The following is a 72,089-nucleotide window of genomic DNA, read 5'->3' on the forward strand; positions in this document are numbered from 1 at the left end:
CATTTGATGCGAAGTGGCGGCACATTAATGCGTAGTGGCAGCGCTGTACACATCATGGCCACGTGGCACGTTATGGCTAGTGGAGTTAATGCTCCACTTATGTGACTTTTTGGGTTTCCCGCTGGTTTTCAGTTTTTTTTGTGCTTAGTTTTCAAACTTCCTTTCTTTTCTCTTTCTTCTTCACTTTTTCTTTTCCTCCACCATTGTTGCTCTGTGTTTTTTCTTCTCTAAGTTGTTCTCTCCTGCAATTTCTTGCATTCTTCCTTCTTATGGGTGCCTTTTCGGAGGTACGGTTCCTTCTCACCTTTTTACTCTTCGTAACATAGGTAATTTGTAAAAATTTCTAATTTTCATTCCTGTTTTGGGTTTTTAGGATTTTGTCCCCCTTTTTTGTTTCTGGGTTCCATGGTTGGTAGTTTTGAAACTAGGATGCTTTGCCCCTTTATTTCGTTTCTTTTTGCACGTTTGGGGGCCTTTCTAAGTGTTTCTCGTACTTGATGTCCCTTAGTTGAAGGTTTTATATTTGAGGGTAGTAGTTTGGGTGTAGTGTTAGCCAATCTGGTCCCTTTACTTCATCAATCTGTTGATTGGTTCAAAGATTTGGTGGGTGAGCGAAAAGGGATGTTAGAAGTAAGATCTAGTAAGCTTAAGATGGGGCTGTCATCTAGCGACGACCCTGTGGAAGTGGAGGAAGACACTGTGGCTTTTGGCCCAAGGGAGGTTAGGGCTTTCTTTACCCTTGGGGAAGAGTGTAGCCTGGACGTTGAGACCCTCTCAAGGTTTAGCAATAGGTTCCAATTTCCTGAGAGGGTTAGGGTTCGTCGTCCTCATAAAGAGGAACAAGCCTATCACTTTTCGCTTAGGGAGGTGTGCTTCTACGAGGCTGCTTTCCTGTCTGGGCTTAGATTCCCCGAATCCCCGTTCACCCCTTCATCATAGAGCTTTTAAGTCACTTCAATATTGCTCCTCGGCAACTTATGCCAAACTCATGAAGGATAGTGATTAGCTATATAGAGATATGACTAGCTGCCACTGAGGGAGATATGATCAGAGTGGACGAGTTTACCTACTTGTACCGTTTGAAGGAGTCCAAGGAATACATGTACTATGAACTCGTGCCTTGGGTCAGGGAGGCTAGGATCGTCAGGGGCCTGCCCTCGTTGTTCTAATACTGGAAATCCTAGTTCTTCTTTGTCTTTGGGGATGAATGAGAGACTCCTACTGATGAAGTTTGAGGGGACGTTCCTAAGTTGCTCCATCAGTGGAGAGCCCTAAGTTTAGGTGCGTCGTCTCTCTGCCAGTCCTTTGTCCTTCATTCTTTTGCACATATTTTATCATCGCTAACTCTCATGTTTGTTGTCTTGTGCACAATTAAGAAGCGATCGAAGCTCAAGAGCAGGTACAGGCAATGCGTCAAGGCAGCTATTGAGTACTCGAGGACGATTGACGATTTTGACAACCTGGTCGACCCATGAACTCTAGCTCTTCCCTGCCTTGGTCCAGAGCCTTCTGCCTACGTCCTACGTACTATAGAAATCGAGGAGAAAAAGAGTAAGTGTTTACTTAGCCCGTCGTTTCAATCTCTCTCTTTTTTTTCTTTTTCTTTTTTACAAGTCTTTCTTTCCCAGAGATAATGACGACGTTCAATTAAGGGATGTACGCAAAGATGAGCGCCAAGAAGAACAAGCCTCTTTCCAACCTTAGGAAGAGGGCAGTGCGAGTTGTGGAGAAAGGGGTCTCCATCACTCCATCTACCCCCATCACTGAAATGACGAGAACAACTTCCTCGGCTACCTCGATGGAAGAAATTACCCCACGCCCAAAGAAGTACCGCGTGGTCGACAAAGGGAAGGAGAAGGCCGACACCCATTCGTCCAGCATTTGGGACGACTCTAACCTTGTGCTAACGAAGGCGCAAGATATTTTCACGGCTGAGGAGCTTAAGGTCTTCTCTAGCCTCCCCTCTAACGAGATTGTGGGTTGTCATATCCACAAACTCGTCCAGGTAGTGTACTTGTGCAATGTTTTCTTTTCTTTTTCCCTTCTCTTGTATTGTTCTGAAAGTTGAATCTTCTTTTCAATTATTGGGGGAGACCATCCATATCACCTCAAAGTATCTGAGCAACGAGGCAAAAGCCACATCAGTGGGGTCTCGGGTGGTAGCTTTGGAAGCAGAAAACTCAAAGCTAAGGAAGGACCTCATTGCTGCCATGGACGAGGCCAACACCAGCAAGGAGAGGGCTAAGGTCTTGTCCGATGATTTGTGGGCAGAGAGGCAGCTGACCCTAGAGAAGGACGAATAGCTTCTGGCCACAAAAGAGAAGATCAAGACCATCATTGCCAAGTCCGTTGAAGCCCTCCAACAGACTGAGAAGTACAACACTATGCTCTTCAGTTGGTATTATAAGGGTTTCGAGCTCCTCCGGCAATACCTCGCCAAGCATCCCACCGGAGTCGACCTAGAAAACTTGGATTTGGAAGAGGTGGATAAGGAAATGGCAACTAACGAAGCCTCCCAGTATACTTCCCCTGAGGCTAATGCTCTAGAGAATGCTCCTCTGCCTCCTCCTACTGGTGATGACGAAGCCACTGACTAAACCTGCTTACCTGTTTAATGTTCTGTTTTTTTTTTTTTTTTTTTTTTTTTTGCTTTTGGGTGTCCAGTATGTTTTTTGGGCTTTTGATTCTATTTCCAGAACAGAATGTTTTGGGCTTTCAATTCTATTGACTACTTCATGCTTACCTGTTTACTTTCCTACATCATTGTGCATGATACTTTTTCTATGTATATGATTTTTGTCTGCCTCGTTGCTTGTCTATCCTTAGCTTGGGAGGCTTGGCTAATTAGGAAATGACTCGCATTCGTCGGTAATTTTTAGGTGACTTATCCCCGTGTGTGGGATCTTGTCAATTGGTTACATCAATAACTTACATCTATCTAGGTGGAATCTTATTACTTAGCCAATACTTTGTGACTTACACTCATTTAAGGGATCTTGTCAATTGGCTTCGTCAGTAAGTTACATCTGTCTAGGCGAAATCTTATTACTTAGCCAATTTTTCATTTTTAGGCTCCTAGATTTCCACGCATCACATTGGAATGTTGGCTAAATAATTCTTTTACTGCTTTATTTCGAATATGAATACAATCATCCATTACATTTATTGAAGGTTCTTCTTCAAATGCTCGATATTCCATGGTCATGGCAGTTTCCTCCCGTCCAGCGTTTCCAAGTGATAGCTGCCTTGCCTGGAATAATGGTGACTTTGTAAGGTCCTTCCCAGGTTGGGTTAAGCTTTCCCAAGGTCGGGTCCTTGGTAGCTAGTGTGACCTTGCATAGGACGAGGTCTCCTATGTTAAGTCATCTAAGTTTAACTCTCTTGTTATAGTACTCGGCCATCTTCTCCTGGTACCTTGCCATCTAATGGGATGCTCCGTCTTTGGATTCATCCAAACAATCTAGGTTGACTCTTAGTTGGTCGTCATTACTACCTTCGTGGAAGACTTCTCATCTTATGCTGCTAATTCCCACTTCGACTGGGATTACTGCCTCGGTGTCATAGGTGAGCCTGAAAGGGGTCTCTCTTGTTGGGGTTCTCACTATAGTCTTGTACACCCACAGGACACTAGGCAACTCCTCCAGCCACACGCCCTTTGCCTCGTCCAACCGAGCCTTGATGATCTTGAGCAGTGTCCAGTTCGTCACTTTTCATCAGACCGTTAGCTTGGGGGTAGGCTAGGGAGGAGAATTAGTTCTTGATCCCTAGCCCCAAGCAGAAGTCTCTGAAGCCTTGACTGTCAAACTGTCGTCCGTTGTCTGATATGATCGTCTGTGGTATCCCGAATCGGCAAACTATATTCTTCCACACAAAGTTCTAGATCTTCACCTCCTTTATGGTTGATAGTGCTTCTGCTTCAACCCATTTTGTGAAATAGTTAATAGCAACTAGCAAAAACTTCACCTATTACTTACCTTGGGGTAATGGGCCAACGATGCCAAGCCCTCACTGGGCAAATGGCTAGGGGGAGGCTATTGGCATCAGTTTCTCTGTTGGGATGCGTTGGACAATATCAAACCTTTGGCATTTGTCACATCTCTTGACGAACTCCCTTGCATCCTTCTGCGAAGTAGGCCAGAAGTAACCTGTTCCGATAACCTTGCTAACTAGGGATCTTGGGCCTGCATGGTCTCCACAAATTCCTTCATGGATTTCTTCTAGAATATATTTAGCTTCCTCCTTGTTGACGCACTTTAGGTAAGGCATGGAGAAGCCTCTTTTGTACAGGGCATCGTTCAGGATTGTGAACCTGACTGCCCTTTTCCTGACCTTTCTAGCCTCCTCAACATCCTGGGGAAGCCGTCCATCTTGAAGGAAAGACAAGATTGAGGTCATCCAACTGCTTTCGCTTTGGATTGCAAAGGTGAGGACCTCTTCGATGCTGGGATGTGTCTGGATTTCCATCTCTAAGTTTGTATCTGTTGGTCCCTCTTCTGACAATGCCTACTTCACTAGTTCGTCTGCCCCCATATTCTGGCTTCTAGGGACCTGTGTGAACTCAACCCAATCAAACTCTTGTGTTAAAAGTTTCGTCAGTCTTAGGTATTTTTGCATTCTTTACTCCTTTGCCTCATACTTGCCCTTTATTTGCCCACAACCAGATTTGAATTGCTCTAGAGGAGCAAGTTTTTGACTCCTAGCGCCTTCCCAATCCTTAACTCCATCAGTACCCCTTCGTACTCAGCCTCATTGTTGGTGGCTGGGAATGTTAGCCAAACTTCGTATTTGAACGTCTCTCTTTCTAGGGTGATGATAATGACCCCTACTCCGCCCCTTTTTCAGGCTAACGAATCGTCAGTTTGTGTTGTCCATCTTTCTGCCTCATCTAGTTCCCCCTCGTAGTCCAAGATTGTGAATTCGGCAATGAAGTCTGCCAGTGCCTATGCCTGTGCCTGTGCCTGTGCCTGTGCCTGTGCCTTTGCCTTAATAGCTATCTTAGGGTGGTATTCAATGTCGAACTGGCTAAGTTCGATCGCCCATTGGATCATCCTTCCTGCATCCTCAAGCTTGTTCATAGACTTCTTTATTGGTTGGTCCATTATCACCAAGATAGGGTTCGCTTGGAAGTAGAGGCGCAACTTGCGTGAAGCTACAATCAAGGCGAATGCAATCTTCTCGATTCGAGGGTATTTGGCTTTTGCACCTTGGAAGGCTTGACTGACATAGTAAACAAGGAGCTGTGTTTTGTCCTCTTCCCAAATCAAGGCTACGCTCATAGCTGTAACTGACATTGCTATGTATAAATACAAATTTTCCCCTTCTTTGGATGGGCTAAAGAGGGGCGAATTGCTTAGGTAGTGCTTGAGCTCTTAGAAATCTTTCTCACACTCATTCGTCTAAGAAAAGGCCTAATTCAGCGTATTGAAGAAGGGCAGGCATTTGCGAGACAAACCTGTTGAGCGCTGCTATCCTTCATATGAGTTTCTGGACTTCTTTCATGGTCCTGGGCGACATTATCTCTAGTATGGCTCATAACTTTTCAGGGCTTGCTTCTATTCCTCTCTAGGATACCATGAACCCTAAGAACTTCCCTGATGCCACCCCGAAGGCACACTTGTTGGGGTTCAACTTCATTTGGTATTGCCTGAGAGTTCTAAACATCTCTTGGAGGTCATCCAAGTGAGCAGACTCTTCTTTACTCTTGACGAGCATGTCATCCACATACACTTCCATGTTCCTCTTGATCTGTTTACTAAACATTTTGTTTACTAACTTCTGATAGGTTGCTCCTACATTTTTCAGCCCGAAGGTCATCACCTTGTAGCAGTAGAGCCCCTGGTTTATAATGAAGGCAGTTTTCTCCTAATCTTCCTCCACCATTTTTATCTGATTGTATCCTGAGAATGCATCCATAAAATTCAGGAGCTTATTTCCTACTGTGGAATCCACCAACTGATCTATCCTCAGCAGGGGAAAGTTGTCCTTTGGGCAGGCCTTGTTCAGGTCTGTGAAATCCACGCACATCCTCCATTTCCCATTTATCTTTTTTACAAGAACGACGTTGGCCAGCCAGTCCTAGTAATAGACCTCGAGGATGAAGTCCACTACTAGTAGTTTATTTGCTTCATCCATGATCATCTGGTTTCGTTTTGGAGAAAACACCCATCATCTCTACTAGACGGGCTTTTTCTCGTGGTTGACACTTAACTTGTGTTGGATGATTTCTGTGGATATGCCTGGCATGTCCTTGTGGCTTCAGGCAAAAATGTCCAGGTTCTCCTTTAGGAATTGGACTAGTTTCTTCTTAATTTCGGTACTCACGGTCATCCCTACTCTTGTTGTCTTCGTTGGCTCTCCGTCAACTAGCTCCACAGTTTCCAGGGTTTCCACCTTCTCTTCTTCTTTTTCCTCGATCATTCACATATGGTTTTGTTTTGTAGCTAACACTGCTTAATAGCACTCCCTAGCTAACACTTGATCTCCTTTTACTTCACCTACACCATTTTCTGTTGAAAATTTTACCTTCAGGCAATAAGTGGACGTGGCTACCTTCCAACGATTGAGTGTAGGCCTCCCAATGATCACATTGTATGAAGAGGAACAATCTACCACCAAGAAGTGTAGCTGACAAGTCATTTGACATGGATAAGACCCCACTGTGACTATCAACATCACTATGCCTTTGGGATACACTTTGTCCCCACTGAAGCTGATAAGAGGGGACTCAAAAGGATGCAGCCTACTTGAATCCAACTTTAACCTTTGAAAAGCAGAGAGGTAAATGATGTTTGCGGTGTTACCATTGTCCACAAGGATTCTCCTTGTGTTGAACCCCTCTATCATAAGCGTTATAACCAAGGGGTCATCATATGGCTGCTTTACTCCTCTAGCATCTTCTTCTGAGAAAAAGATGTCCTTTTTCGTCCATTTCTACTTCAAGGGTGGTATCTTGTGGATGTTGTTCACCTACCTCTAGTGTGATTTCTTGAGGGACCTGAATGATCCTCCTATGGAAGGTCCTGCTGCGATCGTCATGATCTCCCCGATAGGGCTCTGTAAACGATGGGATGCATGATCTTCGTCTCTTGGTAAGGCTTCATGCTTGCCTTGTCATTATCTCTGGTTCTGCTGGGCTCTCCCATCTTCATAAGCCTTTGCAACTTCCCTTTTCTTATGAGTTCCTCTATCTGCTCCTTCAGGTCTCTACAATCTTTTGTATAGTGGTCGTGATCCTTATGGAAACGGCAATATTTCTTCTTGTCACGTACATTGGGTGATGAGTGTAACGGCCTTGGCCATTTGTTGTAGTGCTCATCTTTAATCTGCACTAAAATTTTATTAATAGGCATAACTAAAAGAGTGAATTTTACTGTTCGAGGGGTTTTATCATCTTTCCTTTTACTCCCATCAGTATTCTAACGATCTGTCTGCTCCTTTTTCGTCCTTTCCAATCGTCTTCCTTTCTTTCCTTCTCATTAGACTTCTCTACATCTTTTATTGTTGTTAGGGCATCCTTGACATTCATATACTTTTGCGCCTTCAGAAGCATTTTTGCCATCGTCTTTGGGGGGTTCTTCACGAGTGAGACCACGAACTCCCTGAACTTCAACCCAGCTTTAAAGGTTGTTAGCTACACCTTGTCATCAACTTCACCTTGTCGTCAGCTTCATCTACCTTTAAAGTTTCTTGAGTGAAGCGCTTCACGTACGACCTCAAGGTCTCCTTTTCTCCTTGTCTGATGGTAAGTAAGTGGTTTGTTGGCCTTCTTGAGTGTTGTCCCCTGACGAAGTGGTGTAAGAAGGAATTTCCCAACTGCTCAAAGCTATCGATGGACGATGTTGGTAACTTTGTAAACCACTCCCTTGCGACTCTTTTGAGAGTGGTGGGGAAAAAACGGCACATTATTTCATCAGGAGGTTGTTAAAGGCCTAGAGTCGTCTTGAAAGTATTGAGGGGATCCAAAGGATCTTTCAGTCCGTCGAAAGGTTTGAGCTGAGGTAGGCGAAATTTCGACGGCACTGGACATTTCAAGATTGCTGACGTGAAGGGTGAATCCGTCGTCTTGACCATTCTATCCAGGCTTCAGTCCGGTTTTCCCTTAATGGCGTTCCTTAGCTCATCCATCTCCTTTCTCGTATCCCGAAGAAGGTCCGAGCTTGGTCCTTCTGGAGTGGCAAGTCTTCGACGATCACTCCTTCTCTGACTATCTCCATCGTCCTCCTGGTTGGTCCTAGACCGGTTTTCCTCTTGTTGAAGCCACAGCCTCAGCTCCTGGTTCTGTCTGATAAGCTCTTCCACACTAGCTTTAAGTGTTTGGATTTGCAGGGCCAATGCTGCAAAATCTTGGTTGGACTCCATCTAAACTTGGGAATTGAGTGGTACTACGCTTTCGAACCTAAGTACGAAAATGTTGTCCCCATAGACGGCACCAAACTAATGATGCGAAAATCGTCAGTAATGTAAGTTCATCTAGATGAAGTAGGGACCTCGTCGCTGTACCTGCAAGTGAGGTGAAAAGCCTTCCTCAAGTGGTCATCGGTGTGGTGCCTGCCACAGAGTCTCCAATGATAAAATCAGTGTATAGAAACTTTTTAGGAAGTAAGAAAACTCGGAATATCAAAGTTACGTGTACTAGCAAATTTTTGGTTGTGTGTATATGTACCTTGTCTGGTTCTGATGAGTGTGTATATATAGCTGCATAGTTTCTAGTCGTTGGGGCCTTCATTGTGGCTTTAGTGCTCCTTTCGTAACACCTTAGGGCTTATTAATGCGGGTTTTGATGAGCTACTATCGGTCTAACAACTGATTGGTAACTGTCCAAGGCATTGAAACTTCTTATTAATAGCTTGTCTTCTCTCGTCCATGCCGTGGCTCGGTGGACGAAAGTATTTGATGAGATCATCTGGGCAAGAGAGTTCGTTGGTCATGTCACCTTCCATATCAATCAAGCATTTATTGAGGAAGTTCTTGCTTAATCTAGAGATTGATCTCCTCATTGTTTAAAACTATTTAAAAATTATTCTTACCAGTTATTATTAGTTGTCCATTTGTGTTCATGAATAGATAGTACCGCACACTGAATTTGAGAAAATTATTTAAAATGTTGAAATTCCAACCCCAAAAATAAAAATTCTGGATAGACTAAGGAGAATGTGTACTATTATTACACTCGGCATATATTCGGGTAAAATCATTACATTCTAATGGAAACATTGAGAAACTTTCATGTATAACAAAAAGGAACGGTGCAACTGTGCAAGGAGCCAAGAACCAATACGTACATTCACATGTCACCTTGTTTTTGGTAAGCTACATGCTAGCCACAATGTTCAAACATGTCCAAAATGGTTTTTGTTTTGTACAGACGAACAAATAATAATTCCAGCCAACTTATGAATACATGTTCCTGCATCGTTTCCAAAAGTTTGATAAGGAGGAAGTTCTGGTGTCTTTACCTTAGACATTTACACAAGTTTTGAATATACAAATAGAATTAGGTGAACATAAGAATAATTGCTCTTTAACCATCATTATAATTTATATGGTGGACCTTTCTCTTCCAAATTGCTTAAACATTTTCTGGGAAAGAGGACTAAGTTCAGTTTCTTTAATCAAAGTGGTTTTGCTTACTTGGGCTAATGGCGGCCCCTTCTGAACCTTCTATTATTATTTTAATGGAGATATGATTCAATGTATTACTAATTATAAAAGTCAAAGTCTCAAACGGAATGAAAGCCAAAAAAGATAAAAGAATATAACAGAAAGATTCTTGTAATTTGAAGATTGAAAACCGAAAACGTGTTTTTTATTTTTCTTGGAAAAAACATGTTTTATTATTGATATGTCTTGACCAGGGAAGAAATTGTTTATTTAGCGAACTAGCTAAGGTTAAGTCTAAGTTTTGACTCGACTAAGGAACTAAGATAAAAATAATGCGATCATAAATAAGATCGAAAATATGAGACTCAATTGAAATATATATATATATATATATATATATATATATATATATATATATATATATATATATATATATATATAATATTATATATTTACATGTATACATCGGTACAAAATATAATTAAATGGACTTAATATTAGATTTTGTAAGTTTGTAATAAGTTTATAAGATATTAAGTTGTTATTTGTATTTATTGATAATATAAATAGCACACTTTAGAATAAAAAGTATATATAATTTTTTATATTAATTCACATAAATTTGTGAAGGGTTAAGAAATTTTGGTCATGATGTTTACTTTATATTGTGAAATAATGAGACATGAGTTAATTAAGTAGCCCATGTACAGGTCAAAAGTCTTATAATTCAACTGATTAACATCTCTTGGTGTTTCAAAACAAAGATATCTAGTGTTCAAATTTTCCACTCTTGGAAAAAGGTAGCTTGTGTAGAAAATAGAATTCGCAATAAGAAAATAAACGAAACTTGAACATATAATTTAATTTCGTGATGATCTAAATATTCTAAATAAAATTAAATGAACCAATCTTAATTTTTTAATACTCAACTTTGTTATAGTCTAAATGTTTTTCATCGATTACATTCATTTACAATATCTTCAATAAAAAGTCTAAGACTACAACAATATTCACATATATTTGAAATGGTATTGTGAATAGTAAATAATAAAATGATAACAATAGTAAGTTTAAAAGAGTAATAATAAAAATTTGTCAACTCAAATAAAACTGTGAAAATAGTTACGTAAGTAACATACATTATTATTACATAGGTTCAGTTAATATATATCCTTAAGGCATAAATTAACAATTCACTTTTGAAAAAAATTTATCAAAAATTAAAAAAAATTGTCAAAAAATTTAACAACCTATTTTCCCAAAAATTGTTTCGTTATTACGTTACTCTATTTTTAATGGTTTCCTTAATAGTATTACTAGCACTGTTTATACTAAAATTGGATTTTTTTTTTTTTTTTTTTTTTTTTTTGGGAGAAACAAATTGGTAGTATTTTGAATGTGAAAGATATCATTAGAATCTAAGACGGTGAAAGGGACGGCCTGGTCCTGAAAATCTGTGGTTCCCACTGACTTTATGGAACAGCCACCGCAGAAGAAAAAAGAAGGAAATGTCTGCTTGCGTGGCGTCATCAGAAATCATAGGACACACGTGTATGGTTCCCAAAATGCAGTTGAAGCTTGTCAGTCACAAACTTCGATAACAGTCACCGAGGAAGGCTGAACCTGTTGTTCTTATATATAATGATCCTCTCATTTCTTTGTGCCTTTTCTCTATTGGTTTGTCCCTCGAAGACTGTTTGTTACGAGTGGCTGTTGAACAACGAAACTTCATAGGGCCCTCCAATACCAATCAAATTAAATATAGACAAATATTGGAAGTTAGAAGTGTATGTTTCACTTACCAAACAAACAAAAAAAAGAAGAAGAAGATTTTATTAATGAAAAAGAAAATAGAGAGAGAGAGAGAGAGAGAGAGAGAGAGAGAGGAAAAGAGAAATACAATTTGCTAATTTCATAATGGGTTGTAGTTTAGGTAAGCAAATTATGTGATTGTTAGGTGAGCAACCTTGCCATCTATACAAATTGGAAGTATTTGGAAATATTTAATATAAAATGCAATGATTGGTTGATTACTAGTGAAGGCTAATTTGCCTCTTGTTACAAATGAAATGACACCTCAATGTCCTAATTAGTGGGTTGAGTCTCCTAAAATTTTATGAATTTTAGCACTAAATTATTTTTGGCAATTTGGCATATATGTTAATGTTTAGACATTAAACTAATTATTATATTAATCTAAAGAGGTATAATTTCAAAAAGAAATCATTTGATTGCCTTAAAACTTATCTTTTTTCTCCTTTCTAATTATTTCCAAACTAAATGATTGGAATCTAGAATATTCCTTTCATGTCTTCTACAATTACATATTTTTGCTATATAATGTCAACCCAATAAATGAAACAAAAAATAATCGAACTACTTAAACAAAATGGCATTTTCTTCTAATTATATGGTCTAAAGTATTGGGAATCTTTTAGGTAAAATGGCAAAGATTTTATTCAAGTAAAGCATTGACACATTAAAAGAACTATAGAGAGAGAAAAGAGAGAGAGAAAGAGAGTTTAACCCAAAAGATCAAGTCTTAAAATTAAAATCTTTTAGTATAAAATAATTAAGGTAATTTCGATGTGGTGTTTTTATAATCATATCTACCCATTTGAAAAGAGTGAGTTATATTTTGTTGCACATTATCAAAATTTTAAATTTTTTTTTTTTTTTTTTTTTTTTGCTAACCATCAAAATTTTAAATATATATCATATCAAAGTAAAGACAATGACTTTTATTCAAATAATATTGACTTGATAAAATCTAATCTATACCTTTCTTTTACATGAAAACTATAATGTATAACTCATAAATAACAACAATTCTTAAATTTTTTACCAAAATTTTTTATTATTAATTGAACTATAATTTTTTTTTTTTGATTGAATTGAACTATAATTTTAAAAAAATAAGGGGGGAAAATCAAATAAATATGCCAAAAAGAAAACCAAATATAGGGTATACAAAACCAAACTATGAAACAACGTGGCGTAAATACTAAATAGGTAGAGGTGATATTTTTGCATACAAAAACTTAGGAATAACGTTTTTTTTTTTGAAAACTAAACTTAGGAATAACGTAAATAAATCAAATATGTATTATATTATGGTGAGACTTTTGTCCGACTATAAAATGAAGCACCTCAAACATTCTTTCTACAATTCCAACAATTCTGTCTGTGTTTCTTTCCAAACTCCAAAACTCTCTCTCTCTTTCTCTCTCTTTGAGTCTCTCTCGCTCACACAAACAAGCGCAGCGCGTTTTCATTCTGTAGTCTGTACAAAGCCTCTCGATATCTTTCATTGTGGCTCACTCATTTCTGCAGGTAATGAGATCTGAAAGTTTTGTTTTTTATATTTTTTTCTTGGTTCACTTCGTTTTGTTTTTGTTTACTAGTTACAATGGCGAAGTGGGTTTTGTTTGGTTTGGTTTTGTGGGTTTGATTAGATTGAGTTTTGGCTGGGGTTTTGGTTTTTTTTTTTTTTTTTAATGCTAAATTTTTCGCTGAAGATTGGACCTAGTAGAAAGTAAATTTTGGAGATTTGGATTTAAGTTCTTGGATTTGATGGTAGTGAAGTTTGATTTGCAAAGCTGAATGACATAATATTGTGTGTTGGAGTTGAAGAACGATAAAAAATAAAAAATTGTTTTATTGACTCTGTATGTTTCAATGGAAAAACTTAAGGTTCATGAAGTTTCCCCCCCCCCCCCCCCCCTTAGTATAGTTTGGTTGCTGTGAGAACTGTGGAGCCGATTGTGTTTTTGTTTTTTAACATTAACCACAGAACATGATTTTGATTCAGTATTTCTCTGTTGATGGGTATGAGGGTATCTATCTTATTGATTAGATCTTCAAATTTCTCAATTTTTGTTTTTCTTGTCATAAAACTGATTGACTAGTTGCGTGTATTACATGTTTGGTTCTTTATGACCTCTGGTTTCCCTTATAATAAATTATCGTCCGACTTTAATCTATTGGTTATAAGATTTCTCTGGTAATGAGGCGTTTAATCATCCATTTATTCATTCATTGTGTTTGTTGTCTTGCTAGTAAATCTTATTGCTACAATAGTGTCTCGTTATCATTGTAGAGTGTAAAGCGTAGGACTTCTTTAATCTTGAATGGCTTTGCAATTCTATAGAAATTATGTGCTGCACATCAAGAATTCCTGGTTTCTTCAAAAATATTACCCAAAAAAAAAAAAAGGAGAAGAAAATATCTGGTGATTTATGGAAAATTTTGATATATGTACCATTCAATTTTGCTTTTTACCATTTAAATTTATGGTCATTTGTGGATTCTCAGTCTGTATGATTGATTCTTATTGATTATATAGTAACTTTTTTTGTTTTTCTTTTTCAGGTGAAGATATCATATATTTGCTGTTGAACTGAATCTATTAATAATTGCTGTTGTACTTCTTCACTGTTCTACCAGAGGTTGGGCACGTAATCTTCTTCATTTCTTCAGGATTCTTAGGTTGTCACAAAATCTAGGGAATGCTGAAAGATGTGCTTGAAAGATAAGAATTCTCTCTCTGAGGATTATGAGGTTATCACTCCATTTGGGCTGCACTCATTTATCTTTGATGAGATCGGGTCTTTAAGTTACTGCTCATTACAATTCTGTGCTCAAACTCCCTGTGCAGCTAGAAATTTAAGAGAGTATTTCATTTCAGTACATGATGTGTGTGAAGATGGTTGAGCTTTTACTTTGTTGAAATAAGTTATTATCTTATAAATACCTGTATCAAAGATATTGTGCCAGCGGGCAAAGTAAGTTTTATTGCACTCAATCGGTACTTGGCATGGAAGACAAAGTGACTGTATTGATGCAACGGTATGAATTAGGGAGACTATTGGGCCAAGGTACCTTTGCCAAGGTTTACCATGCAAGGAACCTTAAAACTGGCATGAGTGCGGCCATTAAGGTAATCGATAAAGAGAAAATCTTGAAGGTTGGGATGGTTGAACAGATTAAGCGGGAAATTTCTAGCATGAGTATGATCAAACATCCAAACGTGGTGGAGCTTTACGAGGTTATGGCCAGCAAAACTAAGATTTACTTTGTTATGGAGAATGCCAAGGGTGGTGAGCTTTTCAGCAAGGTAGCCAAAGGAAAGCTCAAGGAGGATGCTGCTAGAAGATATTTCCAACAGCTGATCAGTGCTGTTGATTATTGCCACAGTCGAGGTGTGTATCATCGAGATTTGAAGCCAGAAAACCTACTGTTGGATGAGAATGGAAATCTAAAAGTTTCAGATTTTGGATTGAGTGCCCTTGCGGAATCTAAGCATCAAGATGGGTTTCTCCATACAACCTGTGGAACTCCTGCATATGTTGCTCCAGAAGTAATTAACAGAAAAGGCTATGATGGATCCAAAGCTGATATTTGGTCATGTGGGGTGATTTTATATGTTCTGTTGGCTGGTTATCTTCCATTCCATGATTCAAACCTGATGGAAATGTATAGGAAGATTGGTAAGGGTGACTTTAAATTCCCTAACTGGTTTGGCCCGGAGGCGAGAAGGTTGTTGTCGAAGATCTTGGATCCAAACCCAAATACAAGGATATCCATTGCCAAGATAATGGATAATTCTTGGTTTCGAAGGGGGTTACCGCCCAAACCCCGAATTATTCAATCAGAAGTGAAAGAACCTACCCCTATAGATGTTGATGCAGTTTTTGGACCAAATGAAAGTAGCAGTTCGAGCACTGAGTCAAAGCAAGAATTGGCAAAGCCTTCTAATTTGAATGCATTTGATATCATCTCTCTGTCAGCAGGCTTTGATTTGTCTGGTTTGTTTGAGGAGACTGAACAGAAGAAAGAAGTGCGATTTACATCCAACAAACCTTCCTCAATCATAATATCTAAGCTGGAAGAGATTGCCAAGCGATTGAGACTGAAAGTGAAAAAGAAAGATGGAGGATTGTTGAAAATGGAGGGGTCTAAGGCTGGAAGGAAAGGGCTCTTGGGAATTGACGCCGAGATCTTTGAGATCACCCCACATTTCCATATGGTGGAGATGAAAAAGTCGAGTGGAGATACGCTGGAGTACAAAAATATGTTGAAACAGGACATTAGACCAGCACTCAAGGACATTGTTTGGACCTGGCAAGGGGAGCAGCAGCAGCAGCAGACGCAGCCACAGCAGCAACAAGAAGAAGTAGACCAACAACCTTCCAAGGTTCTTTTGCCGCTGGCTGTGTCTCCTCCGGATTCATAGAAGTGGGTGTATATAATGGATTAATTTTAATTTTTGTCTCAAACTTGTTAGATTCTTAATCTTTTGTTGTTAGTCTGTCATTGTGACTAAAAACATTAATTACAGCAAAAGAAAAGAAGGTAATTCCAGAACAAGGCATCTAATTTGCTGTATGTTTTATGGCTGCTTGCAATTTCACAAGCCCTTTGTATTTGTATTTTGTGTAGCAACTGACTCCACATACTGCTATTGTAGCAGAAGCAGCATCAGCAGCACAAGTGGTATGTTGGAAGCAATTTGTTGGAAGTGAAATTATTTACCTTTGCCGATAATCTTTTGGTTTAACATGGAGCAAAATTTGCACTTATTACGTGTAATTGAAATGATGATTATAAGTATTCTCAAGCATTGTGTCCCCATAAAGAAGCACAATTGTTTGGAGACCACACCTCATGATCACAATCGATTAAAGATTGTGCCTCGTGAAGCAGTGGCCATCTATCATAGTTTCAAGCATTGCAATTTACTTTTCAGCTTAAATTGGGAAACCCGGAAACCAACAATTCTAATGTTCAACAATAAGGCATATTTTAAATCTGGTATATGCGTCATTCCTCGGAGCATGTTTGAATTGTACAATATGAGAGGACGTATGAAATAATTATTTTCTTTCTGACTAATTTTAAATTATCACAGAGACTTTGTTGAATATTACAAGCACTGAAGCCTAGAAATCTGCAATAAACCCTAAAAAAAGGGGTGGATAAGAAGAAGACACCAGAGTCCTCAAAAGGCAGCAACCACTCGTCATATCCATACATCCAACATCCAAATAAGAAACAAAATAAGTGTTTTTTATTATAAAGAATAAATGATAGTATCAGATTAACGATTGAAGTGATTAAATTCACCTTCTTCTAAAAAATCAAGCTTATGAAATTAATGATCCAAATTTTCTAACAACTTTAAATTTTTAAGGTAATAAAAAATGGATAAAGTTTAACTATAAAATTAATTGCTGCTTAAAGTTAGAACCTTACTCAATAAAATAAAAATTATTACATATTTTAAAAATCTAATCGTTGAATTGCATGATCTTTACACTCTTAATACGTATTAGCCTCTGAGCACGCGCTCACGTGCGTGTTCAAAGGCTCTTCTATTTTTTTTAGAAAAAAACTTAATAGTTTGCATCCATTATAATTTGGAATTACTACATTTTTCAACTACAAACTACTTAGAGGTGTGATGAAAAAATTATTTCACCCACAAACCCATAATACTCATCGCACCTCTGGATATTTTGTGATTTAAAAATGTAATAATTTAAATCATAATGGATGCAAATTATTAACTTTTTCCTAAAAAATTAGAAGAGCCCCTGCGGGTGCTTAGAGGCTAGTATGACTTTGTGTGGATAGATTTTTGAATTTGAAATCTAATATTTATCAATGATCAAATTTATGAAATCAAAAGCTTAGGATATAAATAAGCACCGTAAGGTGTTTTTTTTTTTTTTGGTGAAGAAAACTATGCTCTAAATATATATATATATATATATATATATAGAGAGAGAGAGAGAGAGAGAGAGAGACTGGACTTCTTTGATATTTCTTGGTGGCTCCATATTCAGTATCGCTTGAATTTTATCAAGAATTGCTTCAATTTCCTTACGTGAAACCATGAACCCAAGAAATTTTCCTGACGAAACTCCAAAAGCACACCTGCTTGAATTCAATTTCATGTTATATCGTCTAAGCATATTGAAGGTCTCTTGAAGGTCGTCCAGATGCTTTTCCTTGTCCAAGCTCTTTACCAACATATCATCTACATAAACTTCCACATTCCATCCAATCTGTGGACGAAACATATGGTTAACCAGCCTTTGATAAGTTGCTCCCGCGTTCTTCAAACCGAAGGGCATCACCTTGTAGCAAAACAAACCTTAACTAGTAATGAAGGATGTCTTCTTTTGATCCGCCTCGTCCATCCTTATTTGATTGTAGTCTGAGAAGGCGTCTATGAAACTTAGCAATTTATGACCCGCGGTTGAGTCCACCAGCTGGTCAATGTGTGGCAATGGATAGCTATCTTTGGGGCAAGCCTTGTTCAAATCGATGAAGTCCAAGCACATCCTCCATTTGCCATTAGCCTTCTTGACCTTCACCACATTAGCCAACTAGTCCGAGTAATAAACTTCTCGAATAAATTTTGCCATGGTTAACTTCAGGACTTCTTCTTTAATGGCATTATTTCATTCAGGAGCAAAAAATATTTTCTTTTGATGTACGAGCTTGGAGGAAGGATACACATTTAGACGATGGGTAATGACACTTGGGTCAATACTTGGCATGTCCTCATGACTCCATGCGAACACATCAATGCTCTTCTTTAAAAACTGGACAAGGTCTTACTTCGTCTTCTTCTCCATGCTTGCTCCAACCCTTATATACTTTTTAGGGTTATTCTCGTCTAGAGGAACATCTTCCAGCACTTTAGTGGGCTCCGCGATAACCCTTCTCTCCTCTATATTCATCGTCTACACATGCTCGTCTATGACCAACATGGCTAGGTAGCATTCTCTAGCGGTTAACTGATCTCCTTGCACTTGCCCTACTCCATAATCCAATGGGAATTAGACAGATAGGTAGTAGGTGGATGTTACTACCTTCCAGCTGTTTAAAGTCTGTCTTCCAATGATGGTGTTGTGAGAAGACAAACAGTCTACAACAAGGAAATTTACTTCCTTGGTTATTTGTTGTGGATATGCTCCTACCACCACAGGTAATGTAATGGTGCCCTCAGGTTGCACTTTCATCCCCCCAAATCCTACTAAGGGCGAATTTACTAAACGAAATTGATCTTGTCCAAGCCTCATTTGTTGGAAGGTAGGGTAATATAAGATGTCTGCCGAACTCCTATTGTCTACCAACACTCTTCTAGTCGTATAATAAACGATGAGCAAAGTGATGACGATCATATCGTCATGTAGGTGGTGAACCCTTTCAGCGTCCTAGTCCGTGAATGTATTAGCTTGCTCATCTGCCCCCTTGTCCTTGGGGGTCGTCTAGAGAGTTGGACGTTTTGTACCACTTTCAGGTACGTTTTCCTTGACTTGGAAGATTGTCTTGCTGAGGTCCCTTCTATAATAACTCTTACTCCAAGTGGGAGCCATGACAACTCTTCTACCTTTACCTTCAACTTCTCGTCCTTGTGATCTCATCCAAGAAAGTTTCTCAATTTTCCTTAGCTGATGAGGTTCTCTATTTGTTGCTTCAAGTCAAAACACTTGTCCGTGTCATGCCCGTGATCTCTGTGGAAGCGGCAATACTTGTTCCTATTGCGCTTGGGCTTGTTGGGATCTCCCTTCATTTTTTTCGGCCACTTCAAGGATGGGTCATCCTTGATTAGCTTAAGCACTTGTTCAAGTGGAGTGTTCAAAGGCGTATAGTGTTGACTCCTTGCTAAAGATGAACTTGCCTTCCTATTGTCTTGATCTTTCTTCTCTCCTGTCCGGGCCTTCTTTGGACGAGGATCCTGTTCAGGATGGCGTTGGAGATCTGCTTCCATTCGTTCGGCTCTCTTCCTTTTCTTAGCAATGATTGCATCCTCTGTATTCATAAAGCTTTGGGTTGAATGGATGAGTTCAACCATGGTTTATGGCTCTTAATTATAAAGTTTGTGAATGAACAATCGGAACTAACTCCATTGTGGAAGGCTGCCAATAACAACTCGTCATCCATCTCATCTTCTGTTAGGGCTTCCATGTTAAAGCGAGTAATGAAGGACCGCAAGCTTTCATTTTTCCCTTACTCTATGGTCAATAGGCTAGACAAGGAGCACTTATGCCTTTGTCCTCCGAAAAAGTTGTTGACAAACAACTTACTCAATTCATCGAAAGAACCCACAGTGTTTGGAGGTATCTTGCTAAACCATACTCGTGCTAGCCTTTAAGGGTGGTAGGGAAGGCCCTACACATAATTTCATTTGGAATTCCTTGAAGGTGCATTGCAGTCTTAAAGGTAGCGATATGATCACACAGGTCGCGCGTTCCATCATATGAGTCCAAGGAAGGCATCTTGAACTTAGAAGGCAAGGGATGACTGTTGATAGAAGCCATGAAAGGAGAATCAGTTCTATGGACTAAATCATCTACGGGATTCATCCTTCTCATGTTCTCCTTCATATCGTCTATGGCCTTTCTCATTTGATCCATCTCCCTCTCCAAGTGTGGCACCCTTCGTGAAGTGGTACCCCTTGACTGGTTCTCATGCTCAGCATTTTCTCTTTCTCTAACTTCTTGACTCTGGGCTTGCCTTTCCACACATCTTTCATGGCGTTGCCTCCTTAGATTAATCTCCCTAGTCAACTCTTAATTCTGACAAGTTAATTCTACCATGACGGTTGCCATGGACTACACTTGTTGTATGGAAGGTGGTTGCATAACAAGTTCTAACTAGCGATCGCGATTAGGATGACTGGAAGCGTTCCCACTCTCCTGGTAGCCTGGACTAGTGGCCATTGATCTTGTCCGAACCATGCAGCCTTTTGTCAAAGAAAGATAAATTGCAAAACGCAATTTTAATCTCTCTCATAGACGATGCCAACTGATGATACATAAAAGATCAGTAAGCTAAATGCTCCGGTCTTCAATGGGCTAGTGGCTGCTTGGAAGGCTCGAAAAGAAAAAGACACAAGATCAAAGGAGACTGGGGTGAACTGGCCAAAAACCCTTCGATGGTTAAGTTAGTTTTTTCTCTAAGACTCAAGAATTCCAACTTTTTAGGAATAGTGAAAAACTTTCTTTCATTTGATGTGGATGGGTCCTTATATAGTGAGTTTTGAAGTGGTTACTTGTTTTGTAACTTCTCCAATATTTGTGGAAGTTAGAATATGTAGACTTAACTTTCACAACTGCTATAGAAGTTAGAATGTTCAATCTTATCTTCTACAACTGTCATTGGAAGTTAAGTACTTGATAGGAAGTTATAACGATGAATAAGGATTTTGCTCATGTTTCAAAATAATAGCACGTGGTCCGAATTATAAGCTTTTATAGATGAGTCCATTTCTGGAAATTTCCTAAGTGTTGGGGGGTCGTCCAAGCGTTAACCTGATGGACAACCCTTATGTCCATGGACGCGCTTCTTATGTTAGGCTGACCTTTCGCTCTGGAAGACTTCTATGGACAAACTAGAGATGGTTCGATTTTTAGTTCCCCATCATGATTTATAAGCTTATATTTTATGCATAATTTTAAATTACAAAAACTTGTAATTTAAACAATTTATTGATGATATAGTTATTGATCTTCAATTTTCTAGAAATTTTGAAAGCATAGAGTGTATAAGAAGAAGATTTTTTTTTTTTTTTTGAGAGGAAGTTTCAACCTATGGCATCCGCTTCTGATAATAAGAAGAAGATTGAACAAGGATTGAACAGTTTTTGGTGTTGGCAAGAATTGAACCCCAGATCTCTTATTTAACCATCAGATACTTTATTAGTTGAGCTAACTGGAACCCACAATATAAAGATGTAATTCAATAATAGATTTTTCAAAATTCACTTTTAATAAAAAAGATATTGAGTAAAGACAACTAATTTTATAACTAAACTTTGTCCATAAAAAATTTATTAAAAAAAAAACCAAACAAAAGGAAAAGATAAAAATACTAGAAGAAAACAAAGGACTTGGAATGTATTTTGTCTTGTTGTAACTTCAACCGTTCAACATGTGTTGTATTGTCTTGGACCCTTTGGTGAAAGATAAAATAGGAAGGGACTGAGGTTTTGGCGGTGCTGTGTGGAACCCACGACAAGGCAAAGATAAGGCGACATAAAAATAAACTAAAAGGTAGAATAAGTTAGGAGTTGTTAGGTAATATCGAAATCCGACCTTAGCTCAGTTGGTAGAGCGGAGGACTGTAGTTGGTCTCTAACAGACATCCTTAGGTCGCTGGTTCGAATCCGGCAGGTCGGAACCTCTCCATTTTTTTCTTTTTTTCTTTTTTTACTTTATGAAACAATTTCATTACTGTGTTTTTTTATTATTTAAGATTACTGCTTATTTTATATATATGTACCCAATAAAAAATAAATAAACTTTTTCATCACATAATGTTCTACCATCTCATTTATTAATTCAAAATCACATAATTTATACATTTAATATCATCATTATATAGGATTTGACTTCTTTTTGTATTAAAAATTCTATCGTTCACTCCAATTTTCACAAAGATGGAAGACGTGGCAAATAAAAAAAAAATCTAAAGGTTAAATAAAGCCCACATCATACATGTAACTTATTTTTATCACATAAGTCTTATGCTATGTTTGGATGTTGGGAGAAGGAGAAGTAGAGGGAGGAAAAGTAATTAAATTACCTTATTTGGATGTTTTTTAAGAAAGAATGGAGAGGGGTTTAAACTACTTCTAACCTCTCATTTTTAATTTTCCCAAATTTGAGAAATTTAGAGAGTGAGTGAAGCATAAAAATGTTTGACCAAATGAATTATCAAATTCACCCTTACCATATTAACAAAATTACAAATAAAAAGAATAATTATTCCCCTCCCCCTTACTTAATTTTAAAAACATCCAAATAATGTAGAGGATAACCATTCTCCTCTACTCTCCTCTCCACTACCCTCCTTCCCTCTACTCTCCTCTCTCTCTCTCTCTCTCTCTCAAAACTTCCAAACATAGCATTATCCTTCCCAACTATCACCCTCAACCTCAAGTCCCAAGCCCCCCGCACTTCCACCACACTACCACATCAATACCCATCGGCCATCATTCATTTATTTTGTTGCGTTCGGCTTCTTCTTGTCCAGGTCATAGATTGGTTTTTTTTTTTTATAGAAATCAAATTTATCACCTTGATTGTGAGTTTCAAGGGCTTGAATTTTTTTTTTTTTTTTTTTTGGTTGCTAAATGAGAAAGATGAATTGGGTAATAAAAAGCCAAGAACATGGGCCTTCTGAATTGGATTTTATTAAGTGTGATTCAAATGTGAAAGTGAAGGAATAGAGGAAGCTTCCATGGCTGCTTTATTGACAGCTTAAACCAAAAAAAGTGAGAAACATCTAGATTTGCGTTTTATTGTCAACCCCAAACCATCGATCCAACGAAGTTTACATCCACAAAAAGATCAGAGACGAGCTTTTAGGCTGTGACTTCAGATCGCTGGGCTTCAAAACCTCTAGAAAACAATGCGACGTTAGTGGTGGACATCGCTGATGGTGGATTTTCGATGAGATTTTTATATAACCTTCCTTTAGATTTTTTTTTTTTTTTTTTTAATTTGCCACAATTAGAGAAATCTTAATGTAGGAGAGGAGCTATTAGTTTTAATTCAATATAATAGTTCGATAGATTCATATTAAACCTTGCCGTCATGGACTTGAATCACCACCTTATAAATCTAGCGAACTATTAGTTTTAATTTCTATCCTCCCACTTTTCTACTCCCAACTAAACCAAGCCTAATGGTTGAGCCACCCCTGCATTTTATATAGGTGATTCACTAGGCATTTTATATTACTTGGAAACTAAAAGGTTCCAGAGCACGTCGATTTGGATTACGCCTGAATATTATTTTGCACATCAACTGCTAGAACTATTACTAATATTCCTTGCCTGCGAATTCGTTAGTCCCACAAATATCTAATCCCTTATAACAGCAAGACAAAAACACAGAACGGTAAGTTTTGCATACAAGCTTTGCTCTGTCATCAACTTTGAGCTAAAAGCATCAGCCCTTTTGGCTCAAATTAACCACCAGTATGTTCAAGAATTGGCAAGTAAAACCAACCAAGAGTCGCTCACTACATGTCATTTTGCTCAGCCAACTAGACCGCTAAAGGAAGAGGAAGCACCAAAATGGGGAGTCAAACCAAACAGCGGATCAAGCACAAAAACATCATCTCACAAGGCATCTCAATAATTGGGAGTCGGGATAATCAGCAAAAATATCACAACCCTCCAAAATTCTAGTGGTGACTACAATTGCAGATCAATTCTTTAGAATACTCCTCCAATTTTTTTTTTTTTTTTTTGGGGGGTGGGGGGGGAGTTTACCTTTTTTTTTTATTTTAGGGGGGGAGAAGGGGGGTCTCCAGGGACTGATGGCTACCTAACTCAAAAAATAGGTTGCAGATAAACTACATAATGAATAGAAGTGCCCTAAAATATTATATTATGGTTAGGACATCCACCATGAGACCCCCTCCCCCAGCATATTAAAAAAAAAAAAAAAGAACCTAGTAGATCAGAAATGTATAAAACCTGTTACCTTTCGCACAAATGCATGCATGCCACGTGTATTCCTATCGATGCTAATGTAAGTAAACATCAATCTTCCTTATAAAGAAGATCAGGAAGATACAATGCGTCCAGTATTCTAATCTCTCCTCCAAAAGAGGCTATATGCCTCTAGAGAACAGGTGTATTTAAGTCCCTCATTACTGTCACTGTTTTCAATTGAATCACCAAGGTGACTGTACATCTTTGTTAGGAAATAGACCCCCAATATGGGGCCTTGTAACAGTGGCCGTTCCAACACCTTCCCCTGAACCCTGCACAGCCCATTCCTTTCTGCCAATAAGAACAGAACCAAAACAGGAATTAGATTACCTATGATGAATTCAAAACAAAAATATTTTTACCAAGAAAAGTTTTCATTAAGAAGAACATATATTAGACCAAATGACCAGAATAAACTGAACCAAGCATTAAAAAAAAGGGATAAGATCAAGCTATAATTCCCCAGAAATTTTAGAAAGAAAGACAACCCATTCAAAGAAATCAATCCATAATCACATTCAACATCAACAAAAACATCAAGCCTAAAATCTCCAAGGACATATTTGCAAGCTTATATATTTAAGGAGACACCTTTCATTACTTATCAGCCCCTGGATTCCATCAGAAGATCCATCTCATTTCATGAGATAAACCATGTTGCAAATATTTATTATAGCAAATTCATGCTTAAATGCCATTACACATTCATCCCATTTAATGCCTTTTTGTTATTACAAATGCGTTATTACATAAATGAACAATGCTACACTAATGTGGGACAAAATATCAGGATAAACACGGCTTCTATTTTTTTTTTTTTAATTTAAAGAATAATTTTCATATTAATAATTGTATAGATAAAATGGATTTACATTAGGAAGAACTTAAGAACTCCACTGTGCAACCACAAAACAAAGCTCTGAGTAAAAGAAATAGTATTCATATCAAGTCTTGAATCAGGCATGTTTGGGCTGACCAAAGATTTGGTTACGAGTGTAGCAGCTACAAAAATTCCCTTAAAGGAGTCGGTCATTTGGTGAAAATTCTAATTTGCAACAGGAAGTTGTCTCAGATTCATTATCATCTCTCATTTATCAAGCCTCAAGGATATGGAATCCACATGAAAATGCACACAACAACTGCTTACTAAAAAATAATTGAAATAAAACAATCAAATCCTCAGATAGATCCACTGTCAAATGACTAACTTGTTTATCAATATTTTTTATTTTATGTAAATGCACAAGACTCAAACAATGAGAGAGTTAGTATCATTTAAAAGGAATATTAATAGGGCAAAACTTAGGTACAATTCCTTAGATATTGTACCTTAGGTGCAATGCAGCCACATGGTTGAATTTAATTAGATAACTCAAGGAACAGTTCCAAAGTTTTGCCCCATTAACTATTAGGATAAACAAAATCAAAGAAGGCCAAAAATGATCCTAGCCAATTCCCACAACTCTTATGTATGAAGCACCAAGTACAGATTATTAAGCAATGATTTAATTAAATAAATGGGCAGAGAATAAGAGATATTCCCCATCCAAACATCTAGATTTTGTTTAAAAGATTGAATCAAAATCCAAAACCCAAAAAGTTTCTTTCTCTGTTCTGTGGCTGCTCCATTATAAAAGGTTCACTGTGCACGTCTCACTCCAAAGGCAAAGGCAAAACTATGAAGACCTAGGTGTCTAGCCTTTTTTTTTTTTTTTTATAAATATTTTGGTTTGCCACTAGTTATCACAGTATGGGCAAGATATATTAATACAATATTAGCTAAGCCAGCGTCTAACTGATTCTGAACGACCTTGGACTAAAGGTTTTACAGCTTTAGGCCATCATTTATTCATTTAGGGGCTTCGTTCCCCAACAAATTAAATTACCAGCTTTTTCCTGTTCTGTATAACCTTTCACGTCACTTCACATTATACAATGTCACAATCACAATACGCAGTTGACAAATGCTAGTGTACTATCCTTCCCAGATAATTAGTAAATTGGGTCAAACAAGGTCATAACACACTGAGAAATCAAGAATAACCAGCTAGCACAGATAAACACATCAACAAACAATTCATACAAGAAGAAATTTCCAGCTAAATCATTTTTTGATTAAGAACGACTTCCAGTTAATTCATGTTTTAGTCATCCAAAAATTTCCTCAATTCTTGTTTTTTTTTTTTGGATAGGTAATAAAAAGTTTATTGAATAAAAGTACATCATGATCACAATGGTGAACAAATTGTACTTGAAACAATTACAAACAAATCAAAGAGAAGAATGAACAGATTGTAGGAGATCAAAAACAAGTTTAAATTTATCGACTCTTACTATTAATATCCCTCAAGAACAAGTTTGATTTTTTTAATCAAAAAGAGATCAATGTGTAGTGGGAAAGAGCGAGAGAGAGAGAGAGAGGGTATCAAATCAGGTAACCATATTATTTGACAGAAACTGCAGTGCTTGACAACTTCCCAGGTTCACAGTCAAGAATTCCTAACAACTCGAATATTAATCTAGGAGCCTTCTTCAATTAAATGATAGAAAATAAAGGTAAATATTATCATAATTAAACAATGACCAAGGTTGATGACTTAAATCAAGATTCCAAGGCAAATTTTTTTTTTACAAAAACAATAAAGCTGGGGACACAACAAAACTTCACAACATTCCTGAATTAGCCTTCTACCTCACATATGCGCCCATCACAATCTGCAATTTTTTTTTTTTTTAAATGACCCATGTATGAGGTGGTAGGCTAATTTGGGTACGTTGTGAATTTTTTTTGTGCCCGTAGTAGGATGCTTAGAAAAAAGAAGCAAAAGTCAATTTTCATGCTCACGCTAATATGGTTTCTACAAAATAACTCATACTTACAAAGAATGGGTACACACTGAATGGACTTTATTAGTTCTGACTTCCTATCTTATGGAGAACTCAGGAAGAAGCCCAGGGTCAGGTGCGTGCCCACATTTATGTGTAGCTGAGACTGTTTGGGGGGTCTCGTATGTAATTGATGGGCAATTCTGATGATATCTAAAGAATAACATGCCAAAAAAAAAATGCAAACACCGCTTTCTTCTTCTTCACTTTTTTGTGGAAGATTTTTATGGTAAACTGTATTAACTCAATAAGGATATGCACAAATCAATATTATTATTGTCACAGACAATCACAATCTTCACAGCTCACAGTATCAAAAAGGGAACAAAAAGACTTGTGACTCTAATCAATTATCAATCTCTTAACATCTCAACAACATAAGCCATTAAAAAAAAATGTGGAGCAGCAGGTTAAATGTTAAAAGGATAAGAGAGTAGTGCGCTTACTTGGACCAACAATTGGCGGGAGATGGCTCAAATGGATGATTAGCTCCAGAGCCAGGACTGCCATAAACCAAATCATTCTGGGTTTCTTCTTGAGCCTTGGGAGCAAAATGGTTTCCGCCTCCTGACAATGGTGGAAAAAAACCTCCAGAATGTAACCAGGGCTCATTATCACTTGAACTAGTAACAGGGCTGAATGGCACACCATTCTGTCCATTACCAAGAAAAATATTGTGTGGAGAATGAGTGCCAGAAAGGACATGGTCCTCATTTGTAAACAGTGAAGCCATATTTTTCTGAGAAGAAGGATGCACAAAATCTTCCTTGTTTGATCTGTTCCGTTCTGGGGGTAAAAGCCAGCTTGCAGGCCCACCTACTAAACCTAAACCATCCTGACCAAGAGGAGAAGAATTCCACATTTGCCATGTTCCTTTCTCATTTGGAATAGCATCATCCACAGCAAAACTATGCATATCATGGGCCTTAGGGGTACTTGGAAACCAATTAGAATTATTATGCTTTTCTCGTGACATTGGGGACTCAATAGGAGAAGGCTTGTTGACTTCAGATGAAGCAGATAGATTCTTTAAAGCATGAGGCTTTTCAAATCCCTTGTCTGTTGCAGAGCAATTCCGATCAAACTGAAAATTATTAAGTGACTCAGAAACAGGCCCAATCAAGGCTATTGGATCAGGCTCATAACATGGGTCTTCAAAATGCTCCGGCTCTTCGCATATAAATTCACGAGGCCCTTCTCCAATGCGAGGGAAGGTTGGATCGATGGCAGGTGAGAAACCTAAACTAGTGATTGAGGATGTATATGGATAAGTAGACAGTGTAAATGGCGATGGCAGCCCAAAGTTTATTGGATTATCATATGGTCGTGCCAAAAATGTTTGACTGGATAACTGTGGGCTTTGAACTTCTGTTTGGAACTTTGTATTTGGTCTGCTTATGACACTTGGATTTGATGATGGAGCAACAGATGATGAACGGGTAAATAATTGTTGCCATGATTTTTTAAGTGTTGGCCTAGGTTGTGGTTCTGAGAGCACCTGCAGGTTAGCAACTCAGCATTTTAATAGTGTTTCTTCTAATAAATAATGCATCTGAGATTATCATGCTTGACAAGGAAACTCAAATGTTGCAAGTTGCAACTAACTACTTAATATAGGCTACCTTTTTCTTTTCTTTTTTTTTCCTCTGAGTTAAAGGGGGAAGGGAGGGGATAAATTGTGATACAGAAAGAAGACTTAACCAATTAGAAAGATGTATCAAATCTAAAAGTAGTGCTAAAGCTCGAAGTTATATTTCACGTCCAAACTCAAAACCTTACATGTAATTCAATAAAAATAGGCAAAAATTATAAATAAGTACATAAAAAAACAAATTTTTAATCTTGCAAAAAAATGATGGGCTATAGAGAACAAGCATGGCATTATAGAGGAATAAAAAACTTCAAAATATCTTTATCATCTAAAATAAGTATATATTCCTATCCTAAGGTACCTGAAGAACATGTTAAAACTGTGACAGGTTAAAGTAAAGGCAGAAAGACAACTTACAGGACGATAGATGTTCTTATCATCTCCATTTGTACTTAGTTTCCCAGCTACACGATCAGGTGGAAATGAATCTCTTTTATGAGGAAAAGTATGAACATGATCTACAGAACTGTTAGACTTATATTCTTTTGTAAATGTAGCAGGAGTATTAGCACCCTTTCCAAAAAGATTACCACCAGTGAATGCTTTAGAAGAAGACAAAAATGTACCCCTCATACGATCCAGATACCGAGTCCCAGAATTTCCCCGGATAAAACTGTTGGTAGGAATATTTTTCATCCCATGTCCAGTTTCCATGCTCTGGCCTTTCACACTTTCCATCCCAGCTTTCTGATGTTCCCGACGATCAATCTCAAACTTCTTGTCTAATTCCCGCTTTCGCTCACTCTCCTTACCAGCTCTCTTTTCCAGCTCTTCTGCATCAGAATTGCTCTTACTAGACCCTTTGTCTTTGTCTTGGTCTTTCCTTCTTTCCTGACGCTTCTTTTCTGCTTCCTTCTTACTATCTTTCTCCCGGACAGGTGGCGATGTTTTGCCACGATCCTTTTCAGCCTCTATTTTCTCATCCCTTAATCTTCTACGTTCCTCCACCAATCTTGCAACCTCCTCCCTCTGCTTTCGCTCTTCCTCCTCCAAAAGTTCCTTCTCTAACCTAGCTTGTCTCTTTTCTTCAGCTTTTCTGCGTGCTTTCTCTCCTTTACTTTCGTTATAGTTAACCCCAATCTCACCCTTCTTAGCCAACATCCCATGCTCAGTATCATTCAAACTATCTTCCGATGAACTAATCCTAAAAATTTTTCTCCAAAGCCACCTAATGCTAAAGAAAAAAGAAGTCAGCAGCTTCCACCCAAAAATAACAACTCCAGAGCAAGACTTCTCCGCCAAACAATTCTCATCTCCTCCAAATACACCATTCCCATTCATCATCCAATAACTAGACTTTCCCGAAACAGACCCACCAACCCAATTCCCATTCTCCAACCAATCCTGACCACACATCCACCCATTCTCCGACCACGCCTTACCATTCAATATCTTCCCACCTTTTCCAACCAAATCCTTAATAATTCCATTATTTCCCATACCAGGCGGTACAGGCAAGTCCAAAACCGGCCTCTTTGATATATGCCCACAATACGAACACATAAACCGACCCCCACCAGGATTCTGATCCCTATACGGAGTCAAGCAATTCCTGCACCTCCTCGTTGCTGTTTTCCTCAGCTTCTGCAATTCTATAGCTTCAAACCTCTTCCTCTCCCTTAACCGGGCATTCCTTCGTACCCGCCAAGCTGACAGCTGGGGCATCAAAATCTCATACCAAAACAGCGTAACCAACAATACAAACACGCAGGCAAGCCTGGGAGACGTAATCTCAAACCGAAATGCAGGGGGTAAAAGCTGAGATAGAGCCCATAGACCTATGAGTGGAATAACTAACCAAGGCAGCATCGTGGCAACCCGGCGAGACCACTTCTGAATCACACAGAGTATACACATTATCCTCTAGCCCACACCTATCTTCCCCGTCTCGAATCAAACCCTAACAATAAAAACCAACCAATCAATAATCCCCTCCCCAATCTCACTTTTTTGTCAGTTTTCCCCAAAAATCAAACACCGACCAAACCCTAGCTCAAATTTCTCGCACAAATCAAAATTACGGGATTTATTAACACCTCCCCAAACCTCAAGAACCCTAAAAACACGAAAATCATTGACAAAACACACATTATATATAGCATTAGTGTTTTTTTCTCAAACTAATCGGAGCTACAATTAGCTCAAATGAACAGAAATTGAAACAAACATTAATCAATTTAGGGTTTCAAAAAAACATTAATAAAAAAACAATGGGAAATGAAATTGACAAAACGGCGTCGTTGTTGAGCTGCGATTGTCGGCGTTTTATGTGTGTGAGAGAGAGAGAGAGAGACTTACAGATTAGGAGACCATAGCGAAACGCAATGGGAGCCGAAATTCCGAGAGCCGATTCGGCGATTTTTCGGGGGTTATTTTTTTGGGTTTGGTTTTTTTTTTTACAAGCGAAGAAACTGTGAACATGAAAAGATAAGAGAGAGAGAGAGAGATGAAGAAGAAAAATGAGGGAATGAAATGAAAACAAATTATATAAGCAAGAACTGAACCGGGGGCGGTTCGGACCGGGTTGTAAATGACCGCGTCTTGATTTGGAGGATTTGGTGAATTTTTTTTATCTGATGGTTTTAGTTTTTTTTTTTTTTTTAATTTTTTAATATTTTTTGGTTGAATTTGACAGAAAGGTTAAAAAAAACTGATATTTATGTATGTTTGTAACAAAAAGGGAGTTGGGAAAGGGTGTGTAGCAATGAGCTAGCATAGCCAGAAGATTTTGATGTTGTTTGGGCTGTTAGTATTGTTGTTTAAAAGGGTTGGGGGTGAAAAGAGTTTTGCATAAAATTGGTGTTTATGGTTTTTGCTATATATGGGATATTTGGGGATCTCATTCTTTGTTGATTTTTGAGCCATGCAATGGGTTTTATGCAAGAATAAAATAAAATTTATAAATTTATGTGTCGAATTAAAAATGCAGATCATGTTATTGGCGTGACACTGATTATATTTATTGTCAAATAGGTATACATTTTCATATCATAGTAAAATTCATTACAATTTTTTTAGCATTTTTCTAACAAAATATATAAAGTAAGAGTCTTGTTAATTGATGCCCTTAAAGTATTTGTTAATAAATCATTTAAAGAAAGTTTTACTACTACTTTTATAGAAAATTTAAAATAACTGTAAAAAAAGTTAGTTAATTTTTTCTTTTCTTATCAAAAGTTTCTAAAAATAGTTCTTAAACTAATTCCCTTAAAACATCCTTTAACTTTTCCTGTAAGTAATTTCAATTATCGCTCATACATTAGTTAGTTTTGTGCAAAAAAAAAAAAAAAAAAGACTAAAAATGAACAATGGTTTATTAAGGAAAAAAAAAATTTTGTTTATTGTATAACTTTATGTATGAGTGATAAACTTGAAAAATAAATGTTCCCATAAAAATATAATAAATAACTATAAAAATAAAAATAAAATTCTGCTCATGTACATTGAATACTGGTCAAAACATGACTAATAACTCATAAATCTTAAAAATGGACACTCATTTAATTCGCATGATAATCTCATTAAAGTAAAAAATCCAATTATTGTCAGGTTAATGTTAGCATTAAGTTGTTTTAGTTTGATAACTACAAACTCTCTATGGATACCTATAAGTCTATAATCATGAAAGCTTCTACCCAAATTATGTTTGAAGTTTGAACATTAAATAAATGTGGCAGTTAAGTCATATATTTATTTCACATTTTTTGTTTTCTCCTATAGCCAAAGTAGGCTTCTTTTTTCTTAAATGGCAAGTGTGCAAGGAAATATTACATTTTAAATTTAAATTATTTATTAAATAAAAGATGTGTATAATTAACAACTGCAAACTATGAATTTAGAATTGTTATAGTGAAAAAAATTGTGTTTATAGAATTTCTTGTTAGTTTATAGGCTAAAGGGAAAAAGAATAAAAGAAATGTGTTAGCCAGAAGTCAAAAAGAGAAATGAGTAATATTTTTAAGCAAATGTTGTATGCAATTAATGCAAAAGAGATTTATAATTTATAAAACAAATTAGTTACCTTTTGCTTATTACTCTAAGTCATCTATAATTTGGGTAATCCACGAAAAAAAGACAAATATATATATATATATATGAATTTTTAGAAACTTACATGCCAACATTAAAAAAAAAAAGCATGCCAACATTAAAAGAAAGATAAATATTATTATTATTATTATTATTATTATTATGAGAAGGCATGGTTGATATCAATTAATTTCTCATTCAAACAAAATTACCTCTCTAGTAAAAATAAAAATTTTAAAAAAAAACCTTCCAAATTTTGCTGAAATTTAGCAATACAGATCATGTAACCACATTGACTACAGTCTACATATTAACAAATACAGTACATGTTAAGGCAATGCCTAGTGTTAATGGTTAATTGGCTATTCAAAAACATAAAATTAACTAGAATCATAACTAGTGCAGTACATGTAAAGCCAGTTGCTAATAAACCGCTAAAATCATTAGTTATTTAGATTTTCATTTTTTATTATTATTTGGGTTCTGTTAACGGTTGTCATTAGGGTATTTGATAATAAACAATTTTAGAAAACTTTTGATACCACTTATATTAGAAATATAAATATGTGCCTAAAAGTCAATTATCTTTTTCTTTTCTCAACAAAATTTTCTAAAAATATTTCCTAAACCTCCGTTAACTTTTCCCTTATTATTATTTTTTTAAGTGAAAACCTTCTTCTCATTCATGAAAACAGATCAGTACAAAGACTATAAAAAGAATAGCTCTACCACCTCAATCGGATGATCCTCCATCCTCAATTTTTATAAAAAAAAAAAAAATGCTGAACTCCATCCTCAATTTTTGTTATTTGTAATTAAAGAAGCTTCACAAGAACGTCAATTAATGTTGTATACAAAATCGTTGGGATTGAAAATGTTTTCGGGGTAAGAACAATGAGGGTTCTAAATAATTTTTTAATGTGATCACTAAGAAGCTTATAGTTATACAAAATTTAATATAAAAAAAAAAAACTTATATATAAACGTCACCTAAAACAAACCCCCCACAGATATGAAGTATTACAATTTATTTATACTGATAAATAGGGGGGAAAAAAAAAAAAAAACTTATAAGAGATAAAGTGGTAATTGAGAATGCTGAAGAGAGAGTGCGTAATAAAGTAAGAGAGAGCTTGAAATTATAATAGAGAAGATAAAAATTGAGAAAGAGATAGAGAAACGAATGATATTTGCTATAACTGTGATAACTATAAAGCCAAAGAAAGTATAATTGTCGGTACCTCTAAGGAGAACTCCCAACAAAATTATTTCTCTTGATATCGTTTTTTAATGAAAAGGAAATTAGCAATTATTATTATATAATGGATTGAACAAGTTACAAATTTGAATGATTAGGGAATTTTTTTAATAGACTTTTTTGTTGAATAATTTGTCTAGTTATTGCTTGATTTAGTCTTATATATTTTTGTTTGGGTTATTTTGTTGTTGTTTGAACTTATTTTTATTGTTTTTATTTAAGGTTTTTTTTCGTTTTGTTTAAGGGTTAAGGATTTTTTGTTTGGGTTATTTTTGTTGTTTTTTGAACTTATTTTTTAAGGGTTAAGGATTATGTTTTGGGGGTCAGATTTATTTTTGAAGTAATACTATGTCTATAACATTTTCACAACAAATCTTATGCGACAAGTTGTTATTAGTAAGTAAAAAAGTTATGTCAATATATTTTGAACCCAAATTAAAATTAATAATAGCTTATCGCAAAAGATTTATTGTAAAACTATTGTGAAAATGTTGTGTATTCAATATTCACATTACTCCTATTTTTTCTTTAACCCAAATTCATGTGCTTTCCAAGTAAGGGTATTCAACATTTTTATCATGGTGGTCAAAATAAGTTATAGTTTAGTATGTGTATGTGTAAATATATAAATTAGTAAGTATATCTATACATTTTTTTTTTTGCAAGTTAGGCACCATGACATAAACGTAGAGCCGCCCCCGTGAGATACAATTCTCAACAAACTTACAATTATTGAAAAATAAACACTAAAGAGAAGTAAGAGATATGTGAAAATGAACTATATGCTCAAACACTTTTTTAGATAGATAGAGATATATATATATATATATATATATATATATATATATTTTTTTTTTTTTTTTTTTTAACCCAACCGCAAGTTTGGACTTTTCAGTCATGAACAGTGCACAAATGCACTGTTCATGGGTCCCACAAATTTTACTTTACAGAAATTTTTTCATTAAAAATGGGTCCCACAGCACTATTCACACATTTAAAAATTATTTTGCTACAGTGTTTTCACTTTTCAGTTTCAGCAAAATAAGTTCTATCCAAACGGACTCTAAAGCTGAGTTTGGATACAGCTTATGCGTTTTGCGTCTGTGCGTTTTGCGTTTTTTTTTTTTTTTTTCTTCTTCTGCTGCTGTACGGGTCAGGGGACAAAGGCTACCGTTCATGCACTGTGCATGAACAGTAGCCAGCTTTTGCTGACTTTTCAGCACATTTGTGGGTCCCGTGTACTGTTCACGGGACCCACAAATTTCACTTTACAGAATTTTTTTTATTAAAAATGGGTCCCACGACACTATTCACACATTTAAAAATTATTTTGGTACAGTGTTTTCAGTTTTCAGCAATAAGCTCTATCCAAACGGACCCTAAGTGTGTGTTTGGCATTGGCTTAGTTTTTTTTTTTTTACTATTTAGTTAATTTTTGCTATTATTCATGAGTTTCATTATACTTTTTGGTATTATTCATAAGTCTCACTATATTATTTCAATTACCTTTTAGCTTAACCTACAGTACTTTCAGTAAAAAAATTTCAGTTTCAGTTAAATAAGTTATTTCTAAATTCACATTAAATGAAAAAATATATATGGTGCTTTTTACAAGGAAACCAAATGACTCGGTCTAATTGGGGTTCCTGTTATCTTCTTCCATGTGTCAACATATAGGAACAAATTAACATCAACTTTGCATAGAAGGTATATGTTAAATCAAAGTTAAAATAAGGTATATTTCAGTCAACTATTCGAACTTATCATTTACGGATCAATATTTTGTCGTTTGGCTCTCTCTCTCTCACATCACAATTACCTAATTAAATGTTATGTGAAGACTAGTGTGCCACTTCATCTACCTTACAGCTCTCGAAAATGCAAAGAGATATTCAAGATAGTTTTGTGATACGGCAAAGAAAAACATTCTTTAACTTGATTAGAAACTAGGTTATATTTTGTACTTACACATGAAAATATTTAATAACAGTGATTATGAGTTGGTCTTACCTAAGTGAGTGATGTGATAATCTTAATTTTTACGTTGAGTATTATGAATGAATGAATCACTTAACGCTAAAATTATAAGTAAATTTGACATATGGTGTAAAATTAGACAATAATTAGAAACAAATTTGGATTTTAATTCCGCTTCAAATTTAATTCAATATATACGATAAGTAGAAAGAAACTAAGGTATTATTATAATAACTAGCATATAACCCATACATTTAAAATTAAACACAATTTTTATTATAAAAATAAATAATTATTTGAATTACTAATAAATAAATAAATAAGCATATAACACAATGCATAAGTAAGATCTATCTCCAAAATTAAACACAATTTTTATCATAAAAATATAAATAATTAGTCAAATTATTTTTTAAAAAGTAAACGTAATGAATTACATATTAAAATTCTTACCTAAATTTAATACTACTTATAATAATTTTTTTTTTCTGATTTTTAATAAGATAGAATGTGTGGTAATCTTTGTTGTGTGGTGATTTTTATTAAATATATGTGATTGATTTTTTTTTATCATTTTTAATAAGATAAAATGTGTGGTAATCTTTGTTGTCTTGGTATTTGCACTCATTAATCCACTTGGCACAAAGATTAAAAAAAATTTAAATGGACACATGACACAAACTTAAATAGATAATTATGGTATGGTCTCCATATAAATTTAGTCACATGACACAAAATTATATTATAATTTCAAATTATAATTGAACTTTCTCTAAACTTTTTATATATATTAAAAGAAAACTTAATTAATCACATTAAAATTTTTACCTAAATTTAATATTACTTATAATAATTTTTTATTTTTAATAGGATAGAAGATGTGGTGATTGTTGTTGTGTGGTAATTTTTATTAAGTATATGTAATTGGTTTTTTAATTTTTTTTTTAATTTTATAATTCATTAATATCAGATTTTTAGCATTTTGAATTCATTAACTCATATGGCATAAAGATTAAAAAACTTAAGTGGACACATGGCATAAAATTAAGTAAGTTATTATGGTCCCCACATAAATTGAGACACATGGTACAAAATTGGATTTTAATTTCAAATTCTAATTTAACTTTCTCTAAGCTTTATATATATAGATAAGTAGATCAAATTACAGTTTTGACCATAAAAAAATTTGGAGTTGTTTTTATTTTGCGTCTTCATATTTAAAATTTTTTTCTTCATATAAGTCATGTTGTCCATTTTCATAAAATATTAACTCTAAAATGTTGTAGAATACATTTTTTCATTATTGCAAGAAAAATACATATTATGGGCAATCAAATCAATAACAGAAAAAAACATAAGGTGGCGTTTGGTACGGGGCAATGTTTTAGGATTCCCAGGAATGTTTAAAGATTCTCATATTTGGTTGCAAATTACGTTAGGGAATCAGATGCCAGGGGAATCCTTAAACCCCTCTTAGTAGGAATGTGGATTCCCTTTAAAACAGGTGGGAATCCAGATTCCCAAACTTAAAAGAAATTGTATTTTTTATAAATTGACAATTTTAACCCTTTTTCCTTATCATTTAAGCAATTAAAATAAACTATAAAACAAATTATCAATATCTTCTCTCTTATCTTTATCTTTTCCTGCCAAAACAACATAAACATGATAAATAACTCTGCTAATAGTTATTTTTGTATTATTCTTGTCATTTTGAAATGTTAGATTACAGTTTTAATGAATATGTTGCCAATTGATAGTTTATATAATGTTTTTTATCTATCTATTTAGAGTAATTTTTTTTAAAGGACTAATTAATAGTTTATATGTATTTTTTCATTATTTATTTAAACAAAGATTTTTTTTTAATGGGCTTGGTACTTCACATTCAAATCTAAGGACAAAATGGGAAAAACAAATAATTCATTTAAGATTTCTGGGAATACACCAAACATTATCATCTCACATTCCTGTAAATCTCCCAATGAAACCAAACATAAGAATAGTTACATTCACACATTCCTAAAAATCACATTCCTGAAAATCTGGATGCCAGGAGTAATGTGGATTCTCCGTACCAAACGCCACATAAGAACTTTAGTTTGATTGTATAGTCCCACACTAACAAAAAAAAAAGAAAAGGATTGTATAGCCAATACGAAACCATAAGAAAACATGAAGGACCAAACTAAAAACAATCTCAATTTTTAAGACTCGAATTTGAACTTTAGTTTGATAACGATTAAGCATTTTTTACATGATAGATAACCAGGTGAAAACTACAAATTTTACGTTGACTTTTATTTTTCCTAAAGTACAAGTAATCTTTATCTCGTATAGTTAGACTATTCACCTTATAAATATAGGCATGTGGGTAAACTAGCATTATTCTTTTCTTATGGACGACTTATTGAATAATCACATGTAAGCCAAATAAAACATTTAATTCCAATAAATGAATGTTTTCATTAATATAATTAAATTTGATTAATAAAATAGATAGCAAAAATAAAAGAACTTTTTTATTTATAAAAATAGTAAAAATTTATTATCAACCAAACATCATATGCATAAGCCATAAAGGCCTTGTAGGTAGGGTGGAGTCTCCTCCAACCGCATATATAACCCCACACTAACATATGCAATAAAGGCTGCCAAACATCTGAAAAGTGAAAATAACCAAAAAGTCAAAAAAAAAAAAAAAAAACCATGTAAAAAAAAAAAGAGCATAGAATACAATAGACCGTAGAATAATTAATTAATTTCTTAAATTTTTAGATAATTAAGTGTAAATGAGAGTATTGTATGTTTCCATTTTATTGACCCTTTGATTCCTATATTTCATTCCTAATATGGGTCTTTAATGCAAAAGTAAACCAAATAACTACATTATGAGTGTGGGGACTAAAAGGACCTAAGTAAGTATTTGGGTCTCGGGCTTTGTTGACGGGCGCTAGTTTGTTTTAGACTAAAAGCCTCCTAGAACTGTAGGTCGGCCCATGAGTCGAGAGTCCGAGGATTCGTCCGAGGACAAATATCTCCTCGGACAGACCCACGATGACCCTGGGATTCGCCAAAAAGATCAAGGCAGAGTTCTGGGAAAATCATTGGTTAAGAGGGGGATTTAAGCACCCTCCAGACGCAACGGTGTGAGAGAAATATCTTAGAAAAAGGCTGCTACCTCCACATTAAAGACCCTGCACCTACCTCCCTGGCCGCATTAATGGGGGAGTGACTCCTGAATAGTAGAAGTCAGCCTTCTTGCTATCATTTAAAGACTTCCAGAGGGTGGTGGATGAGACAGGTGTCTAATAGGGTGATTTGTGTTACACATGGATAAAGAGGGAAGAAGAAGAAGTATTTAAGGAGGAAAGAGAGTAACGAAAGAAAAAAACAAATATTAAGAACTGTGACCTTTGAGAGAAAAAAGAGAAATAATATATAAATTGTCCTCGGCTTACGTCCGAGGAGGTTTATTTTGCCCCGTTTGTCTATCATTTGCAAATACTGTAATATTTTAGCCTATTCATCAAGTTTTAAATATCACTAAATTAGATTGCGAGCCCACACTCTACAAATTTCATTGTTTAAGGCTCATTGGGCCTGAGCCCACGTGTGTTTTTGGGTCCAAGCGCAATTGTGCACTTACAATTGGCGCCATTTGTGGGAATCTAGTGTAAAAGGAACTGGAACACCATGGCAGGCTTAGGCTCACACCATGCAGAATCTTAGGGATCGCAACCTGAGGATCTTTTCGAGCGTCTTGAGCGCCGGAGGGATCGAGAGGGTAGCGTTCACACCGAGTATCCTGGAGTGAGTCATACTCACGGTGGAGGAGATAGTACCACCCATGAAGATGGTGCCAAAGCCATGCAAAAGGATATCAATCATCTTAAGAGGAAGTTACGCCGCGTCAGACAGAGGCATTCGCCATCCTCATCTAGTCTTTCTTCAGGGAGATCCCGGGGAAGTAGCTACAGTTCAAGGTCATGGTCGCCCCCCAGCAAAACATCCTCTTGTGAAGAGAATGGCACGCCAGGTCATAGGCACAAGAAGCTTCCCTCCAGGGGCTTGGGGAACGATGCTATGAGCCGGGCGTTGCACCAACTCTCCAAATCACCATTCTCACGCAGGATTGAGAATGGAAGACTCCCCAGAAGGTTCACCCAGCCCACCTTTACCATTTATAACGGTCGGACTGACCCGGTGGAACATGTGAGCCACTTTAACCAGAGAATGGCAGTGCATTCTCACAATAAGACCCTGATGTGCAAAGTCTTCCCTTCTAGCTTGGGACATGTTGCTATGAGGTGGTTCAACGGTCTGAAATCTGGGTCTGTAGGTTCGTTCGGGGAACTGACTAGAGCATTCGCGTCACGGTTTATTACATGCAGTAGAGTTCCTCGACCGTTAGACTTGCTGTTATCTATGGCTATGAAGGAGGGCGAGACGTTGAAAGCATACTCCGACAGGTATTGGGAGATGTTTAACGAGATAAACGGTGATTTTGACGAGGTGGCGATCAATACTTTTAAAGTAGGTCTTCCAACCGATCATGACTTGAGGAAGTCCCTGACCAAGAAACCCGTACGGAGTGTACGACGCCTCATGGACCGTATTGACGAATACAAAAGGGTCGAGGAAGACCAACAGCAGGGGAAAGGTAAGGCGAAGGTTATCCCGCAGGAGAGAAGGGATTTCAGGTCGGACAGATATCACAACAACAAGCCAAGAAAAGATTACTCCGGACAGTCTGGCTCGGCGGCACCTCAGACCGTTAATACTGTATTCCAAGAATCGGTGCACCAGCTACTAGAGAAGGTCCGTAAGGAACCCTACTTTAGATGCCCCAGTAAAATGGCGGGGAATCCTGCCAGGAGGAATCAGAATCTCTTTTGTCAGTACCATCAAGACGTGGGTCATACTACCGAGAACTGTCGAACCCTCTAGAACCACTTGGAGCAGCTCGTCAGTGAAGGAAAATTAAAGCAGCACCTATACCAACCTAGCGGACAGGGTAGTCAATCTGGCTCGAATAATCAAAGGAATAATTCATCTCGGCCTCATTTGGGAACGATCAACGTTATCTTCGCTACGCCTGGCAGGACTGGCTCATGTCCCACCAGGGTGATGGCAGTTTCACACTCCCAAGCCGAGGAGTGGGGCTCCAAGCCGAAGAGTTCGAAGTTGAATGTGCCTGTCTTGGGATTTTCAGGGGAAGATAAGGCTGGAACCATCCAACCCCATGACGACGCCCTAGTGGTCACCCTGAGGATAGGGAATTATGATGTAAAAAGGGTGATGATTGATCAAGGCAGCGGCGCGGATATCATGTATCCCGACTTGTTCAAGGGGTTGAAGTTGAAATTGGAGGACCTTACCCCTTACGACTTACCGTTAATAAGTTTTGAGGGGAAGGCCGTTATACCAAAGGGACAGATTCGGTTGCTAGTGCAATCTGGCTCGGAGACGGTTGAGGTGGATTTTATTGTAGTTGATGCATACTCCCTATATACAGCCATCCTTGCCCGGCCCTGGCTGCACGCTCTGGGGGCTGTTTCCTCCACCTTGCATGTTAAGGTGAAGTTCCTTTCGGGGGAGTGCATTGAAGAGATTCTCAGCAGCCAACTGATGGCCAGGCAATGCATATCGGCCGCAGTGTTGCATCAGACCGAAGCGTAGTCCTCAACCTCGGCTGTGAAAGACCTATAGCAATTAACGACTCTAGATGCGCCCGACGCGGTGACAGCAGAGAAGGCCGTATGCGAAAACCTTGAGAATTTTTTCATATCGGATGATCCCGAAAGGTTCTTCCAGGTTGGGATTTGTTTATCACACCAGGAGAAGATGGAATTAGTGGAGTTTCTAAAGAACAACATCAATGTTTTTGCCTGGGACCCCTATGAGGCTCCAGGTGTTGACCCAAGCTTCATTTGTCATCATTTGAACGTCAATCCTGCTATTCCTCCTAGAAGGTAGCCCCCTCGGCGTTCCTCGAAGGAGCATTCCAAAGCCGTTAAAGAGGAGGTGCTCAAGCTCAAGAAGGCTGGGGCTATCAAGGAAGTTTTTTATCCGGAGTGGTTGGCGCATACGGTTGTGGTGAAAAAGAAGAATGAAAAATGGCGAGTATGTGTAGACTTCACAGATTTAAATAAAGCCTACCCAAAGGACTCGTTCCCGATGCCACGCATCGACCAGCTAGTGGACGCCACAGTCGGACATCCTCGGATGAGTTTTTTGGATGCCTTCCAGGGTTATCACCAAATTCCACTAGCGGCAGAAGATCAGGAGAAAACTACCTTTATTACTCTAACAGGGAATTATCACTATAAGGTGATGCCGTTCGGGTTGAAGAATGCTGGGGCTACTTACCATAGGATGATGACCAGGATGTTTGAATTGCAGCTTGGAAAAACCATTGAAATATATGTGGATGACATGGTAGTGAAGAGCAAGGCGATATCTGCGCACATGAAAGATTTGGACGACACTTTTCAAGTACTTAGAAAGTACAGGTTGCGTCTTAATGCCTCGAAGTGTTCTTTTGGTGTGAGTTCTGGGAAGTTCTTAGGTTATATGGTCACTCATAGAGGGATAAAGGTGAATCCGACACAGGTCAGAGCCGTTCAAACCTTACAGCCACCTCAGAATCCAAAGGAAGTTCAAAAATTAACCGGAATGATCGCCACTCTCAGCAGGTTCATCTCGCGGTCAGCTGATCGATGCAGGCCTTTCTTCCAACTGTTGAATAAGTGGAAGGGGTTCCAATGGTCCGAAGAGTGCGTTGTAGCCTTCCAACAACTTAAGGAATATCTTTCCTGGCCACCCATTATGTCTCAGCCTGAAATAGATGAGGTCCTATTTGCGTATCTGGCAGTGGCCGTCCATGCGGTCAGCCTGGTCCTCATAAAGAACGACAGTGGGGTGCAAAGACTGGTCTATTACGTCAGCAAGACGCTGAATGACGCCGAGGTTCGTTATCTACTTTTGGAGAAAGCATTTCTAGCCATAGTTCATGCCACGCGGAGGCTTCCTCATTATTTCCAGTCCCACACCGTTGTAGTTTTGACCCAACTGCCTTTCAAGTCAGTGTTGCGTAGCGCCGACTACTCTGAAAGGGTGGCTAAATGGGAAACTATTTTGGGAGCCTTTGACATCAAATACAGGCCACGTACCTCGATGAAGGGCCAGGTTCTTGCAGATTTAGTGGCAGAGTTTGCTGAACCATTGTTGAAAGAAATTTTGAAGGAATCACACATGGATGAGAAATCAGTTGGCATGATTACAAATGAAAGACCTTTGACTTGGAACGTATCCGTTGATGGGGCGGCTAACCAGAGAGGGTCTAGCATCAGACTCGTCCTGGTATCCCCCGAAGGGATTGTCTTCGAAAAATCCTTAAGGTTGGCGTTCTCAGCTACTAATAATGAGGCCGAGTACGAAGCAGTCTTGGTCGGCATGAACATGGTACATAGGATGGGCGGAAAGGAAGTTCACATGCTCTCGGATTCTCAGTTAGTGGTCGACCAGGTGACGGGGACCATGGAGGCTAGGGTGTAACACCCCCAACCTAATTGCATAATTCAATTTATGAGTTTATATGTTTGTTATTACCTTAATTATTTTAAGTGCATTAAAACTTTGCTATTGTGATATTATAAAAGACATATGCTCTTTTAATATTGTAGAAAAGAAATTTTATAAAGATAAGGATTTATGTGTATATATATATATATATATATATATATATACACACACATATATGCAAAGTTATTTTGTCATTGGGCATTTCTTGAAATATAAGTTTATATGGGGTGAAAAGTGCAAATGCCAAAAAGTGGGAAAAAGTTGGTCTTGATCTTTTTCTCCTTTGCTATACACGTACACCCCCTTAAAGTCAATTCCTCATCTTTTCTTTTGCTGTACCAGAAGCTTCTTGCTTCCTTTCTTTTGCTCTTTCTTTTCTTTCTCTCTTTGCTTTCACACAGCAAGAGCTCTCTCTTTCCCTCTCTCACCAAAACAAAATCTCACTCTAAAGAAGGAATTAAGAGCCTAAAACTAAAGTTTCAGCTTCAAATTTGTGGGTAAATAATTAAAAACTTATTTGATTTTAGAGTATTTTGATAGTTTAATTGTTTTCCCTTCTTTGTTCTCAAATCTGATTTTAGGGGCTAAACTTGTGATTCTGTTTTTGTAAGTTGAAAGTTTGATGGTGTTATGGTCTATTGGATGCTTAATAAGTCATTTTAATGTTTATTGTATTGGTATAAAAATACCCAAATGAATTGAAGACCATTTGCATTTAGTTGATGAATTTGGTATCAACTTGCACTGAAGCTGTCACTGTGACAGATTTGATGTACACTACAAGAAAATTCTGTATTAAATCATTTGCTGTGAATTAGGATCCTAGGAGTAGTTTTTATGAATTATAAAACACATATGGTTGTTATGGAACTGGTCTCACTGCATTTGGACTAATACAAAAATAATGGTTTAATTTCTAAGTTGTATAAATTTCTATCAGGACAGATTTGAGCACGTTGCCTTGTACGATTTTTAATAAATTATGGTTTTATTCTTTGACTTTGAAATTTATACGGTATATATTAGACATACAGGGGAGTAGTTCTGTAAAATTTCATGACATTTGGTATGTTTAGATCATATATGAATTTTTATGGCTTGTTTTCTCTGTGTTTTGGTATGTTATGAGTTTGGTGATTGTAAGTGCACAATTGCACCTGGCCCCAAGAACAGTTACGGGCTCAGGCCCAATGAGCCTTAAACAATATGAATTTGTAGAGTGTGGGCTTGAAACCCAGGTTAGAAGTGTCTGAGGATTAAATGACAAGCCAAAGATTGCAAACACTTGAAAACAACAAGGAATATTGTAAATCAACCCGCTCGGACGTAAGCCGAGAGCTGTTCTTATATTATCTCTTTCTCTTTTTTCTTTTTCTTTTAGATTACAAAAAAGGGAGCCCCCCATATTCCTGTTCTAGGTTGCTTCTTAAATACTCCTCTTTTTGATACTTTGTACACGTGTTGCCCCAACTCCCCCTTAGCCTAGATATTTCTTTTCTCAGTGCCTTTGAATAGTAACCAGAAGTTTCCCTTCCACTGTTCAGGTGTCACTTCCCCATTAATGCGGCCAGGGTGGTAGGTGCAGGGTCTTTAATGTGGAGGTGGCAGCCTTTATCTTTGGTATTTCTCTAACATCGGTGCTTCTAGGACATTCAAGGGTTCACCCCCTTTAACCATTGGTCTTGACCGTGTCATTCCCTAACCTTTACCATGAAGTCCCGGGTTCTCCGGTGTCCGTCCGAAGGGAAATTCACCCTCGGCTGGATCCTCGGATCCTCGGCGTATGGGCCGACCCGTAGTACTAACAAGTTCTAAACCCAAGAGCAGGTCGGCCTTCCTTAGCATGGCCCAAAGGCCCACATCCCCATCAGGGTCTTTTTACTCCCCACAGTGATTATACCTTGTTTTAGGGGAAACTCTATGTGATGGGAATTAAGTTTTTACTAAGTTGAGAGTTAGGTTGTGTTCGAGGTATAAGTTTATTTTTAGGAAGAGTTGTTAGTAATAAGTTTTGGTCTTTCATTTAGGTGCCGAGAACGAGAACACGGACACTTGAGCTCCTCTGGTACAAATCTCTCGCGTCATCTGTTTTCAGGTAAGGGATTTGTGACATGTGCGTTTGATAAGTATAACGACTATTTAGAAAACTATAATGCATTAAAACCTTTTAACTAGGGATATTACATATAAGCATGATTCGAGTAAAGATTGATGTTCGTGACTTATTAAATCCAATATATATATATATGATAATTTTAGCATATTGATGCTATTACTCATATCACGAACATAATATTTAAAGAAAGAATTGGATATGCTACTGTTATTAAATAGTTATGTAAAAGTATAGTATCTGGAAAGTATAGTTTTTAGTTATTCCATTGTCATGATCTGAACTCAGCCAGTAGGGGTTATAGTACTGGTATTTCCATGGAGATTCTGTTTGGCCATTAAAAGTGGGACTGGCTCTGCTGTACCCGCCCTTGTTGGTAACCACCAACTTGTGGAGGATGTCAACCTACCCCCATGATTGAAAGTATGTATTATGATATGATTCCGGAATTACCTAGTATTGTGGGGAATGCTGGATGCCTGGCACTAAGTGCTGGAAGCCTCCCAAAGTTGTGACAGACTTACAATTGGACTAACTAATATGTATTATAAAAGAGCTATTAAGTTATTTGAAAGTTATAAGAAAAGTATGATGATAAGAAAAGTATGTTGAATTATGTTTAAGTTCCTTATCATGTTCTTTTATTATTATGTGAAAGGAAAATGAAGTATTTTCATTTGAAAGTTCATAAGTTAATTTAAGAACAATATGAATAGTATGAAGGCTATTTTATCAAAGCTGGCATATCCATAAAGTATTTGATTTACATGCATTCTTATCAAAGGCCCATGGAGCTTAAAAACTTACTGGGCTTCGCAGGTCACCCTATTATATTTCAGTGTACAGGTTCTTCCTGGAAGCAGCGAGAGTATTAGAGGTGGCAAGATTCTGTGATTCTCTTTTGTTTAGATTGTATAGTTTTTTTTGTTGTATAGTAGTTTAGCTCTCTTTTGTTGTATAAATGGAATCAAGATGTACTTGATCCTTTGAGCATAGATGTAATTATGAACTTTAGTTTGGTTTGAACCCCAGTTGTATGTCTTTGGGGTTGGGTTTGTAAATAAGAGTTTTTGCTAAATGTTTAGCTATGTAATATTTGCACGTATACCTGAAGTTTCAGCCAAGTGGCAATCTTGCAAAGTTCAAATGATATGAATTTTCAAGGTTTTCACATTTTTGTATATTATGGCTTTTATGCAAGAAAATAAGCAGGTGTACAGGAAACAATTCTTGATTGCACCTTCTGTTTAGGTTGGTTCGTGTTAGTATTAAGGTAAACTTGATATTAACATGCCGGTCATGCTCTAAATTCTGATGTACAAAGTTGGGTCGTGACATAGGGACCCCAAGATGCAAGAATACTTGACCGAGGTCAAACGTTTACAATCCAAATTCGATTCCTTTATCTTGTCTCACGTTTCTAGATGTAGGAATACACATGCAGACTCTTTGGCTACCTTAGCGACGTCATTGGCTCAGGGTTTGCCTAGGATTATCCTTGTCGAAGATTTGCTAGCGCCAGCTCTTACCACTGTTGGGGCAGCCCGGATCCATTTGATAAGGTCTGGACCTAATTGGATCGATTTTATGATATCTTTTCTGAAAAATGACATTCTTCCCGATGACAAGTCTGAAGCAGATAAGATCCATTTGTTATGCGTGCACCCCGAATCAACGGAGGCGCTTTTGGAAGAACTGCATGAGGGAATTTGTGAGAGCCATACTGGGGGAAGGTCCCTAGCTCATAGGGCACCGACTCAAGGATATTGGTGGTCGAATATGCAGAGGGAAGCTCAGGACTATGCAAGAAAGTGTGACCAATGCCAGAGGTTCGCTCCTAACATCCATCAACTTGGAGGAGTCCTTAACCCTCTCTCCAGTCCTTGGCCTTTCGCTCAATGGGGATTGGACATAGTAGGACCATTCCCAAGGGCTGTGGGAAACAAAAGGTGGCTGCTTGTGGGGACCGACTATTTCACCAAATGGGTAGAGGCTGAGCCCTTGGCAAATATTAGGGATGCCGATTCTAAGAAGTTCATTTGGAAAAACATCATCACTAGATTTGGAGTACCACATACACTCATTTCGGACAATGGCGTTCAATTTGATAGTAGAGCTTTTAGGAAATATTGTGATGACATGGGCATCATAAATAGATACTCTACTCCAGCTTATCCTTAGGGAAACGGGCAAGCCGAGGCGGTTAACAAGGTTATAGTTAGTGGACTCAAGAAAAGGCTGGACGATGCGAAGGGCAAATGGGTAGAAGAACTACCACACGTTCTATGGACGTATTGAACTACGCCATGCAGATCCACAGGAGAAACGCCATTCTCTATGACTTATGGGGCCGAGGCAGTGATACCTTTAGAGTTTGGCTTCCCCACATTGAAGACGAGTACTTTTAGCCCAGAAAATAACAACGGCCTCCTAGAGAAGAGCCTAGATTTAGTTGAGGAACGGCGAGAGATAGCTATGGTCCAAATGGCTTATTATCAGCAGAAGCTTAAACGAGGGTATGATGCCCATGTGAAGCTCAGACCACTCGCGCCTGGGGATCTGGTTCTGAGAAAGGTTGTAGGTACTGCTAGAAACCCAGCCTGAGGTAAATTAGGACCGAACTGGGAAGGACCATGTCGGATTATTTCTGTAGCAGGTATAGGGTCATATCGACTAGCTGATCTAGATGAAAAAGTTGTACAACGTCCATGGAATGTAAACAACCTTCGAATGTATTATTATTAATAAAGGGCGCTTTTGTCGTTTGTGGTTTAAATTATAAATGTATATGGCTTATCAATTACAACTCTCAAAATATCAAATAGAAACTTGGTAATGCATGGTCCTCGAACCACATACCTTGTGGAAATTGATATGTTCTAAAATATCAAACAAAAACTTGGTAATGCATGGTCCTCGGACCACATACCTTGTGAAAATTGATATGTCCTAAAATGTCAAACAGAAAATTTGGGTAAGTAGGGTCCTTGGACCACATACCTTGTAGAAATGGATGTCTTATCGTTTGTTAAACAGAATCATGTTTAAATAGAATTTTAAGTCATACATCTTTAAGTATTAAGCACAAATTTGATAAGGTATGATCCTCGGACCCCACACTTTACTATTACTAGCGTTCTAAGTTATAAATTTTAAGTATCACATGGGTTTGCAGAGTGTGGCACTACTTATCATCTAAACCAAGTTTGTTTTTGCTAGAATCTTGAACACTTTACTTTTTAAATGTTTGCAAATAGTTAAGTTAGTCCGTTAGGCGTTCGTTATTACTTCGTGCTTGATGTATTCATGAAATATAGTTTGAGAGGAATTCTTATGGCAAACACAAAGATTAAATAAATACAAGTCAAATGAAAACCAAATGAAACTGTCTTTCATTAATTATTTTGACATACATTACATGCTAAATTTTAATTACAAAGAAAGAGAAGTCCTAGGCTCGGCCCTAAACTTTTGGAGGGGGGTCTTGATGAGAAGTGCTGGTTGCCTCAGTGTTTCTTAGCTCCAACTCAAAGGAAGACAGAACTTGCTTCCCTTTGTCTACTGTAGTTGTTGGAGGGACAATGGGCTCCACACTTTGGCTTGGGTCTTTCTTGGCACCTCCACACCCTTCCTTCTCTTTATTGGAACCTGAAAGTTCTGTAGGATCCGGAATGGGTTCTGGGATCACAAGAGGGAGAGCAGAAGGAGCTGTCTCAGGGGCAGGTACGACACCAGGAGCCTCTTCTATCTCCTATATGTCAAGGGGAAGCCAAACGTTCTCGGGCTTCCTCAGCTCGGAAGTTGAAGGAACCCCTGCTACGTTTAGGGCTTCGCCCAGACCTGCTGACAGTATTCTCGACACAAGGCCGTGAACACCTCTGTCAGCTGGTCTTGTGTCGCCGTCACCCCTTTTTGGTAGCTAGCCTTCTTCTCAGTCTCCAGTAAACCTTTGAAGGTGCGAGCTTCCTTCTTCATCTGCGCAAGCTCCTTCTCCAAGTCAGAGCGTTCTTTCTGGGCTTTGGAGAGTTCATCGTCCTTTTAATGAAGAAGCTTGCGCTGCCCCTCCACTTGAGTCCTCATCGATCTTAGGCTGGCCTCGGTGCTGTCTCTCTCCCTTTTTAGGTTGGCCAACTGAGAGGTGAGTTTTTCGTTTTCTGTGAGGGCCTGGCCCAAGGACTTCTCAGTCTCCAGTCGTATCTCCAGCTCCATTCCGGCCTTCTTCCGAGAATCCTCCACAAATTTCTCGGCAATAAAGACCTCTTGAATGGCCTGTGGCAAAGTGTCAGAGAGTTAGATGCAGGAAAACACTTACTAATAATCCGATATCATTAAAAATGAAATATTCGTAAGAAGTGAAACTTACCAAGGCTAAGTCCCTTTTCAAAGAAAGAAACAGTTGAGGCTGGCTCATTTTTTCCAAGGCGTCCATATCCTTGGGCAGTAGAAGAGGACGTTCCAACGCCTTGGCCAAGTGGTGGGTGTGGCCTTGTTAGAATGCCTTGATGCTGGACTGACAAGAGATTGGTGCTCTGTCCAATCTCAAGTCTGGAGACCAGGTAGCCGGTGCTCAACGCACTTCGGCCATGTCCCTAATTTCTCCACTTTCAACTAAACGAGCACGTCCCTTGCCTTTGTCCAGCTTCTGCTGCTGAGCTTGCTGAGGCTGCTGTCTTGGCTTCTTCTATTTTTCACCACAAGCCTCTTCGGCCTCCCCCTTTCTTTTCTTCTTGGGATCCTCAACCGGAGGTTTAGGGTCGGCTAGAGGTGAAGGTGGTGGCAAGGACGGAGGAGCTTGGGTCCCTCCTGCTCTTTTTTGGGCGACTTTCTCGCCTCTCTTGGTCAAAAGGCCATGGAGCACGTCCATATCCTCCTCCTCGGAATCGTCGTCGGGATGGGCAACTATTAAGCCTGCAACTCCGGAGGCCTCGGTGGGCTTTTCTTCCTCGTCAGATAGCACGACAAACTGGTTCCCTTGGGGTCTTTCAACGTCCTCGAGCTGAAACCAGTTTATCTCGTCGTCCAATGTGTGCGAAGAGGATACTTGCTCCTCCGGAACAGCAGTTGCTTGAGAGTGCGTCGAGAGAGGGATCGCCGCGATAGGTTGCGTGTATAGGATGGTGTTGGGGTCGTCGGGGATGTCGCGATCGGCAAGAAAGTGCGGCCTTGCTACGTTTATTCTCTTACGCCTCTTATCCCCCGCGATAATCGTGTTCTCTATCTCTTGGAAATCCGAGGATATTTGGTCGTACCCTAGTATTAAGTGAGCCGCTCTAAGTTGCAGGTCTTCACTCACAAATACTTCTGAGCGCAGTATGCGGTTCAGATCAGCAACGTTGCAGTGGCTCAAACGGGGGCGCACGAGTTGTTTATCTGCAAGAAAGAATACCAAAGAAGCCAAGTATGGTCAGATTTGCAATGCATATGAGAAATCGAAATGGACAATGTGTGAAAGGAAATAAGTATTAGAAGATTTTTAGATTAAAGGTCGGGGTAGAGAAATTAACTCCTAAAGAGCCACACCTGGGTCTCCCCATACGACTGGGCAGTGAAGGCCGTCATGCCAGTTGCTTGAGGCGATGAGGTAGTCGTCCTTCATGCCTTTATTAGACTTGGGCAGACAGAAAATTAACCTAACTACACTAGACCGGGATTTAATGTAGTAACCTACTTTTGTAAGTTTGTGACACTCATACATGAAGACGACACATGCCAAGTAAGGTTCAAGCCCATCTGCTCATTTAGAGCGTCGACACTTCCTAAGACCCTAAATACATTGGGTGCGCACTGGTCTGGGCACAACCTGTGATTGCGAAGGTATTCCCTAGTTACGCTTCTCATAGGGAGGGTCATCCCACCTTCTATGAAGGCAATCATGGGGATAATAACCTCTCCCATTTTCCTAGAATCGCCTACGGCTTCTGCCGGACAGTATTTCAAACCCACGTCACTGGGAATATGGTATTTGGCTCTAAAGCCTTCCATTCCAGCGGCGGTATCAACTAAACACTTAAATCTACCCATCTAAGAGAAAGGAAATGGCAAGCTTTAATAAGGAATATGGTTAAGAAGGGAGCAGAGGACAGAATCCGAGGAGAAAAAAGTAGAGAAAGTAAGGACTTACGAGTTTGTAGTTATGCGAGTTTCCACGGGTTTCTGGAGAGAAAAGATGATGATTGACGCTCTGATGTGATTGAATTCTGAAGAAATGAATGAGGGCGCAGATTTTCAAACGTCATGACGTGTGGGAGGCGGCCTCGAAATTGGATTCTTCCATCCCAAATTTTCAGGAGGTGATGAGGACCGTTGGATGTTCATCTCACCGTTGAACGTGGGGAACAGGGTGTAACTTGGAGTCATAAATGCGCGCGTTCTGGACATCGAAGCGCCAAACGGCATTTTCTAGGAATGAAACGACCCCTACACGCATGGTGATGTACGAAACGTGTGAAGGGAGCTCTGTTCGGATCAAAACCCTATTTTTCTCCTCGGATGAGGAAAAATAAAGTTTTGAGGGGCTATTGTGGGGACTAAAAGGACCTAAGTAAGTATTTGGGCCTCGGGTTTTGTTGACGGGCACTAGTTTGTTTTAGACTAAAAGCCTCCTGGAACTGTAGGTCGGCCCATGAGTCGAGAGTCCGAGGATTTGTCCGAGGACGAATATCTCCTCGGATAGACCCACGATGACCCTGGGATTCGCCAAAAAGATCAAGGCAGTGTCTAGAAAAATCGTTGGTTAAGAGGGGGATTTAAGCACCCTCCAGACGCAACGGTGTGAGAGAAATATCTTAGAAAAAGGCTGCTACCTCCACATTAAAGATCCTGCACCTACCTCCCTGGCCGCATTAATGGGGGAGTGACTCTTGAATAGTAGAAGTCAGCCTTCTTGCTATCATTTAAAGACTTCCAGAGGGTGGTGGATGGGACAGATGTCTAATAGGGTGATTTGTGTTACACGTGGATAAAGAGGGAAGAAGAAGAAGTATTTAAGGAGGAAAGAGAGTAACGAAAGAAAAAAAAACAAATATTAAGAACTGTGACCTTTGAGAGAAAAAAGAGAAATAATATTTAAGTTGTCCTCGACTTACGTCCGAGGAGGTTTATTTTGCCCCGTTTGTCTATCATTTGCAAATACTGTAATATTTTAGCCTGTTCATCAAGTTTCAAATATCACTAAACTAGATTACGAGCCCACACTCTACAAATTTCATTGTTTAAGGCTCATTAGGCCTGAGCCCACGTGTGTTTTTGGGTCCAGGCGTAATTGTGCACTTACAATGAGTCTTGTGTATTATAACTCCAACCTTTTCTTTTAATATAATGATCATTTTTTATTTCTTAGTTATTTATCTTTATGAAGGAACCACACCATTTACTATCCTATTTCAAATACTCATTACCCTATTTCATAAGGATAAATTTTTAGTTTATGCATGGGATTTATAGCCAGATTTATGATAATGTAAATTAGCTTATATATAGAAGAATTAGCTTTTTTTAGTTGATAACAATATTACATGTACAAATCTTTAATAAATTTGGTTACATCCAAACTATATAGATTTCACCATATTCTATACAGTATACACATTACATTCATACAACGGAATTTGTGATGGTTAGGATTTTAGATGATGGGAATGTAAATCACATATTTATAAAATTTATATAGAACTAACAATTTTTTTTTTCTCTAAAAGTGCAAATTCCATTATTTTTAAATTTATTTGGAATGAACCATTTTTTCATCCTCATGCACGTTAAACCTACAAAGGAAGGCCGCATAAGGTTAGGCATGGCCTTAGGCTAACAATAGCCAAAATTAAGCTGAAACACAAATGAAACTCTTCTTCTTCTTTCTTTCTTTTTTTTTTTTTTTTTTTTTTTTTCCGTTGATAACTCAATTGTTTCAACTTTCAACAACAATATGGGAGATTTGAATCTTTAGCACTCATGTGTGTGTGTATATATATATATAAATATAAATCATTAGCGTATTTGTTAGAAATACTAAAAGATATTGTTTGAGTTACAAGGTTCTTTTTTTTGAAAGCGAGTTACAAGGTTCTTAGTTAGATAAAACCAGTTTAACCCATATTATAATATCAGTTTTTTATTATTATAACTATTTTTTGATAGTAACTAGTTTTTTATTTTATTTATGAGATATGTTATTTGTGCTGTTTATTATGTTTTGTGCATAAAGGACAGGATTGAAGGTTCTAATTCATGCTACATATTACACACACACACACACACATATATATATATATATTTTATTCTATGCTATATACTATATAATATGATTATTTTAATGGAATATGCTAAATCCCCACTCCTTTAAGGACAAGTGAATTGCATTTTTCGTTAAGGCTTATACGATATAAGTTCGAATTAAAAAAAAGAAAAAAGAAAAGAAAAGGCCAATGGCAAGGCCCACATTCTCTTCGCCCTTCGGTACCCAGGAAGAGGGCAACTTTCAAGGAGGCCCAGTATGTAGATATTGACCCATATACAGCTGACTTTTGTGTTGAGTCAATATATGGATCCTAGATCTTTTGAAATATTTATAGTCATATCAATTTATGTAAATTTTCTTTTTCCATTTTAATATAAAACCCACTTTTTACTTTATATAATCATTTTTTTCAAAACACCTAAATTATCTATTCTAGAAGCTATTTTAATAAAATATTTATTATTTAACCACTTTTTTAAAACACTTGCAATACTCACACACACCAATTAAAAAAAATGAATTAAGAAATAAATAAGATACTCATATACACATGAGCAAAATATACACATGAGCAAAAGCCATATAAATTTACACAATACTGTAACTCATCCCATTTTACACAACTTTACATAATCTAATATGACTGATTTTTGGAGTTAGATGTGCAAAATTTATTCCTTATGCTACTATACACGAATTGATGCTGAAGGGGATAAAAAATGGAAGATGAATATTCCCGTGAAACTTGAAGGGACGGAGCTCATGAAGACGGATAGGGCTTGAAGGGACGCGACTATGACGGTTAACTTTTGCTGAGTACCCGTCATGTATGTATTAATTGTAGGTTCCAGGTGGCATGTAATTTGATATGCTTCAGATGAACTTTTACGTTATCCCCACGCAAACGTGCGCACTTGGACTTCTTGCGGCACACGTTTGAGAAGACTCCTATATGGAAATAAACTTGAGAAGGAAGTTGTATCCTAAAAGAAAGGTAATTCCACTCAATATAAATACCTCAGAAACCCTAAGTATGAAGGTACGCACACTATTCTTAACTCCGGCACTCTAGGGTTAAAGAAACAAGATTCTAACTTGACCTTCGGAGGGTTTTTGGCCGGCACCACACTGGTGCTCTCTTTTAGGTCTTTTATTTTCTTTTTACAGGTATTGCTTTCGTTTGAAGAGCGCTTGCAACTCACTGGTGATATTTTCGGCATCATCAGATGCAGTGCTCTTATTGTGGTAGCTTTGTTTTGGAATTTGATTTTAGTAAAATTAAGATTTTTATGAAACTCAATTTTTACAAAATCGAGTTCTAATTAAATCTGGCTATGGTGCCAAAGGCTGATGTGGCTTTTTCTTTATTAAAAAAAGAAAGAAAAAAGAAAAAAATAAGGAACTTGATATCGTGCAATGGAATACTATGTAATATTTTTATAACAGACCTTGATATTGCTAAACTTGAGTAACATGTAATATTTCATCATCTCTTTCTCATAATCTTTTCTTACTCTTAGTGTCTCAACTCTCGGTCTCTCTCTTTTTCACCCTCATCTCTCTTGGTATCTTTGAAAAACCCATTATGGTACTTCATAGTTGTTTGTTATGATCTATTTATTTCATTGAAATTGGAGGTTGCTTCTGCATCATATGGTGAGATAATGAGTTATAGAGCACTCCTCTATCTCCTTCTTTTTGTATTTTCTTTTTTCCAGATTGAGGAGGGGACCGATCCTTTGATATTTCCCTCCGTAAAATTAGTGGTTAGTTGGTAATCTTTGTGAAACATCACCACTAGTGGCTTAAGCTTCATTTTAGGATTCCATGAAAAAAAAAAACTAATTTTGCTGTCATTATTAGAAATGGCATTTAGCCCCTAACAACAATTGTTGATTGAATTATATATAAAACACCCATGAAGCTATTTGATCTCTATGGACATTCAATGTTTCCCTCTTAATTAGCTGTCCTGTTTTTGATGTGTTACGTTGAATCATATTTGTCAATGAGGGCTTATTGTTGATGTCTTTTTGCTGAGCCCATTTGTTGAAGTTGTGTGGTAAGGCTTATTCTAAATTATTTAAGTAGTTTGTCCTGAGATTCTTCAAAATTTGGTATCTCTAATGACCCATAAAAGCATATCTTCCCATTTTCTGACGATAGCTATACATATAAGGATAATACAAAAGCTGCTTAAAGAAATGATTTGATCTACACCTTAATGCGGAGTTAGGGAAATTCATTTGCTTGTTTATTTCTGTTCTTTGAAAGTATTCTCTATTGCTTTTTATGGTGAAGTCAGTATTGTTAGTTATAGGATTCAATCTTAATTGTTTGTGCTGTTCTTTGAAACCCCTGGGTTTGCTTTGATGAAGTTTTTGAAAAGCTTTAACAAAATCTGTCACCGGTTCTCTACTCCCCGCCCTTTTTTTTTTTTTTTTGTTGCTGAAAACTGGTTCTAAGACTAGTCATATTGCTTTGTGGGAAAGGAGAATCCAACTGTGGGAATTCATTAAAAGACCCAGCTACCTCAAAGACAAGGGATTTATTAGAAGTTTAGTTTGTACGAGGACTTTTCCTTGTGAATAATGAGGTACCATTCACACGGTAGAAGAAGAACAATTGGCTTAGGTCTCGTTTCATGTGTCTCACGAACTCTCGAATGCTTGTCGTTGAATGGAAACTACAATTTTGAGAGACTTAAAACCCTGTTTGGATGGAGAGGGAAGTAGAGTAAAATTGGTCTTTGACCAACTCAAAAATTCAACCAAGTGATAAGATGAATAGTTTCGGAATTACACTCAACCAAAGGTAGTAGGTGACACTCAACACTACTAATCGCAAATATCGCTTAACGTGACCAAGTCATACACTTGATTGTTAAGAGGAATCACTCAACTCCAAAGCTAGAATAATTGCAAATAATTTTCTGAATAAAAACTTTCATGTTTTTTTTTTTATTTCTCATTGATATTTCTAGATGAATACATTGCATATGAAATAAACACTTACAACAAAATGCTAGACAACTTCTAATATAGACGACAACTCTCAAAATTAACTTTACATCACCCTATGATCATATTATTAGGTTAGAACTGAACAACTACCAACAAGACTCATAATTAACTTTGACTAAATAATAAAGATAAATAAATAACAAATGAACTTATAAAGAAATAACCAACTTTACTCTATACCTTACCATATTCTCCCTCCCTCCCCCTCAATCCAACAAAACCTCCAGATTTTTTTTTTTTTTTTTAATAGTTGAAAACATGTAAGCCAGTTTTTAATGGGCTGGTTATGTGAGTCTCTCTTGGACCCCAAGTAAGCCAGTTTACCCGGCCCAATACAAACACCGACAAACTTTTTATTTATTTATTCTAACAATATTAGTGGACTATGGATCTACTGTCATGCACAATTGCTGCTATATTAACTTATCTTTCCCCCTAGAGAAATTGCAAGTCCAATCCAAATGAAGAAGGCTTATTTGGAACTTGTTAATTAGTAGAGCTAGCTATGACCCATGACACAGTCCACAGATTTGATTGAAGCATCACATGTAAAATAGTCAAATTATGGTTGTTATTAAATTGAAAATAAACATCCAATCTTTTGCTTTTAGAGTGGTTGAGGACTGAGAATATCAGTGTGGCTGACTTAGTATCATATATACGTGTAAGAACCTCAAAAACAAGATGACAAAAATGGCGACAAGGAACAACAACCCAAACCAAACACAGGAAAAAGGATAATTGGCTTCAATGAATTCTAATATGTATGAATGTTTGTCTCATTGTATAACGAATCCACCACCTTGTCGGCCATATGATTTATTTTATTCATATATATATATATATATATATGGGGACGAGTAGCATTTTTCAACCAAAGTACAAAATAATTTGTGCAAATACCCAAACTTTTTTTTCCCTCTCCCATTGTGATATCCTTTGGATTTAGTTTAGTTAAAGTTCAACCATTACCACCAACAATTTGGTATATTCTAAAATGTTTAAAAAAGCTTTCCGCCAAAGCCATAAACTCCTAAGAACTTTTCCACCCCCTCCTCCCAAAAAAAAAGCTTATCATAACTTGTATGAATTTGACTTTATGAGCTCTCAAGAAGAAAATTCTACACTAGAGTGTGAAAGGACCTAACTTTCTGAGCTGTTAGTCACTCCTCACTAACATGGGGTTTGCTCCAAAGTTTTTAGCACTTTTACCTGTTTCTTTTTTTTCGTGGAGAGAAGAAGAATAGAAAGAAAAAGAAAAGAAACTTCAAGGGCATATATAGATTTATAAGAATATGCTTTGACTTTTCATGTTGAGGAAATGAAGAGTGCCTCATTGCCTCAAAGGTAGTTTTCATAATGATTTAAATTTGAATTCTTTTATATACTTGGAGGCAAAACCAAGAAATTAATGGAGGAGCAAGGGAAGAACTGTGACAAAAGAAGAATAGCTGAGTGAATAGTTCGAAATTGGTTACATACTTGGACTCTAAAATAGTGATAAGAAAAATAAGAATATAATCATAATCATAACTTATGGCAACTACAATAAATTAAGGGGTTTGGTCTGTATCCAATGCTTCAATGCATAAAACACAATATAGATACAGCATTATCTAATATTAATTACATGTTAGTCTCGTATCTCATTTAGTATACTAGAATATTGGAGGAAAGCCTTGTCTGAATTTAAAATAAAGCTAATTACAATTATGTACCTATACACTTTGAATGATGATAAACTAATTTATCAAGAGAGAATTTTGATATGGCAAACAATAATAAGACCAACCCTGTATTAATTAGATATGATTCAAATGTCTCCTTTCCCTTTTCAAAAGAATAGTGGAAGATCATGTATTCAAGTCAATATCCACTAAATCTATGTGATTTACTAATAAAAAACAATATCAGCTTTGTTGAAGTAGAAAAGCAGCCTACTGTTGCATGTATTTGTAACCCAGAAGAAGGGTCCTACTCCTTAAGCTACATTCTAATTAAGAGTTTTTTGTTTTTGGGCTAAGAAAAAAATAGAGCAATTTTTTTTATCAGGAAAAAAAGAGCAATTTAATTTCTAACAAATTGGGACACTTCTAAGACTCTGTTTGGCTCAATGTAAAATGATTTTGGAGTGTAAAATATTTTCAAGTGAAAATATTTTTCAAAAATGAAAATATTTTCAGGTGTTTAGTCGCATCACAAAAAATGCTTTGAAAAATATTTTAAAGTGTTTGGTTTTGTTCCTAAAAATTCTCATAAAAACACATTCTCTCACATTTTCTTAGCTTCCAAACAAATATTATAATAGGAAATCCGAATATATAAATCAAATCAACAAAAAAAATTCAATCTTTCTAAAAAATAAGTAGAGAGAGAGAGAGAGCGAGAGAGGTAAAGGACCACAGATCGGTGGGTGGGTTTGACAGCGGCAAGATTGGCAGGTGGGTCTGATGGAGGCGATGATGATGAGATCGGTTTGTAAGTCAGAGATTGTGTTAGCTTTTCGGCGTTGGTTGGTCAGAGGGAAAGAGAGAAGAGAAAGAACTTCCTTGACCAGCGGTGTAGATCTATAGTGAAGATAACGACGGTCCAGTAAGGCTGAAGCATGAACCTACGACACGATTTGACTGGCGAAGGTAGGTTGGGTTGTCTTCTTCACACACACAGACACTCTCTCTCTCTCTCTCTCTCTCTCTCTCTCTCTCTCTCTCTCTCTCTCTCTCTCTCTCTCTCTCTCTCTCTCTCTCTCTCTCTCTCTCTCTCTCTCTCTCTCGGGGTGTGTGAATCCAAAAAATGAATTGAAGGTAAAACTAATGTGTAAAATATTTTACAGGTCAAGGGGCCTTATTTTACAGTCAAATGAAAAGATTTTCAGTATGACTGTACTTTACAATGTGCAACCAAACACGCATATGGTGTAAAATATCTTCCCAAATCCATTTACACCCGAAAACAAACACAACCTAAGCACAATGGAATTTCTTTTTCTTCCTTTTCTCCTATATGCATATATAGTACTTAGCATCTTGATGTGTCATTGAATGCAAATGAACAGTTTTATTGGTCCACCATCATGATTATGGGATCCATTTAAAAGTGTGACAATTGACAGGAGAATTTTGGCTCTAGGATTTTGGCTTTCCGTTTACTTTCAATCCTATCATCCATTTATTCGACTTCATAAAACTGTACATTGAAGAAAAGTCTTTCTTTACCATAAAATTCTGGGGGTGATGGACCTATTTTAATCACATCTCTCTTCCTGGTTTATATAATTTGGTATATTAAGCCCTTTAAATTTGATGGATTAAGTTTTTAATGGTTTGGGTTAATTACAACTTACCCACATAAATGGGCTTTTGCCCCTTTTTTTATTTTATTTAAATATCCAGCAAAATGCCCCATGTCTGAAACTAATTAGGGAAAATGTATAACTCAATTTTTGGAACATCGAATTATAGCGAACGTGGACTTAGAAATTTTTTTATTTTCAGTTCGCTATATATAACTCGATTGTCCAAAAATCAAGTTTTAAATTAAAACTCGATTTTTAGAAAATCGAGTTTCAAAACATGAGCATTTCCCTAAATAGTTTCAGATATGAGACATTTTGTGAAAAGTTTTGACGAAAGGGACAAATACCCATTTTCTCTCAAAATTTAAGTTACCTACTTGTGATTTAAAATTTGACACATTATCTATTTGAGGTTAGCTTAGCTAGGGTTCCATAACCCACTTCTGTTAAAAATGAAGCTAAATATGAAATTTTGCTCCCACTTTATGTCTCTCTCCTCCCAAAATATAAAAAACTTAAAAGAATAAGAGAAAGCAAGATCAAAAAGTGAGGGTTTTGTAAAAATTAAGATCGAACGTTAACCCCATTTGAGCAAAGGAGAAAATGAATACATGGGCTTGAAGGAATTGCTTGAGTTTGTCATGCTGTTATTTGATTTGGGTTGCATAGTCATTTGCTATTAAAAATAGAAAGTTGTGACAAACATGTTGATGTTGCTGCTATTGTTTGTTGATGTTGTAATTGTTGTTGTTGGTCTCCAAAGGATAAGTGGAGGCTGTGGAGACCACATTGGGGTGATGCGTATTGTTGTGGTGTTGAGAAAGGTCTTTATTCTACTGAACTTTGTTGAATCTTGTTTGAAATCGTATTGCTTTTTAGTAGAATTAATCCCTACATAATTATTCCAGCCTAGCACATCTTGCACCATAGTCCATAATACTCCTTTAGGCCCATTTCATTTTGTAGTTTCCTTTCTTCGTTGCCTTGCTTGGAAGAAAAAAGAATTATAAGCTTTAAATTTTACTTAATATTTTAGATTGAGATTTTGAAACGGCAGGCTCCTCTTGCCAGGAGACTGCTCAACGATCTTTTAAAAATGCACGATGGGTTTGATGATGAAGGCTGGATGAAGGAATGCAAAAAACGCATGGTTGACACCTTTCCAAGAAAGGATCCATTTAGCATTCTTGTTCCAGCATTACGAACTTGAGCAATTCCTTCAAGCCCATGTATTCATTTTCTCATTTCCTCAATTGGGGCTTATTTTTGTTCTTAATTTTTACAAAACCTTCACTTTTTTTTTATTATCTTGTTTTCCCTTTTTTAATGTTTTTTTTTTTAATGTTTTGAGAGGAGAGAGACATAAAATGAGATTAAAATTACATATTTAGCCTAATTTTTTAACAGAAAAGGGTTATGAAACCTTAGTTGAGCTAACTTTAAGTGAGTAAAGTGTCAAATTTCAAACCACGGGTAAGTAACTTAAATTTCGACCAAACCACATGTAGGTAAGTTTCAATTAGCCTTAATGGTTTCCTTCTTTTACAGAAAAGTAAGTTGTAATATATTCCTGGCAGATAGTTTTGGTGGTATTGGAGAAAGGTGGAATCAGATTTACATTTATGCTTGATGCTCGATACTCGATGACAATCCCCAACGAAAAAACCATTACTAACACACAAATAGTCCGGTAAAAAATTCATTATAAGAATAGAATCTCCTTGATGATTTTATTATTGTGAACTTCACTGGAAAAGTAACTTTGTGGTTTCAGATTCTCAAGCTTTCACATTGGGATCACAAGTAGAGACGGAAAGCTAGCATGGTTTTTCAATATAGTTCGAGGAGAAGCATGAATTTTTCCCTCAAAAGACTAGGTGTGGCAGCCTCTCTAAACTTTAAAGAAAAAAATCGTGCATAAGCCATTTTATATAGGTGCTCAAAGTAGGGTTTTGAATTATGTTTGAATTAGGTTAATTAAACAAAAGAATCTAGAAGCTTGATTTACACAACCTAGATCGAGGCCTTGGGGATCGCCGTGAGACATTTTGGCTTCTATTGAGAATGTTTTTTCTATCAGCAAACCTTTGAGCAATTTCAAATATAATCTTGTGTTTTACTGTCTCACTTAAGGGAGTTTTCATCTTGCTTGATCAAGTTTTTTTTTAGTTAGCAAACCTTCAAAAATTTTCAAACATAAACTTAAACGAGATTTTCCAATGAGAATTATATCGACAAATTTGAAAATCATTACAAGCAAATGTCACATAATGAAATTTACGTGTCAACACTAAAATCCTTACAATAATAATAATAACAAAAACACTAAGAATAGTAACATGAAAATGAAATCTCATGCATATGAATATGATGATGAAAGTGGTGTTTTTAAGTCTCAACCAATACTTTTGAATCGTTGTTAATGGATTCCTTCATGTACTATTTGTCGTGTATGAGATAGATGGACAACATCCACTATCAAGGGTTAATCAAGTACTCAAAATTACTTGGACACTCACGTTGGGGGAAAAAAAAAACAAAAGCAATAGAAGGAAAAATTGTGAACTCAAAGCTACACATTTGTCACCCATCGTATTCATCTAAAAGAAAGTAAGCGCATTAAAGCTTGGGAGCTCAAAAATTGCACCTTCACCCACCCATATCGACGTCGTATTCAACTAAGAGAAAGTGAGTGCATCGAGCCCACTTCCTAGCTTTTCTACACACTGTAAAGCAACTTAACAATGGAGCCATTACTCCTTCTTAAAGACCTTTCAGGGGTCTCCATGATAGAACAGAGTGGACCCAAATTCCATAAATTTGTCTCCTATCTTTTACATGCAACATTTTGCAGTTCAAATTTATTCTTGTCCTGCAGGGCAAAGCTGGATTAGAGATCCTTTTGCGAAAGTCTATACCCTAATCATGCAATGTAACTTCAAAGATGCTATATAATGATCTTGGTATTTTGTAATGGAGAAAAACAAAACTAATAAGTAAAGTTGAAAGACAGAACAAGTTAATCTAGAATTCTTTGTGCCTGCTAAGGGTTATAAAATTATATTTCTTTGCTTTACATGCTTTACATGCTTTATAAACTTATGTCAAAAGGCACGCATTAAAGATGTTAAAGTTATGCATGGTTGGATGATTTTTTTTTTTTTAAACATATTAAACTTTATCAATTATAATTTATGAAAAGAAAAAGAAAAATTATTTGTAAGAACATGGACAGGTCATTTAGTCTTTGTGTGAATGTGTTCTATGCATACAAGACATAAATTGGAGATGTCAACCCTCAAATAATGTGACACTCCAACTAGTGTCCTGTACAGATAGGACACAAATAGTAAGCCATGTCCTATTAGCCAGAAAAGGAGGTTTTACTAAATAAACAAATAAAGCTAGAACAGGAGGCAATTTCTTTACTCCGTTGATGTACGATTTTCCCAATAAAATTCAATTCACCAATAATTAAGCTCCAAATAATACAGCTAAACCCTAAACCTATTATGATCCCATCTTGAAAAGAATGCAATATTGGACCCAGCCACATCAATGCAAGTGGCAATGAGCAACAAATCATTCTTACTAGGAGGCTCCATGGTAAAAAAACAAAGACAATTTCTATCATTTTGACTTACCTTTCCATCACTTTTTCCAATTTGTATGGCCCCGACCTTGATACAGCAAAGTAATGACAGACAACCAGACTTTAGCTTTTCGGGTCATGTCAGGAATTGTAGGTTAAAAAAAATGGAAAGAATTAATGTTCTTAGAGTTATCGTTAAGGGCAAAAACTTGTTGCATACTTCACACCTTTGTATGCATTTCTATGCATGCGAGAAAAATAACTGAAATTGTAATTAGAAGTTATGATTTTCAATTTTGTTAGGTTTTTAAATTCTTTTAAACTAGATTATTTAATCTAATTAATTAACTAAGTGAATACTTAGGTTTATTATTCAGATTTAAATTAAAACAATAAAGTCATATCATGTAAAGTAGGGGAAAATAAATAACATCACGATATGATCACCTAGGAAAACCAAACCGGTAAAAAACTTGGAGAGGATTTGACCGAGCTATCCTCAAGGTAAAAAGCAAATCCATTAGAAAGAATTGAAATCTACAATAAGACTTAGACTACTAACATCCTATTGCTACTACACGTAGAACTTACTACCACAACCCCATGATAATTCCGAGTTCACGGATTACTTCTTTCATTGGCCTTTGCAACACAAGCACCTACTCTTGTGACTTTGAAACTCCACTCAAAGGTTTATCAACACAAACTCTCCTGTTTGTGACTCCAAGACCACCCTTGAAGATTTAGATCATTAGCACCTTTGATGACTAGAGAAGGCAGCAACTTCTACAATACCGGATCTTGAGATTTTTCAAGAAATAACACCGATAGAAGACATGAGAGAGCTTTTTGGGTACAAAATCCTAAATTCAAAAAAGGCACACTCTTCTCTCTCTAAAAAATCTTATAAAAACGTGTTTAGGGTTTCAATTATATACTAGGAGAAATAGATTTGAAACCCTAATCTTTTTTGGGCTTGAACTGCTGTTTGGACTGACTTAAAATTCTGCAAACCCGTATTTCGATCGGCCGAGCTTGTTCTTCGATCAATCGAACCAAGTAGTTTCTGAACTTTTCTTTCTGCAGCTTGTATATTTTTTAATCTTGACTTGAAATTACCATGAGCATTGTCGAATAATACCTATAAACTCTAGGATGTATATCTGAATAAGTTTGTGTTCACAATTTGCTAGTTGTTTTAAACTTTTAGAACCTAACAAATTTGAATCACAATTTCAACTACCATTTTACGTGTATGTAAATGTGTGTATATTAACATGTATAATAAACACTTCATGACTATCTCCACTAGCACTTCTAGATAGATAGATCCCAACTTGGCTTGTAATTTTTTTTTTTTGACAAATGAGGGTGCCTTTGTGTATTTGATTATTCTTACGAGTGTATACAATCTCTCGTTCCACATACACTAGGATATTACAGGAAAAAATTCATGGAGGTAACCCCAAGATGCTAGCAAGAGGTTTCAAATCCATATCTCATAAATATCGTGAAACTTTAAGAACTACTAAACCAATCCCTTGAAATTACTTGTTTGTAATTCTAGCAACAGACATTTCTAATAATCTTGCTCTTTTCACCTAAAGGGGCCATCATCGGTAAAAGCATAATGCTAATAGACAATAAGCTGGAGTCAACAAAAGATTAAAAAGAAAAGAATGCTATTGGAGGAGTATTTAGAAGAAATGAAGAATACAATATCTCTTCCCATAGAAAAATTGGATGTCACAGGATAGATAGAATCCAGGTGGAGTTCGCTATATCTCTCTTTTTGCTTTTAACTAAATTCCAAAATTTATATGCAAAGATAAAATTATTCCGAGAAGTACATGTTTAACAGTTGATTAGTGCCCAAACAAAGTTTCATTCAAATCACCACCAAGAGGAATTTTATACACGAATCATTATATTACTCAAGTAAATGAATCATCATTCAAATTACTAAGTAAAGTCCTCTCCACTAATATCTTTTTCATTTTATGATTTAAATTAAATATATATTTATTATTGCAAGACCTAAAATTCTAAATAATGTGACATTATATTATATGTGAATAAAATCTTCAATCCCTACTCGAGGGTTTCACTTTATATTGAACTAACGGTAACTTATCACATATTCATTTTTTTACTTTATCTTTTCTTCATAAAAGAACTAAAATATAGAACAAATAGAAAAACATACGCATAGTATACCACAATTGCTAGAATATGCCATGAATACTTTTAGACCTTAACCAGTGAGACAGATGATTTTTGTTCAACATCATTGATACTATATTTTAAATGACGTAACATTATATTATATACACAGTTAAATAAAATAAGTAAAACCGGTATCACTAGATCTTACCTTTAATTTGATTAGTAAAACCTTTTGTTGTAGAAAAAAATTTACTTGAAGTATCGAATAATTACCGACAAAATTAAGATGATCCTTGCCCAAACTCTACAAGACCAACCATGCATGTATATCAGCCAACACAACTCAACTCAACACCCACACTGCTACACACACATAAACAATTCCACACACCATCTCTCTCTTCTCTCTCACCAAGAAAAACCTTTTGTCCCAAATGGAAACAGAAACACCACCGCAACCCCAAAAACGCTCACTCCCAACTCGTCTAAACACATACATATCCACCACCAGACTCGGCAAACACTTCAAACTCACCGACCGGAACACCACCTTCACCACCGAGCTCCGAGCAGGCACCACCACATTCCTCACCATGGCCTACATTCTCGCCGTGAACGCAAGCATCCTCACAGACTCAGGTGGCCCATGCACCATCTCAAACTGCCTGACCCTTTGCTCAGACCCCACAGTCCCACTTTCCAATTGCACCTCACCAACTCACCGAGTCATCAAACCCACAAACTCGTGCAAATTCCACCCAGTCGACCCAGGCTACTCGTCCTGCCTCGAACAAACACGTAAAGACCTTATCGTAGCCACCATAGCTTCCTCTCTCATAGGCTCACTCATAATGGGCCTCTTTGCAAACCTTCCTTTAGCTCTAGCTCCTGGAATGGGCACAAACGCTTATTTTGCTTACACAGTTGTGGGATTTCATGGCTCTGGTAACGTACCCTATGAAAGTGCCTTAGCAGCTATTTTCATTGAAGGTTTAATCTTTCTCTTCGTTTCAGCAATTGGGTTACGTAGCCAACTCGCTAAACTCGTTCCTAAACCCGTCCGAGTGAGTTCCTCAGCTGGAATCGGCCTCTTTTTAGCTTTCATTGGGCTTCAAACCAATCAAGGTATTGGGCTTATTGGGTTTAGTCCATCAACCCTAGTCACAATCGGAGCCTGCCCAAGAAATTCTCGGGCAGCGATAGCTCCCGTTATAACGGGAGCTAACGGAACCGTTAGTTTATTAACTAGTGGTGGTGACGTGTCCAATTCCGTCTCGGGCGATATTTTGTGTTTGGATGGTAAAATGTTGAGTCCCACATTTTGGCTTGGAGTTGTTGGGTTTGTGATCATAGCTTATTGTTTGGTTAAGAATATTAAAGGGGCTATGATTTATGGTATAGTTTTTGTAACAGGGGTTTCATGGTTTAGGAACACTTCTGTAACGGTGTTTCCTAGCACGGAGTTAGGTGATTTGGGGTACGAGTATTTCAAGAAGGTTGTTGATGTGCATGTGATTAAAAGTACTGCTGGGGCCCTAAGTTTTAAGGGTATAGGTAAAGGTTATTTTTGGGAGGCTTTGGTCACGTTTTTATACGTGGACATTTTGGACACTACGGGTACATTGTATTCAATGGCTAGGTTTGCTGGTTTTACTGATGCTAACGGCAATTTTGAAGGTCAATATTTTGCATTTATGTCTGATGCTGCATCAATTGTGGTGGGCTCATTGCTTGGTACATCTCCTGTGACTGCATTTATTGAGTCATCGACTGGAATTAGAGAAGGTGGAAGGACAGGGCTAACAGCTGTAACGGTAGCGGGATATTTCTTCTTGGCATTTTTCATTACTCCGTTACTGGCGTCGATTCCGCCGTGGGCCGTAGGGCCGCCGTTGATCTTGGTAGGGGTGATGATGATGAGATCAGTTGTAGAGATTGAGTGGAATGACATGAATCAAGCCATCCCTGCATTTGTGACCTTGATATTGATGCCATTGACTTATTCAATAGCCTACGGTTTGATAGGTGGAATAGGGACTTATATTGTTCTAAATATTTGGGATTGGGGACACAGTCTTTTAAGGAAGTTGGGAATCAAGAAGGGATTGAGAGAGAATAGTTTGTATAGGGAAGCTTCTAATGGGATAAATAATGGTGTTTATGGTGATGGTAAAACGCTTGAGGTTTAAGAGACATTTATATTAAGGTAATGTCTTCTCTCTTTTTTCACCCGTTTCATCTTTTTTACTTAAATAAGCCTTTTGACTCAAGTATTCTTACTTTTGAGATTCTCTTTAGACTATAGAGAGACCCGGATTCGAATCCTCAAGATGCTTGTCCCCCAATTTACTGTAACAAAGAGATTTCATCTTTTTCACTAAACACTACAATTATGAGGTTAAGGAAAGTAAATTTGGATAAATATTTGTATGTTCATTGCATCTGATTTTAGCTCTAGTAGTTTTTGTTACATTCCTTTAACCTTTACTTTAATCATGATCATGTAGTTTAGTCATCTACTAGAGGCCAAAATATAGAATAGAATTGTTTCTAATTTCCACGTTTTTCTTGATCATTTAATGTCAGAAAGATAAACCATATGCGATATGTCCATACTATAAAGCTAGAGGATGCCTCTTGAAATCAACTTAGAAAAATAAAATGCAATGGGGATAACCTCCTTAAAGGTACAAAGGGCCATGTTTTTCCTTTATCACATTAAGTTGCCGGTAGTAGAAATAGGAAATCTTCCAAAAGGAGTTAAATAGTGATGTCAGTAAATTTGGCCCCATAAAAGTAGGGAGGGTGTGACCGGTTTTGGTAGATTCATGGGCCTAATGGCCCACTTTGGAGCAATGTCCAAAGAAGTATTTGGAAAATGTTCAGAACAATGGGTTGCCACTAGCATACTAGAGTCTTAACTATTAAGGGCGTAGAGATGAACTCAGTTGAATCCAATATCATGTTAATGACAATCACAAAATTTTAATGGGCTTACAGCCCAGTTTGGAGCGAGCTAATGGGATTTATAGGCTCAATTCATATATAAAAGCTATGAGTTGGGTTGGGTTTGTTTTCTTTCAACCAAATCTGACATTTTCGTAACCCAACCCTTATTAGCTTTAAAAACAAATTCAACCCAACCAATAAGTATGGATTTGGGTTGGGTCGTCAGTTTGAGTTATTTTGCCCTGCCTAATAGACAAAATTGTTTCCATTCAACTATTAAAGTTTATTATTCAATATAAGATTCCAATTTTCACAATTGCTAATAATATTTCAATTATATCAAAATTAATTATCTTTATTTTTTTTTTGTTGGTAGAGAAGGAAATGCATTAACATAAACAAAGAAAAACAGCAAGTTCAGGACAATGCTTGAAAAAGAAGAGTATCAAAATTAGTTATCAAAATACCAAGATAAATCAAAATAAAAGCTATAAAATGTGCATACACACACACACACACACACACACACATATATATGTGTGTGTGTGTGTGTGTGTATTAACAATTAATAATGTGGGCTGGATCTTGTTACTTGGGTTGAAAATTTTGTTAACCTAAACTTGATCCAATCCAAACTTGAAACAAATAAATAGTTAAATAAAACCCAACCCGACCTACCAATCCATTCTAAAATAAAAAATAAAACAAATATTATAATCAATGATAGTGAAAAGCGGGCCAAAATGGGCAAATGCTCATTTCACACAAAAAATCCAGCATTTTGTCCCCTTTCCCAAACTAATTAGGGAAATGCTTCTGTTTTGAAACTCGATTTTATAAAAATCGAGTTTCAATTTAAAACTCGATTTTTGGACAATCGAGTTATAACAAACTGAAATAAATTTTAAAAAAATTTAGAACTTGAGTTCATGGAACTCGAATTCTATGCAAAGTACTCGAGTTCCATAAACTCGAGTACTTCACATGGTACTTGAGTTCTAAAAAAAAAATTCCTAAGTCCGTGTTCACTATAACTCGATGTTCCAAAAATCGAGTTTTACATTTGGAACTCGATTTTTAGAAAATTGAGTTTCAAAACGGGAGTATTTTCCTAATTAGTTTGGAAAATGGGGCAAAATGCTGGATTTTTTGTGTGAAATGAGTAAAAGCCCATTTTGGCCATGAAAAGCGATTAAAATTTTGGAACAATAATTTTCTTTCTTTGTCTTTTTTTATTCATATTTGTTTCTTCTTTTTTTTATAAGATTCATATTTGTTTCTTAAATGAACACTAAGTATATATGGCATGATCATGCGTGGCCCTAGAATCATAGAATGGGTTTCATGCATGATACTTGATACCATTGTTGCGGCTCAAAAGGAAACTTTACAATAATACACCACATTATCATCGTTGCTGGTATGTACAGTTAGAATTTATTTGTGCGGGTTCCATGATATCATGTTTTATTGATTGCGTATTGTAACGACCCAAAAAGAAAAAACGTTAGTCACATCTGCGCTATACCTCAAAAGGACTAGTCACAATTGAAGTTCCTTGTAGTTGTTAATAAAGCTCAGATCTACCCAGTAGATACCCGATGTAGGACTCATCACACACCCACACACATCACACAATCAATCAAATTGGGACATCACAATCTTCCCGACTTAAATCCCTAACGTTCTCGTTAGGGCCCACTTTGTGTGGTAGTGTCTTTGAGCCCACACGAGGTTACCGGGCCGGCTCTGATATCATATGTAACGACCTAAGGAAAAGCGCTAGCCACATCTGCGCTATACCTCAAAAGGACTAGTCACAATTGAGGTTCATTGTAGTTGTTAATAAAGCCCAGATTTACCCAATAAATATCTAATGTGAGACTCATCACACACCCACACACATCACACAATCAATCAAATTGGGACATCACACGTACAATGCATTATGATCCCTTAAATCACTTCCACCGACCACATTATCTTCATAGCTCTCATTGTCTCACATATGGGACGCTCGAAATGTGACTCTAACCACCTTTGATGTTCGTGTTACCTGGCCAAATTAAGGACCATTAATTAGTTGGTGTCATTAAAGAGTCACTCGATTTGTAAGGCTCTCAAAACCTTAAAAATATAAAAGAGAGTAAGGCTGCGAAAATAACTTTTTTTTGTATAGCTTTTGAAGATGTAAGTTATGATTAGAGTAATACCACTTACATGTGAACTCTTTAAAGTACTCACATCAATAGGTGTATAATAAAAAAAAAATGTGTCAAATTTACACGTTTTTATTCAAAAACTACACACATCAAATAAACTAAAACTGTGTAGATATGCATTGTTATTATAATAAGAGCATTCACATTCGGGTTTGCATAAAAATGCCCATTTTATTGTCTAAAAAGTTATTTTATCTGTTATATCATTCCACTTTACAATATACCTAACATCTCAATCTCTGTTATTTCAACACTTCATATAAATATTCTTTATTTACTATTTACTTGAGAGGGAGAGAGTGTGAAGAGAGATAAATCAAAATAAAAAATAAAAACTCAAAAAAATAATAAAAGAGGGTTAATAATTGTTTATTATAAGAAAGAGACAATAAAATAAAATATATTAGTTTTATCATCTAGTTATAGTAATTTGTGTATATAGTATATACACACTATTCATGGTTGCTAAATTTTTTTTAATAATACACAGTCGGGTAAAGCTTAATTTGAGCAGATGTGTTTCTAAAATAACAATTTGGGGGGTTTTATTACCCCTCCCATGCTAATACTTTTATCGTGAAAGGCTTAGTTTTTTATTCTTTATTTGTGAATCACGAGAATGAAGGAAGAGAATGAATAATTGTTATTGTGTGAAGCAAGATAAATAAATAAATAAATCAAGAAAATTATATTTTAATAAAATGTAGTATAAAATAGGTAATCTGATGTACAGTGTTTTAAAAAATTAGTATATGAAATAGAACAAATAAATTCTTATATTAGAATAAACATTTTTATCAGTACCAATCGAACATGGTACTTACGTCAATAACTGTGAAGAAAGCGTATCCTCAACTTACTTTGAAAAAGTAAAAACAAAATCAATAATTCTTATATTAGAATAAACATTTTTATCAGTACCAATTAAATACTTAATTACTTTGAAAAAGGAAAAACAAAAATCAATAAATGTGTTTGGATAAG

The 72,089-nt window shown here is 36.8% G+C and overlaps 3 protein-coding genes, 1 long non-coding RNA gene and 1 other non-coding gene across 6 annotated transcripts; 4 read left to right on the forward strand and 1 right to left on the reverse strand.

Annotated features, from left to right (window-relative positions):
- Window positions 1-12,765: 12,765 nt before the first annotated feature.
- On the forward strand, window positions 12,766-16,146 carry LOC142610619 (CBL-interacting protein kinase 2-like). Its single transcript, XM_075782483.1, has 2 exons — window positions 12,766-12,933; window positions 13,972-16,146. Exon 2 carries the CDS (start codon window positions 14,417-14,419, stop codon window positions 15,833-15,835), a length of 1,419 nt encoding a protein of 472 aa, XP_075638598.1. The 5' UTR covers window positions 12,766-12,933; window positions 13,972-14,416; the 3' UTR covers window positions 15,836-16,146.
- Window positions 16,147-21,705: 5,559 nt separating this feature from the next.
- TRNAY-GUA (transfer RNA tyrosine (anticodon GUA)) lies at window positions 21,706-21,794 on the forward strand. The gene is given in 2 exon segments: window positions 21,706-21,742; window positions 21,759-21,794. It is a non-coding gene; the product is annotated as a tRNA-Tyr (tRNA).
- A 2,317-nt stretch (window positions 21,795-24,111) lies between these two features.
- On the reverse strand, window positions 24,112-31,118 carry LOC142610251 (uncharacterized). Of its 2 annotated transcripts, none has more exons than XM_075782016.1 (4): window positions 30,957-31,118; window positions 29,016-30,558; window positions 27,454-28,505; window positions 24,112-24,412 (listed from the first exon to the last, which is right to left on the reverse strand). In XM_075782016.1, the coding sequence occupies exons 2-4, from the start codon at window positions 30,513-30,515 to the stop codon at window positions 24,304-24,306; spliced, it is 2,661 nt and encodes an 886-aa protein (XP_075638131.1). In that variant the 5' UTR covers window positions 30,516-30,558; window positions 30,957-31,118; the 3' UTR covers window positions 24,112-24,303. The 2 variants fall into 2 exon arrangements, with proteins under 2 accessions (XP_075638131.1, XP_075638130.1); XM_075782015.1 differs by having other exon boundaries at window positions 29,016-30,714.
- A 12,717-nt stretch (window positions 31,119-43,835) lies between these two features.
- On the forward strand, window positions 43,836-46,850 carry LOC142610990 (uncharacterized). The gene is made up of 3 exons (XR_012839935.1): window positions 43,836-44,006; window positions 45,537-45,604; window positions 46,462-46,850. It is a non-coding gene; the product is annotated as an uncharacterized LOC142610990 (long non-coding RNA).
- Window positions 46,851-66,019: 19,169 nt separating this feature from the next.
- LOC142610016 (adenine/guanine permease AZG1-like) lies at window positions 66,020-68,160 on the forward strand. Its single transcript, XM_075781732.1, has one exon. It carries the CDS (start codon window positions 66,369-66,371, stop codon window positions 68,121-68,123), a length of 1,755 nt encoding a protein of 584 aa, XP_075637847.1. The 5' UTR covers window positions 66,020-66,368; the 3' UTR covers window positions 68,124-68,160.
- Window positions 68,161-72,089: the final 3,929 nt, after the last annotated feature.

This window comes from Castanea sativa, chromosome 9 (assembly GCF_040712315.1).
Source record: "Castanea sativa cultivar Marrone di Chiusa Pesio chromosome 9, ASM4071231v1".
Taxonomy (NCBI): domain Eukaryota; kingdom Viridiplantae; phylum Streptophyta; class Magnoliopsida; order Fagales; family Fagaceae; genus Castanea; species Castanea sativa.

Excerpts from the sequence above, each read along its gene's own strand:
- LOC142610016 (XM_075781732.1), top strand. The coding sequence starts at position 66,369 with ATGGAAACAGAAACACCACCGCAACCCCAAAAACGCTCACTCCCAACT.
- LOC142610619 (XM_075782483.1), top strand. The coding sequence starts at position 14,417 with ATGGAAGACAAAGTGACTGTATTGATGCAACGGTATGAATTAGGGAGA.
- LOC142610251 (XM_075782016.1), bottom strand. The coding sequence starts at position 30,515 with ATGTGTATACTCTGTGTGATTCAGAAGTGGTCTCGCCGGGTTGCCACG. Across the intron at positions 28,506-29,015 it reads ATAAGAACATCTATCGTCCT|GTGCTCTCAGAACCACAACC; the intron begins GTAAGTTGTCTT and ends GCTAACCTGCAG. Across the intron at positions 24,413-27,453 it reads CCCGCCAATTGTTGGTCCAA|AAAGGAATGGGCTGTGCAGG; the intron begins GTAAGCGCACTA and ends TCTTATTGGCAG.